The following is a 72,089-nucleotide window of genomic DNA, read 5'->3' as shown; positions in this document are numbered from 1 at the left end:
ATGTATGACTCTGTACCTGTAATCATGCTTACTGTATTAACTGTCCTAACCCTTCCCCCCGTACCACTCCCAATTTCATTACTTGTGCCCTGGTCACTATCTGCACTACATTCCCCTTCTATAAAGTGAATACCCTTGGTCCACACACCCAGCCCAGGAACTCCCTGTTAACAACACAGGGGCCATTGGGTACGCTGTCTGTGTGCGTAGGGGGCACACCTGTGGACAGCAGGTGCAGCAGCAGCCCAGTTAATGCCACTGGGCTGCTCTAGCAGGACTGGTAGGACAAGAGCTGGTCATAACTAGAGTTGAGCGTGGTTCGAGGTTCGAGGTTCGACAGTTTGCGGTTCGAGTGATTTTGGGTGGTGTTCTAGATCGAACTAGAACTCGAGATTTTTGCTAAAAGCTCGACAGTTCGAGTTACGTTCGAGAATGGTTCTATCAGCAAAAGCAGGGCTTTTGACAGCTACAGTGTGCTGGCAGCCTGCGGTAAGCTGGTAACTAAGATAAGCATCGGGTATCCAAGCAAAGTGCTTTGGTTAGTAACCCTATGTTTACCCTGGTTACGTGTGCAGGGAGCCGACACTTCTCCGCTGGGCTCCGCCCCTCCTGCACTTGGCATGTACACACACACACAAACAAACACTCACTCACACTCACCTGTCCCCAGCCATGCAGTCCCCGGCACTGACGTCCTCAGCTCCACCTGGCCCCGCTAGGCTCCGCTCACCCGGCCCTCCGCCCACCTGGAGGCCGCTAGCCTCCGCCCACCCAGGTTCCGCTAGGCTCCGCCCACCCGGCACCCTGCACACATGGCCCCGCCCACCTGGCACCCCGCATACACGGCCCCGCTAGGCTTCGCCTACCCGGCACCCCACACACATGGTCCCGCTAGACTACGTCCACCCGGCACCCCGCACACATGGCCCCGCCTACCCGGCACCCTGCACACACGGCCCCGCTAGGCTCTGCCCACCCGGTACCCCGCACACACGGCCCCGCCCACCCTGCACCCCGCACACACGGCCCCGCTAGGCTCTGCCCACCCGGCACCCCGCACACACGGCCCCGCTAGACTCCGCCCACCCGACACCCCGCACACATGGCCCCGCCCACCCGGCACCCCGCACACACGGCCTTGCTAGGCTCCGCCCACCCGGCATCCCGGAAACACGGCTCCGCCCACCTCGCACCCCACACACATTACCCCGCTCGGCTTACCTGCGGTGATGAAATCCCGCCCTCCTAACCTCAGCGCTGACACCTGTCTTCCATGGCTGCCACTTCACATTTGTCACTGCGGCCCGAGACTGTCACTAGCGGTGACATCACAGGCTCTCGTGATACTTGGCTGTGAAGGTCATTGAACTCAGTGACAGGTCTGCTGTCAGCACTGCAGGAGATCAGCGCAGGTAAAGTACCTCGCTGACAGCAGCACTTGTTATGCCCTGCAGTGACCTGGGCTGACCTATTGATGTTAGCTCCGGTCACTGCATTTATCTCCAAGCCAATAAGGAAAATTCTGTTCTTCATAGACTGGGACATTGACTATGGTATGGATCGTCATGGTAACCGCTTGGAATACAGCAGACCTGGATTTGTTTTTCTTTCTAATAAATTGGTGAAAGAGGGAATGTGTTGGGGAGTGTTTTTTCAAATAAAAATATGTTTGTCGTCTATTTTTTTTTTATTACTGACTGGGTTGGTGATGTCGGGTATCTGATAGAGGCCTGACCTCTCCAACCCCAGGGCTTGATGCCAGGTGACATTACACATCTGGTATTAACCCCATATATTACCCCGTTTGCCACCGCACCAGGGCACGGGATGAGCTGGGGCGAAGCACCAGGATTGGCACATCTAATGGATGCGCCACATCTAAGGCGGCTGCGGCCTGCTATTTTTAGGCTGGGGAGAGTCCAATAACCATGGACCTCCCTAGTCTGAGAGTATCAGAACCCAGCTGTCTGCTTTACCTTGGCTGGAGATCCAATTTTGGGGGGAACCCCTACGTGTTTTTTTTTTTTTTAATTATTTATTTAATTTAAAATAACAGGGTGGGGTGCCCTCAGTTTTGGATTACCAGCCAAGGTGAAGCTGACAGCTGTGGTCTGCAGGCTGCAGCCGTCTGCTTTACCCTAGCTGGCTACAAAAATAGGGGGAACCCCACGTCATTTTTTTTTAAAATTTATTATGTGTCTTTCTGGCATTATAATGACAGAAAAGACTAATATGAAGTGTACAAGCACAGAAAAATCACCAGAGCACTCTACGCTGTGAAAAGCAGTACAAAATGGCACTGAAGTGAACATGTGACCGCCTCATGCAGGTTGAAGCTATGGATCCTGTGTAAATTAATGTATTTTCCCTCCTTCAGTTTTTTGGCAGTACGCAAAAAAAACAGAAGGCACACGGATGACAAACGGATGACATACGGACCATATACGTGTCACGCTCCCGATGCCGTGCCCCTTACCCACTGATCTGGTCACACCATCCCGGCACCACTCCTTAACCACTAATCCGGTCGCACCTGCACGGCACCGCTCCTTACCCACTGATCCGGTCCACGTGTCCACCGGTCACGGCTGCCGCTCCCGCTCGTGCTTTCCTGTGTCCTCTTCCCAGTCTCATGTGTTTGACTCATGCTTCTGTATAGGGACGGGCCGCCCCCACTCACCTGGTCTTATGGGCCCAGCACTGCTGTAGCAGGATATGACATGAGGCTGTACTGGGTATATAAGACTGGCCTTGCCATGTGGGCGGGGCCTGATCAACGTGTCTTGTAAGCCTTGTCTTGAAAGCTAGGTGCTCAGGTCCTCCTTGTGCCGTGTCATGTGATCAATACTATTGCCTGACATTCCTACTTGGCACCTGTGCCGGATTCCTGCACTTTCTCCAGGAACTCTGAAGCTCCACTGACTGTTCTACCCATCCCCTGTGGGACGCAGTCCCTGCCATGCTAGTGCTCCGGCTACCGTGCACCCAGGCCTCCGGTGGGTTGCACGGCTCAGTGGATCCACGACCCGGACCTAACAATACGGAACGGAAACGGATGCCACACGGATGCACCCGTGAAAAAAACAGACCGTTTTTTGCGGACCGCAAAAACAGATTGGTCGTGTGAATGTAGCCTTATTCTGATCTGCCATTTATAAACAGCAGGCAGAAATAAGTGTATAGCGCCCCCCAGCGTCAGAAAATCTCCGGGGTTTTAGGGGTAGCTGAGACCCTGGAGATCATGATTCAGGTCGGGTTTTCCGGTCCACGCTCACGTGATCACCGGTATACACCGTATACCGGTGATCATGTTACAGTAAATGACAGCGCCGGTAAAAAATTATTAATCTCCCATCTGGCATGAACAAACATGTCAGATGGGAGATAAATCTCCTCCCCGGTCCCCTCAGGTGTCGCCAAAGTGCCCCCCCGACCCCCTCCCGAAAATCCAAGATGGCCACGCGCACAGCAGCGCGCCGGCCGCATTCACCCATCTCCTCTGATTTCTGTTGCATGTGCCATGACACATGCGACAGAAAACACCTCCCCAGGCCCTGCCAGGTCACCCCCTATAACCTCACCAGTGTTCCCTGGTGTCCCACGGTACCTGTGCAGCGTTGATCCCCTGCGGCCCCCTCCTTCACAATAGACGCTGCCGCATGCAAAGAGCAGCTGTCAACTCAGCTTCCTGTGTTCAGACGCAGTGAGTGGTGGTAACCATGCATCTGTAAGCTATTGCAATGCCCTGCTCATGAGGTAAGGAACATAGTTGATCAGGAGAGCTATACTACATTTACAAATGGAGGGATTTGCAATTTCTGTTGCCCTGCTGAACGACTACCAAACATGAGAGTCCGTTATACGCCACAAGAAAACATGTCTAAATAGTGAGCTATGTTGTTTAGTATTCATTCAGCTGGACAACTGGACTTAAAGGGGTATTCCATCTCCAATATCCTATCCCCAATATATAGTAGTTGGAATAGCAATAATATCAGCAAATACCAATATTTGGAAATGTAGAATAGTTCTCCTGATTAGGCATGCCCTTACCTCATGAGCAGGGCATTGCAGCTTTGGTAGCATCACTTACAGTTAGGTCCAGAAATATTTGGACAGTGACACAAGTTTTGTTATTTTAGCTGTTTACAAAAACATGTTCAGAAATACAATTCTATATATAATATGGGCTGAAAGTGCACACTCCCAGCTGCAATATGAGAGTTTTCACATCCAAATCGGAGAAAGGGTTTAGGAATCATAGCTCTGTAATGCATAGCCTCCTCTTTTTCAAGGGACCAAAAGTAATTGGACAAGGGACTCTAAGGGCTGCAATTAACTCTGAAGGCGTCTCCCTCGTTAACCTGTAATCAATGAAGTAGTTAAAAGGTCTGGGGTTGATTACAGGTGTGTGGTTTTGCATTTGGAAGCTGTTGCTGTGACCAGACAACATGCGGTCTAAGGAACTCTCAATTGAGGTGAAGCAGAACATCCTGAGGCTGAAAAAAAAGAAAAATCCATCAGAGAGATAGCAGACATGCTTGGAGTAGCAAAATCAACAGTCGGGTACATTCTGAGAAAAAAGGAATTGACTGGTGAGCTTGGGAACTCAAAAATGCCTGGGCGTCCACGGATGACAACAGTGGTGGATGATCGCCGCATACTTTCTTTGGTGAAGAAGAACCCGTTCACATTATCAACTGAAGTCCAGAACACTCTCAGTGAAGTAGGTGTATCTGTCTCTAAGTCAACAGTAAAGAGAAGACTCCATGAAAGTAAATACAAAGGGTTCACATCTAGATGCAAACCATTCATCAATTCCAAAAATAGACAGGCCAGAGTTAAATTTGCTGAAAAACACCTCATGAAGCCAGCTCAGTTCTGGAAAAGTATTCTATGGACAGATGAGACCAAGATCAACCTGTACCAGAATGATGGGAAGAAAAAAGTTTGGAGAAGAAAGGGAACGGCACATGATCCAAGGCACACCACATCCTCTGTAAAACATGGTGGAGGCAACGTGATGGCATGGGCATGCATGGCTTTCAATGGCACTGGGTCACTTATGTTTATTGATGACATAACAGCAGACAAGAGTAGCCGGATGAATTCTGAAGTGTACCGGGATATACTTTCAGCCCAGATTCAGCCAAATGCCGCAAAGTTGATCGGACGGCGCTTCATAGTACAGATGGACAATGACCCCAAGCATACAGCCAAAGCTACCCAGGAGTTCATGAGTGCAAAAAAGTGGAACCTTCTGCAATGGCCAAGTCAATCACCAGATCTTAACCCAATTGAGCATGCATTTCACTTGCTCAAATCCAGACTTAAGACGGAAAGACCCACAAACAAGCAAGACCTGAAGGCTGCGGCTGTAAAGGCCTGGCAAAGCATTAAGAAGGAGGAAACCCAGCGTTTGGTGATGTCCATGGGTTCCAGACTTAAAGCAGTGATTGCCTCCAAAAGATTTGCAACAAAATATTGAAAATAAAATTTTTTTTTTGGGTTTGGTTTATTTGTCCAATTACTTTTGACCTCCTAAAATGTGGAGTGTTTGTAAAGAAATGTGACAATTCCTACAATTTCTATCAGATATTTTTGTTCAAACCTTCAAATTAAATGTTACAATCTGCACTTAAATTCTGTTGTAGAGATTTCATTTCAAATCCAATGTGGTGGCATGCAGAGCCCAACTCGCGAAAATTGTGTCACTGTCCAAATATTTCTGGACCTAACTGTATGACATGGATTACTCACATGGAGGGTCTGCACTCCAAGAAAATGGGGGATACGTTCCGTGAGCGTGTCCTCCCCCATATTCTAGACGGTCCAGAGTCGTCGTGGGACCCCCTTATTTTTTTTCCTTACAATAAATTGGTGAAAGAGGGAATGTTTTGGGGAGTGTTTTTTCAAATAACTTTTTTTTGTCTATTTTTTTTCTGTTAGTACTGATAGTTTGTGATGTCGGGTATCTGATAGATGCCATGACATCACAAACTGCTGGGCTTGATTATCAGGTGACTTTACAGCTAGTATCAACCCCATTTATTACCCCGTTTGCCACTGCACCAGGGCACGGGATGAGCTGGGGTGTAGCGCCAGGATTGGCGCATCTAGTGGATGCGCAAATTCTGGGGCGCCTGCGGCCTGCTATTTTTAGGCTGTGAAGGGCCAATAACTATGGACCTTCCCACCCTGAGAATACCAGACCACAGCTGTCCGCTTTACCTTGGCTGGTGATCCAATTTGGGGGGGACTCTACTTTTTTTTGTAATTATTATTATTTATAAAATAATTATAAAAAATAACCTGGGGTGACCTCCACATTGGATCCCCAACCACGGTAAAGCTGCCAGCTGTTGTTTTCAGCCTACAGATTTCTGCTTTAACTTAGCTGGCTATCAAAAATGGGGAGACCCCACGTCATTTTTTTTAAACTATTTTTTAAATTAAAAAAATTATTGGGCTTCCCTGTATTTTGATTGCCAGCCAAGGTAACGCCAGGCAGATGGGGGTGGCAACCAGTAGCTGTCTGCTTTATCTGCACTGAGAATCAAAAATACCGGGGAGCTCTACGTCATTTTTTTTAGAGATTTATTTTTACAGCACTGTCATGTCAGGCAATCAAAATACAGGAAAACCCGTTTTCTTTTTAGTTATTTAAATAAATAATTAAAACAAATATTAATGGGGTCCCGCTGCACTTTTTGTATTGCTAGCTAGGGGTAATCCAAGCAGCTACTGGCTGCTAACCCCCACTGCTTGGTTTTACCTTCACTGGCAATGGAAAATCCAGGGAAGCTTTTTTTTTTGCCAAAAAACTAAAAAAAAAATGATGTGAACTTCGCCATATTTTTGTATGCTAGCCAGGTACAGCAGGCAGGTACGGCTGCCCCCAACCCCCAGCTGCCTATTTGTACCCGGCTGGGAACTAAAAATATAGGAAAGCCCTTTTTTTAATTATTTCATGAATTTCATGAAATAATTAAAAAAAAAAAAAACGACGTGGGCTTCGCCACATTTTTGTGTCCAGCCAGGTACAACTAAGCAGCTGGGGATTGGATCCGCAGAACAGGTTAGCCCGAGGTTTCTGGGCCCCTCTGCTGCGAATTGCAGTCGGCAGCCGCCCAGAAAATGGCGCTCTCGTAGAATCGGCATCTTCTGGTGCTGTATCCAACTCTTCCAGCAGCCCTGAAGCCGGGTGGCTTGCTGGGTAATAATGAGTTAATACTAGCTATGTTTTACTAGCTAGTATTAAGCCAGAGATTCTTAATGTCAGGCACGTTTGACCCGGCCATTAAGAATCTCCAATAAAGGGTTAAAAAAAACATTACACAGAGAAAAATTACTTTAATAGAAATAAATACACAGACACACTTAGAGACTCCATCTTTATTACCTCCTCTCACCCCTCCACGATCATGCTCTTCTGTCTTCTTTCTTATTCAACACATGCAGCTCTGTCTGAATAGACAGCAGTGCATGTGAAAAAGGACACTGTGCTCCGTGCAGAAATCACTCTGTGAGAGTGACCACAGGCTCCCGGCTGTAAGCGTGGCACGGGTTGCCATATTAACAGTGCTCCGATCACGTGATTCCAGTTCCGCTGCGTGCTGGTAGTGGGACGTCCCCGTCACCGCTACCAAGCGCGTTGCTATGGCAACGGTGATCTCCGTTATTGACTGGCTGTGTCACCGGTCAGGAGCCGGCTTCTGCGGACGCTGGTAACCACGGTAAACATCAGGTAACCAAGAAGCCCTTTCCTTGGTTACCCGATGTTTACCTTCGTTACCAGCGTCCGCCGCTGTCACGCTGTCAGTGCCGGCTCCCTGCACACATAGCCAGAGTACACATCGGGTAAAATTAACCCGATGTTTACTGTGGCTAGGGGTGCAGGGAGCCAGCGCTATGCGCTGGTAACTAAGGTAAATATCGGGTTGGTTACCCGATATTTACCTTAGTTACCAAGCGCAGCATCGCTTCCACGCGTGCTGCTGGCTGGGGGTTGGTCACTGGTTGCTAGTGAGATCTGCCTGACAGCTCACCAGCAACCCATGTATCGACGCTCCAGCGATCCCTGCCAGGTCAGATTTCTGGTGGAATCGCTGGAGCGTCGCTTAGTGTGACGGTACCTTAAGGGAACGGGGAAGCAGAGCCGGGAGTCGACCATGTGTTAGAGCATGTCGCCGGTACACGGCGATACACAAACGTGCACCGTGTACCAGAGAGATGCAATCACAGATCCTAGCATGATGCGTCACAGTCATGTGACCAGTCTGTAGCCAATGAGATAATAGACACGTGACTGGTCACATGGCTATTTTGACGTCACGACAGGTCCTGCATCACTGCTGGCAGTGCTGGTTACCGGGAAGATTCAGCGATCATCGGATGGATTAGAGGCAGGAGACAAAGTGCAGGACGGATCACGGGGACAGGTAAGTGTTATGGCAATGTTTATTAACTGTATGTGTACATTTATAATGTGTTTTTATGTGTTTGTGATTGCCTCCCATTGTTTCCTATGGGGTTCGAGCGGTTCGCCGAACCGAACTCGAACCAGACCTTGGTTCGGGAACCAAACTCGAGCCGAACCGCGGCCGGTTCGCTCATCTCTAGTTATAACTGTTCTGCGTTACCAAGTGTGGTGGCGTCCTGCACCGACGCCCTATCCCTGCCTACCTCTGGCCTAAAGATGCAATGGGTTCAATACATGGAGGTGTGCTCTGTCTGAGCATAAAAGAAGACTGCACACCTCGTTGTCTCCAGCCCCTTTTATATCCTGGGTCCAAACAACTCAGGGTGGACCGCAATGCACCTCCAGGAGCCAAAAGCAAAGTGCCACGTCATCAGTGACATATCCAGCGGACTATCCGGAACCGCTATTTCACTGATAATCTCATGGCCACCACGCCCCAAACACCTCACCAGTCATCGTCTGACGAACAATGATGAGGTGCCAAGTCATAGGGGCGTGCCTCTTTGAACCAGTCCGGAGTGGCCACATCATCAGGACACCTGATGTCCTCTGGCCTATCAGGGCCTGCCACCTCACGGACATGGCCAGTGAGTTCCTCACCGGACCTAGCCTCTGATGCACTAAGTGCCTGAGCATGCTCAGTAGCCTGAACAACAGTCTCAGAAAACAGACTATCAGCTTCAGCATGCACTGTAGGCACTACACAGGACTTAAAGCGGCATTACACAGGACAATTTATTGTGCGATCGCACCCGCCCTCATTGTTTGTGTGGCACGGGCAATTTGTTACCTGTGTCGCACAAAGTCGGTAACCCCTGTCACACGTACTTACCTTCCAAACGACCTCGCTGAGGGCGGCGAACATCCACTTCCTTAAGGGGAGGGATGTTCGGCGTCACGGCGACGTCACACTGTGGCCGCCCAATAGAAGCGGAGGGGCGAAGATGAGTGGGAAGTAACATCCCGACCACCTCCTTTCTTCCTCATTGCCGACGGGACACAGGTAAGCTGTGTTCGTCGTTCCCGAGGTGTCACAAGGAGCGATGTGTGCTGCCTCAGGAATGACGAACAATCTACATCCAGGAAATGACCGATATTTACAAAATGAACAACGTGTCTGCGATCAACGAGAGGGTGAGTATTTCTGCTCGTTCACAGTCGGTCATAGCTGTCACACGCTATGATATGTCAAACGATGCCGGATGTGCGTCACGGAATCCTTGACCCCGACGACATATCGCTCGATATATCGTAGCGTTTCACATCCCCTTTGTACCTGTGCAAAGAGACTTTTCGCACTAAGTGTGGGAGCATACTCAGTAGCCAGAACTGAGGACTTAGCCTCAGGAATGGCACAGTCAGGCTGAGCATGCTCACTAGGCGAAACACTGGACTTAAGCTGTGGCTGGGGTAAATCCGCACACGCATGAGCACTAGCCGCCTCTCCATAATTAGACGTGGAGGAGGAAGCAGCCAGCTGGACGACAGGAGGTACGGCCAAAAATGGCAGCTGATGCCTGGGCGCAACTGGAACCACAGCAGGCTGCTTGTGGCTACGGCGGCACCGATTCGTAACACCAACTACCAGCCAAAATAAGATGTCTACTTCTTCCTGTGGATAATCTGATATGATCCCTTTTTTCACAGACACGACCATCGCTACCAAATGTAGATGAGGCACACAAAGAGCAGGTGCTTGAATGAATCTCAAGTGCTCCATCAAGTGGCCTCTCCTCCACCTCAACTTCAATATCCTAGATCCTCCATTCCTCTGTGGTGTCAACTCAATCTCACTTGCTTCCTACCAGCTCTCAAGTTTCCACCCACCCAGCTTAGTATGGGGTAACAGCGATGGTTGAGTCTGCAGAGCTGTTCAGTCACACTATAGCCTGGAAATCAGAGGGCTGCAGTAAGTCCAGACAAGGAAATGATATGCACGGATGCCCAGAAGAATTGTGAATCACATCCAGGCCCCGATTAAGAAGGTTCTAAGCATAATGTAGACCCTCATTTCAAAACTGTAAATCATCTTGGTGTAGACAATGGGGAACATGCTGATGAGACTCAGATACCTGATTGGAACGACAACTTTACTATTCAGTCAGGGCAGGAAGAGGTTGTCTCTGAGGAGTCATAACTAGCGGAGTGAAAACACACAGGGTGATGATGAGGTTAGAGACCCCACTTACTGTTCAACCACAGTCAGCCAGTCGATAAGGTCAGCAGAGGAGGTGGAGGAGGATGCTACTGATGACGAGGTTAGGTTGCATCTTCCTGGACAGAGGCAATGTACTGGAAGCACGTCAAAAACTGAATCCTTAGCCACACAACTCTGCCTCTGAGCAGAAGTCATGGAGGCTCTGCAAGTCGCATGGGCTGTAAGCCTTGCCTAAGCTGGGGCTTTTTTACTTCGCAAAGGATCACCCAACTCATGTCATCTGTAAGATTTGTCACCAATCTCTAAGTAGAGGCCAAAAACTCACTACTTTGAGTACTTCATCCATGAACCGTCACATGGTTATGAAGTGATAGGGTGAGGGTGTATTGATGACCTCTATCCACTGTGAATGCAACATGCTTAATTGCCGTTCATTGTATGCAATGTTTCAGACTACACACAAGGGGCTGCTATTTTGCATCTGCCTTTGACTGTTTGGTCACTATAGCAATTGCAAAACGGTTTTTGGCTGTGGACTTAGAGATCGGATGAGGTGCTGTATTTCAACTGAAGGAAAAGCAAAAGGTGTGCGTTACAGAAAGGAGCCGCCGCGACAACATTTAAGTGGATTGTGAGGAGACTCGTGTTGGATTTTGGTGAGGAAAACCGTAACGCCTGTGAGCAGCATCCTGTGCCAAAGACCAACATTCTTCAGGTGCTGTCTATACCCTTTACCGTGAGAGGAGCGTCAAGTCTGTATTTATGGCAACTGGACGCCACAGTACCCGGGTACGGTAGGCTGGGTCCAGACAGGAATGCGTGCACACAACACTTTGTTTGGTAACAAAACACATATCTGTTCAGCTTAGGCCGACTATTTAGACAATTAGACTTGCTGCCTCTGCTCTGTCAATTTGTCAGTTACATTTAAAATCCTAGAGGGACAGCAACACATGCTTGCACTGACTGTTGCTTTACAAGATTTCCAGGACTGTGTTGCTGAGCTGTCTGGTTTGACTATTCACTGTTATCATGTGCCTTATCTGTGAGGCTTCAGCTAACAAGGATATTCAGGGGGGTTATTGGGTTTTGTCTATGTTTAGGTAGATAAGTTGTAGGCTCTTGTGATGCGCTACTTTTAAGTCGTGTTCGCACACACACACACACACACACACAACTACTCCTGCTACGCAGAGTGTACCAGGTAGTAGGCAACTGTTTAGACAGTCCCTTGGTTAGGCAAAGGTTGGTTAGAAGGGGGTATAAATTGCCATTACGAGTGTCGCAGCATAGTGGTGTAGGCTTTTGGACTTATGAATAGATTGATATATTCTTTCAGTTTTATGCATGGTTCTTATTGTTTGTTTTGGTAAGGTTAAACAATCATTTATCAACCCAACTGCCTCGAGTCCTTTTCATGTTGCGTGGTTTTGCTGTTTACTGGGGAGCCCACCCTGTACACGACTTTAAAAGAAGCCGAAGTCTCTGTGAAAAGGTCACTATGCTACAATGCGGCCTAAAAATCGTCTGCCCCATCAATGGCATCTGCATGCTCTTTATCCTCTGTGACTGTGGGTACAGCAGTCACACATGCTTTTTGACGAAGACCTTACACCCCTTTACCCGCAACAGGCAGTGTGATTGAAAGCTCGTCAGTTGTTTTGGAAGATGAAACAGCTGCTGGTGTTGAGCTCTCTCAGACATCGAGACCACCATCTTTGGATGAAGGCAACATTATATCCACGCCTGCACCTTCCTCACAGATTGGCTGGACTACCTGCAGTAAAAAATTGTGTGGCAGAAATGGAAAGGTGGTGTAGCTTTCTTCACAGCATGGATACATCACTGACTATCACAGCCACTCGTACTATGCCCCAAAATATTGCCTGCGCTTTTTGCAGTTAAAAGTGTGAAGCAGAAATGGACAGGTGGTGTACAATGTAGAGGTCGTCTAGCTTTATTGACAGCTGAAGAACCCTAATTTAGTATCCCAAAGAATGAAACTATGCCCCTAAAAGTGGCAGCACTTTTTGCAATTAAAATTGCATAGCAAAAATGGACAGGTGGTGTAGAATCCACATGTGGTGTACTTTGCTTGACAGCAGAAGAACTCTAACTTTTTATCCCTGCCAATGAAAGTATGCCCCTAAAAGTGGCAGCACTTTTTGTAATTAAAAAAACTTAGCAAAAATGGACAGGTGTGTAGAATGAACAGGTGGTGTAACTTGCTTGACAGCAGGAGAACCCTAACGTTCTATCCCTGTCAATGAAAGTATGCTCATAAAAGTGGCAGCACTTTTTGCAATTAAAATTGCGTAGCAAGAATGAATAGGTGGTGTAGAATGCACAGGTGGTGTACCTTGCTTGACAGCAGAGGAACCCTATCTTTATATCCCTGCCAATGAAAGTATGCCCCTAAAAGTGGCAGCAGTTTTTGCAATGAAAATTGCGTAGGAAAAATGGACAGGTGGTGTAGAATGCACAGGGGGTGTACCTTGCTTGACAACAGAGGAACCCTAACTTTCTATCCCTGACAATAAAAGTATGCCCCTAAAAGTGGCAGCACTTTTGCAAATAAAATTGCGTAGCAAAAATGGACAGGTGGTGTGGAATGCACAGGTGGTGTACCTTGCTTGACAACAGAGGAACCCTAACATATTATCATTGACAACGAAAGTATGCCCCTAAAAGTGAAAACTCACAGACTAATGGCAGAAGATGTAAACTGCCCAGGCAAAAAAGACTAATGCACTACCAAGATGCAGCAAGACCTCCATTAAATGGAGACATCACAGGTGCAAAGGGAGATGGTAGTAAAATTGCACACTTGTGGCTTGCATAGGTTACTGTTCACACACACAGGCACACAGTTAGAGATGAGCGAACCAGTCGTGGTTCGGCTCGAGTTCGGTTCGCGAACCACTCGAACCCCATAGGAAACAATGGGAGGCAACCACAAACACAAAAAAACACCTAGAAAACACCCTCAAAGGTGTCCAAAATGTGATAAACAACTCACAACACAACACAAACACATGGGAAAGTAACAAGAACAAATTCTCATGCGAAAAAGTCTTTGCTGAACCATGACTTGTTCATCTTGGCTCCTTTTTAAAACACACAGAAAGCAAGGGTTACTCCAAGCAGAGTCTCCCTTTTTTCAAAAATTGGGCCACACAGACACCCACCCATTCAGTGGCAGCAATTGTGCCGCAGTTGTACACTTCACAGTTAGTTTTGCATCAAGCACATTCAAAAATACGCCATCCTTAACCGTCCCCAGGATGACACCGGGGTAGGAAGCAAAGTCTTTGCTGAACCATGACTTGTTCATCTTGGCTCCTTTTTAAAAACACAGCAAGCAAGGGTTACTCCAAGCGGAGTCTCCCTTTTTTCCAAAAATTGGGCCACACAGACACCCCTTCAGTGGCAGCACTTGTGCCCCAGTTGTACACTTCACAGGTAGATTTGCATCAAGCACATTCAAAATACACAAGCATTTACTCTCCCCAGGATGACACAGGGGTAGTAAATTCCTTGTGGATCCATCACTTGTTCATTTTGATGAACGTTAGTCTGTCCACATTGTCAAAGGACAGACGCGTGCGCTTATCTGTCAGCACACACCCAGCAGCACTGAAGACACGTTCAGAGACAACGCTGGCAGCTGGACACGACAAGATCTCCAAGGCGTAAGTGGAGAGCTCTGGCCATTTTTCAAGATTTGAAGACCAAAATGACCAAGGCTCCATTTGCAAAGTCATGGCATCGATGTTCATTTGGAGATACTCCTGTATCATCCTCTTCAGCCGTTGACTATGTGTCAGACTTGTTTTCTCTGGTAGCCTTGCAAAGGATGGTCAAAAAAAATTATGAAAAGATTCAATAAAATTACTGTTACCAGCACCAGATACGGTGCTACTGGTACGGGTAGACTGTTGAAGATAACGAGACCGTCCCATGTTTATCGAGTAACAACTGGGAGATTCACTCCGTGCACCACGGGTGTTTGGTGGAAAAGCCGAGTTAAGATCGAGTAACAGCTTTGGCTGATACTCCTTCATACGTGCGTCCCTTTCTATGGCTGGAATTATGTCACAAAATTAGGACTTGTACCGGTAATGTAATAGTGTGGCAAGCCAGTACTCATCATCACTTCTAATTTTGACAATACGAGGGTCATGTTGGAGGTAGTGCAACAAGAAGGTGCTCATGTGTCTGGCGCAGCCATGCGGACCAAGTCCATGCTGTTTGTGGCATAGAGGTGCTAACCGTTCTTTCTTCCTCTGACATCTCGTTCCAACCTCTTTCAACTGAAATTTGACCAAGGTCTCCCTCATCCGCTGAGTCTTCCATGTCAATGGACAGTTCGTCTTCCATTTCTTCATGTTCTCCTGCACCTTCTTCCACATTTCGCCTGCTAACATGCGCCCTTGTTGATCCCTGTCCCCCATGGTCCCATGCCTGCCGACTTGGTGATGATGAACGTCTGGACCTTGGTGGTGTTGTTGTCTCTTGCGCATATGAATCCTCCTGCATTTCCTCCCCTTCCTGTTGTTCCACCCCCTGAGTCCGAATACTGTTAAGCGTGTGCTACAGCATGTAAATTACTGGAATTGTCATGCTGATAATGGTAATGTCAATGCTAAACATATTCGTCGCCATGTCGAAACTGTACAGAAGGTTGCATAGGTCCTTGATTTGAGACCACTCCATCAGGGTGATCTGCCCCACCTCTGCATCTCGTTGGCCCAGGCTATACGTCATGACGTATTGCACTAGGGCTCGACGGTGCTGCCACAGTCGCTGTAACATGTGGAGAGTCGAATTCCAGTGTGTCGGCACATCGCATTTCAGGTGATGAACCGGCAGGCCGAAAGACTTCTGGAGCGATGCAAGTCGTTAAGCTGCGGCGGTTGAATGGCGGAAGTGAGCAGACAGTTTTCGTGCCCTGTTCAGAAGGCCATCTAGGCCGGGATAGTGTGTTAAAAATTGCTGGACAACAAGGTTCAACACGTGAGCCATACAAGACACGTGTGTCACCTTACCCAGGGGAAGGGCCGCACCCAGGTTTACAGCATTGTTGCACACAGCCTTATCAGGCTGCAGGTTGAGTGGAGACAACCATTTACCAAACTCAGTCTCCAGAGCTGCTCACAACTCAGCCGCTGTGTGACTCCTATTTCCAAGAAATTTCGAGATAAAGATCGCCTGATGCCGTTGCGCTCTGCTGCCAGCATAGTAATGAGGGGTGCGTGATTCCTTCTTCTTAGTTAGAATGCTGGTGGCCTGACCAGGCAGGCTTGGGGCAGAGGTGGAGGACCCAGACAAGTTTGAGGAGGCAGAAGCAGTGGAGGAACTTGGACAAACAGAGGATTGACACACAAGTCGTGGGGACGGCAAGACTTGTGCAGCAGACCCTTCACCATCTATCACCATAGTTACCCAGTGCCCAGTCAGCGACATCTAATGTCCCTGTCCATGCTTACTGGTCCAAGTATCGGTGGTGAAATGCACCCGTTCACACACAGAGTTTCTCAAGGAAGCGGTGATGTTGTGTGCGATATGCTGGTGTAGCGCAGGCACACTAGTGGTGACTGGGCATTTGGTACTGGGGCACAGCGACAGACATAAGGTCTCTAAAATCCTGTGTGTCCACCAGGCGGAAAAGCAGCCTTTCGGTAGCCAAGAGCTTACAGAGGGATAAAGTCAACCTCTTAGCTTTGTCATGGGTCACAGGAAATGGCCTTTTATTTGTCCACATCTGAGGGACAGAGATCTGGCTGCTGTATGTAGACGGTAATGAGTAGGGTGTCCCTGGAAAAATGCAGGTTTGTTAAGGAAAGTGCAGGCGTAGACGTGATGTTGCCTTCATCCAACGTTGGTGCTATCGATGTCTGAGAGAGCTGTACACACGCACTTGTTTCCCCTTCCAAACCAACTGACGACCTACCAAGCAAAATGCCTGTTGTGGTTACAGTGGTGGAAGTTGTGCGTGGAAAACCAGGTGTGACAGCTGTCCCCACAGTCCTAGAAGATGAAGAGCGCGCGGATGCACTGGAAGGGGCAGGCGGTGGATGGTCCGCTCCGCTAAGCCGCATTGCAGCATGGTGAACTTCCCACTGGGACATATGATATTTATTCATGTGACGATTCATGGAAGAAGTTTTCAAACTGCTGAGGTTTTGGCCTCTACTAACAGATTCCCGCCAGATTTTACAGATCACAGGATTTGGGCGATCCTTTGCAAGGTCAAAAAAGGACCAGGCTAGGCAAGGCTTAGAGGGCATGCGACCTGCTGAGCCACCCCGACTAGTGCTCAGAGGCAGAGTGGTGACTGAGGAGGCAGTTGTAGACGTGCTACCAGTACTCCTACTCTGTCCAGGAAGGCGCAAGGTAACTTCGTCGTTAATTGCATCCTCCTCCACCTCCTGACCTCCTCGAGTGCCTGACTGTGGGTTGACAGTAGGTGGGATCTAGAACTTTTTCATCAATTGTTGTGTTTGCACTACCCCCACCCTCAGACTGAGCCTCTACTTTCCCTGACCGAATATTTAAGTTGTCATCCCAATCTGATATCTGCGTCTCATCGTCATCAGTATGTTCCTCATTGTCTATAACAACAGGTGTTACAGTTTGTGAATAAGGGTCTACATTATGCTCAAAAACTTGGTCATCAGGGCCTGAATCTGAGTCACAAAGGTTCTGGGCATCACTGCAGACCATTTAATGGTCTTTACTCACTGTAGCTTGGGAGCAGACCTCTGATTCCCAGGCTATAGTATGACTGAACAGCTCTGCAGACTCAGCTATCTCTGTTCCACCATACTGTGTAGGCCGTATGGAGACTTGAGAGCTGGGAGAAAGCAAGTGTGAATGGGATGACAACTCAGAGGACTGGTGTTTTTTGGATGCAGTAGTTGAGGTGGAGGAGAGGGCACTTGTTGGACCACTTGAGATCCATTCAAGCATTTTCTTTTTTTGGGCATCATGTACCTTTGTTTCAGTTCTTCGTGTCCGTAAAAAAGGGAACACATCGGATTGTCCATGGAAAGTGGTAGAAATCTTACTTTTGCTGGTAGATGGCCTATCTTCAGCAGATGTTAATGGAGCTTTTCCACCTTCCACGTGGACACAAACTTTTTTCCTTTTCCAACACGCCTCTTCCCTTTTCCACCTGCATCTGTCATTTTGTCACTCAGTTTAATTGAGACAACATTGTGCACTTAAAATGTGGTAGTAAAAATTGAGAGGTGGTTTAGATTGCAGCGGTGGTCTAGCTTTATTGACAGCAGAATAAACAACAATAACTATCCCCGACAATGCAACTACAGCCCTTAAACTGGCAGCATAAATTGCTAGTATAATGGCTTAGTAACAATGAGTTTGAGGGTGCAATGCAGAGGTGCTGGAAATAGCTTGGCACCAGTGGGACACTAATGAAGTCCAACAGCCACTTTTAGGATTCCACTAAGTTTCCTCAGTGTTTTCTATTTTAATGGCTTAGTAAAAATGAGTTTGAGGGTGCAATGCAGAGGTGTTAGAAATAGCTTGGATCAGTGGGACACTAATGAAGTCTAACAGCCACTTTTAGGATGCCACTAAGTTTCCTCAGTGTTTTCTATTTTAATGGCTTAGTAAAAATGAGTTTGAGGGTGCGATGCAGAGGTGCTAGAAATAGATTGGAACCAGTGGGACACTAATGAAGCCAAACAGCCACTTTTAGGATGCCACTAAGTTTCCTCAGTGTTTGCTATTATAATGGCTTAGTAACAATGAGTTTGAGTGTGCAATGCGGAGGTGATGGAAATAGCTTGGCCCCAGTGGGACACTAAGGAATTCCAACAGCCACTTTTAGGATGCCACTAAGTTTCCTCAGTGTTTTCTATTATAATGGCTTAGTAACAATGAGTTTGAGGGTGCAATGCAGAGGTGCTGGAAATAGCTTGGCACCAGTGGGACACTAATGAAGTCCAACAGCCACTTTTAGGATGCCACTAAGTTTCCTCAGTGTTTGCTATTATAATGGCTTAGTAACAATGAGTTTGAGGGTGCAATGCAGAGGTGATGGAAATAGCTTGGCACCAGTGGGACACTAATGAAGTCCAACAGCCACTTTTAGAATGCCACTTAATTTCCTGAGTGTTTGCTATTATAATGGCTTAGTAACAGTGAGTTTGAGGGTGCAATGCAGAGGTGCTGGAAATAGTTTGGCACCAGTGGGACACTAATGAAGTCCAACAGTCACTTTTAGAATGCCACTTAGTTTACTCAGTGTTTGCTACTATAATGGCTTAGTAACAATGAGTTTGAGGGTACAATGTAGAGGTGCTGGAAATAGCTTGGCACCAGTGGGACACTAATGAAGTCCAACAGCCACTTTTAGGATTCCACTAAGTTTCCTCAGTGTTTTCTATTTTAATGGCTTAGTAAAAATGAGTTTGAGGGTGCAATGCAGAGGTGTTAGAAATAGCTTGGATCAGTGGGACACTAATGAAGTCCAACAGCCACTTTTAGGATGCCACTAAGTTTCCTCAGTGTTTTCTATTTTAATGGCTTAGTAAAAATGAGTTTGAGGGTGCGATGCAGAGGTGCTAGAAATAGATTGGAACCAGTGGGACACTAATGAAGCCAAACAGCCACTTTTAGGATGCCACTAAGTTTCCTCAGTGTTTGCTATTATAATGGCTTAGTAACAATGAGTTTGAGTGTGCAATGCGGAGGTGATGGAAATAGCTTGGCCCCAGTGGGACACTAATGAATTCCAACAGCCACTTTTAGGATGTCACTAAGTTTCCTCAGTGTTTTCTATTATAATGGCTTAGTAACAATGAGTTTGAGGGTGCAATGCAGAGGTGCTGGAAATAGCTTGGCACCAGTGGGACACTAATGAAGTCCAACAGCCACTTTTAGGATGCCACTAAGTTTCCTCAGTGTTTGCTATTATAATGGCTTAGTAACAATGAGTTTGAGGGTGCAATGCAGAGGTGATGGAAATAGCTTGGCACCAGTGGGAAACTAATGAAGTCCAACAGCCACTTTTAGGATGCCACTTAATTTCCTGAGTGTTTGCTATTATAATGGCTTAGTAACAGTGAGTTTGAGGGTGCAATGCAGAGGTGATGGAAATAGCTTGGCACCAGTGGGACACTAATGAAATCCAACAGCCACTTTTAGAATGCCACTTAATTTCCTGAGTGTTTGCTATTATAATGGCTTAGTAACAGTGAGTTTGAGGGTGCAATGCAGAGGTGCTGGAAATAGTTTGGCACCAGTGGGACACTATTGAAGTCCAACAGTCACTTTTAGAATGCCACTTAGTTTACTCAGTGTTTGCTACTATAATGGCTTAGTAACAATGAGTTTGAGGGTACAATGTAGAGGTGCTGGAAATAGCTTGGCACCAGTGGGACACTAATGAAGTCCAACAGCCACTTTTAGGATGCCAATAAGCCTCCTCAGTGTTTGCTATTATAATGGCTTAGCAAACATGAGTTTGAGGGGGCAATGCAGAGGTGCTAGAAATAGCTTGGCACCAGTGGGACACTAATGAAGTCCAACAGCCAATTTTTTATGATGCCACTAAGTTTCCTCAGTGTTTGCTATTATAATGGCTTAGTAACAATGAGTTTGAGGGTGCAATGCAGAGGTGATGGAAATAGCTTGGCACCAGTAGGACACTAATGAAGTCCAACAGCCACTTTTAGGATGCCACTACATTTCCTCAGTGTTTGCTATTATAATGGCTTAGTAACAATGAGCTTGAGGGTGCAATGCTGAGGTGATGGAAATAGCTTGGCACCAGTGGGACACTAATGAAGTCCAACAGCCACTTTTTGGATGCCACTAACTGGCAGCACTCTTTTCAATTAAAATGGCTTTGCAAAAATGTGCAGGAGGGGAGAATGCAGAGGTGCTGGGACTTGCGTGGCACAAGTCCACAATAATGGAGGACAGCAGCCACTCTTTGAATGGCACTAACTGGCAGCACTCTGCAATTAAAATGGCTTTGCTAAAAAGGGCAGGAGGGTACAGTGGCCAGGTTGTGGGTCAGTGTAGAGGAAAGGAAGCCTCACTTTCTATCCCTCCTAATGGTGAAATTTAGCAAGGAAGTGCCTGAGCTTAGCTACACAGACGTTCTTATCTGTAGCTGTTAAAAACTGTTTTCACGGACCTTCCTGTCACCTATGGCTCTGAGCCTGCTGTAATTAGCCCTTAAAAGGGCTGAAAGAAACTTCTATCCCTATTCTGTATAGCGCTGTGTGTAGAGCGTACACAGCAGGATCGGCGACAGGCGATGCGTCTGCGGTGACTGTCACCCAGAAGCAGAAGGCAGGTAATGGCGTCCTGACGGGCAGATGCCCGTATTTATAATGCAGGAACATGTGACATGGATAGCCTATGACACATGCCGTTGCTTCTCTGGAAAAAGTACACTTAGCTGTGTGTGTGTCTGGGTTTGGCTGACATGCTGGCCCGCCCCACTACACGCGCGCTTAGGGAAGGAAGAACAGAAAAAAAAAATGGCAATAACCATTATCCCAGCAGCAGTGATCTGAACGCACAGCCCCCGCACACTATACGCTGAAATTTCATAATAGTATGAGTCACAGAGTGACTTACACTATTACAGAAGAAACCAGCTAGTAAATAGCTTGGCGTTTTGCTGCTAGAACCGTTCTTGAACGTAACTCGAGCTAACGAGCTTTTAGCAAAAAGCTCAAGTTGTAGTTCGATCTGGAACAGCCCCCAAAATCACTCGAACCGTGAACTGGAGAACCACGAACCACGAACCGCGCTCAACTCCACACACAGTAACTGGTAAGCAGTCTATTAGTTACGCCCATCACAATCGGTGCAAGCGGGCTATGCCAGTACTAAATATGTGTTCCATGCAGGGACATCAGAGATTTGATGTTCTTTGCTGGTTTGTCCTGAGGAAGGGAGCTGTGCCTCCTGAAACGCGTTGACCTGACCTGTGCATGAAATAAAGAAACATTAATCTTAAGCTGATCTGATCCAGTGGTCTTTGGCGCGGCTGTGAAACCCTTCTCTACTACTCTCTGTTATCTGCCTTATGGGGACCACTGCCGGGACTTCGAGTTACATGCTGTTATAGGAGTTGTGACTTTCACAACCCCTTTTGGTGAGTAGTATTGCTCATTGCCTCACCCTATATATATTGGAGTAAGACCCTATTGCGCTTCTTTTTCCACAGTTTTTCTCCTATCCCTGACAATGAAACTATGCCCCAATGATTTGCCTGAGATGATTTAGCCAGACGCTGTGATAAACTCCTGCACAGCACTGGCATGGACCTGCATAGCAATAATGGCTATTAACGGCTTTAATGTAGCCCTGTAAAGGGCTGTAATTACAAGTAGTCCCTAATCCCTACACCGATGTGTAGATTGCACTGTATGTCTATTGCGCACACAGCAGCAGCAGCATGAGCTGTGACTGTCACACACCCGCAGCACTGAGATAATGGCGGCGATGGGGAAAATGGCCAGGTCTTATAGGGCAAGGACATGTGACATGCACATCCAATGACACATGTCCTTGCTTGTTTGGAAAAAATCCACTTTGCTGTGTGTGCGTCTGTGATTGGCTAACAGCCTTGCCCGCCCTGCTGCAGCCTTGTATGTCCCCCAATATTGCATCACCAGCCAAGGTGAAGCTGACAACTGGGGTCTGGTGCTTTCAGGGTGGGAAGGGCCATGATTTTTTGGTACTTCCTAGCCTAGAAAATAGCAGGCACATTGACCTGATGCAGAAATAAATGGGGTAATATATGGGGTCTATACTAGCTGTAATGTCAGCTGGCTTTAAGCCCAGGGGTTAGTAATGTTAAGGCGTCTATTAGATACCACACATTACTAACCCAGTCAGTGATAAAAAAAATAAAGACGACAATTTTTTTTATTTGCAAAAACACTTCCCAACACATTCCCTTTTTCTTCAATTGATTGTCCACCATAATCCATTTTGGAGGTCCCACGATGACTCTTTGTTCCAGGATATGGGGAGCACACTCTGGGAACATATCCCCCATTTTCTGGAAGCGCAGGCACTACATGTGAGGAATGGTAGTGCAGTGGTCTCAATGAGAATACTGCAGCCAGACTCCATGGGTCCCACCAAGGGCAGTGTGAACTGCAGAATCCTCAGTTTCACTGATCACTGGAAGCAAACTGAAACAAGAAGAACGAAGGGTTGCTTGGGATCAGAGGTGCAGGAGGTTACCAGAGAGGATCGGTGTACCCTAGGCTGACAGGGTAGGGCCTGGGATGACTTTTCTATCACATCAAATGAGACTGAAATCAGAGGAGAAGGATGAATGTGATGGGTGTATAAGTCATGTGCCCACCATTTTAAATGATCTGGAGTGGAAGGGGGACTGAGGGGACATTGGCCATACCAGAGAACATGAGGCAGACCAGGGAAGGACTTTTATCTCCCATCTGACATGTTTTATCATGCCAAGTGGGAGATAAACCATTTTTTTTTACCGGCGCTGCATTAACTTTTACATGTGCACTGTTATACTGTGTATAACAGTAATCATGTGACCAGGGACTGGAAAAAGTGACCAGGATTGTGATCTCTAGGGTCTCAGCTACCCCCAGTAGCTGAAACTCCAGAGATTTTCTGATGCTGGAGGGCGTTCTATCCTTTTTCCTGAGTGTTGTTTAAAAGCAGAGCTAAGAAATAAGTACCCTTAACTGCTGCTACTAAAAGGCATATTGGCGGTTGTTAAGGGGTTAAATACACTATGTTTACGTACATGCCATGTTTTGATCACCTGCTATTGCATTTTATTACAATGTTGCGGCAACCAAAACCATAATTCTTGCATTTTGATTTTTTTTCTCGCTATGCCGTGTGCCTATTAGATTACTTGATTTTATATTTTGATAGATTAGGCATTTGTGAATGTGGCAATACTAAATATATGAATACACGCTCGCCCCTCTCTAGTCCACCCCTAATGCTGGTGCCCGACTGATCCACCTCTCGCCTCACTACCACCCCGCTTCTCCTCTCTGCATGTCCCTTCACTGGCTCCCAATCTTCCATCGTATCCAATTCAAACTACTAATACTGCCTTACAAAGCCATCCACAAATTGTCTCCTCCATATATCTCTGAACTAATCTCTCGCTACACTCCAAAACGTAATCTCCGGTCCTCCCAAGATCTCCTTCTCTCCTCCTCTCTCATTCGCTCCTCATGCAACCGCCTCCAAGACTTCTCCCGAACATCCCCAGTCTTCTGGAACTCACTGCCTCAACACGTCAGATTATCTACTACTATCTACTACTATTATCTACTACACTTGCAAACTTCAAACGGAACCTAAAGACTCATCTGTTCAGAAATGCCTATAACCTTCAATGACCTCACTGCTTCACCACCGTGTGGAGCTGCCGCCCCACCACTGTGCGGAGCTGCCGCCCCACCACCGTGCGGAGCTGCCGCCCCACCACTGTGCGGAGCTGCCGCCCCATCTACACTCCACCTACTGTCTCCTCCCCATAATCCTATAGAATGTAAGCCCGCAAGGGCAGGGCCCTCTTCCCTCTGTACTAGTCTGTCTACTGTAAGTCTGTCTACTGTAACTTGTATATGTATTTTGTATGTAACCCCCTTCTCATGTACAGCACCATGGAACTAATGGTGCTCTATAAATAAATATTAATAATAATAATTTATTTTGCATGATTATGGTTTTATTTTTCATGTGGCAAAAGGGGTAGTGCTTTGAAATTTTAGGTGGGGTTTCCATATTTTTGAAAACTTTCTTTTTACATTTTGTATTTATTTTACTCGTTCACCTAAAGAGCTCTATGCCAGCACTGTCCAATCGCTTCTGCTGATGAAAGAGGTGCTTATTAGGGATGAGTGAATGTATTCGCCACTATTCGGTATCCGACGGATAACAGGCTATTCGCACCATTCAGTATCCGACGAATAAAACTACATCTGCTCTGATACTTTCAGTTTCATTTCTGACTTCCTGGCGCTCTTTTTCCAGCTTCCAGGTCTGGCGTAATCCACGAGGTCCAGAGAGAGAGCGAGAGACTGTGCCCGGACTGTTTCAGCCTTTTCCTCAGTCACCCCAGGTCACCGTTAGGTCCAACATGAAATTATTCTGGTTTCCGATAGACTTACATTGGGCGTTGAATATTTGCGAATAGTGGAATAGCGGTAACATATTTGCCGGATAATCAGCAAAGCGATTATTAGGGTATTCGCTCATCCCTAGTGCTTAACAACAGAAGTAATGATCTTCTGTCTGTGCTATGCTTTGATGGTATTCTCAGAAAGTTTTCATGACAGTGACAGTAGTCATCAACTGATGCTGGACTGTCATGACAACCCATTTGCGCCCGTTATTACATCACTGGTTGCAGATTGTGGCGGGGAACAGTGAGATCCCCGAGAGACAGCATCCCATAGGGGAGCATTGGATCAGTCTTTACCAGCACAATTTATGGGGTTAATAGGAGCAGGTGGACCCTTAAGGACCTTTATGACCGGGCCATTTTTTGCAATTCTGACCAGTGTTACTTTCATAGGTTATAACTCTAAAACGCTGAAACAGATCACGGTAGTTCTGACCTTTTTTTTTCGTGACATATTATAGTTCAGGATGGTTATACATTTAGGAAGATCTTTTTATTATATTTGTGAAAAAAAACAAATTTGGGGAAAATATTGAAAATGTTGCAATTTTCAAACTTTTAATTTTTATGCCCTTAACCCAGAGAGTTATATCACACAAATAGTTAATAAATTACATTTCCCACATGTCTACTTTATATTAGCACAATTTTTGAAATAAGATATTTGGGGGTTAGGAAGTTAGAAGGGTTCAAAGTTCATCAGCAATTTCCCATTTTTTCAACAAAATTTGCAAAACCATTTTTTTAGGGACCACATCACATTTGAAGTGACATTGAGAGGCCGAAGTGACAGAAAATACCCAAAAGTTACACCATTATAAAAACACAACTTTAAAGGTACTCAAAACCACATCCAAGGAGTTTATTAACCCTTCAGATACTTCACAGTAATTAAACCGATGTGGAATGAAAAAAAAGGTATTATTTTACCTAAAAATGTTGCTCTAGCTTCAATTTATTCACTTTTAGAAGATATAACACAACAATTTGTACCACAAAATTTGTTACCCAGTTTCCTCTGAGCACCCTGATGCCCCACATGTGATCATAAACCTCCGCTTGGACAAATGGGAGGGCCCAAAACAGAGAGAGCAATATTTGAATTTTGGAGCACAAATTTGTCTGAAATAGATTTCGGGCACCATGTTACAATTGCTCCCACAAATGAACATATTTTGGAAACTAGACCCCTCAAGGATTTTATCTAGGGGTATAGTGAGCATTTTGAACCCACAATTACTTCACAGAATTTGATAACATTATGCCGTCATATTGAATTGAATATTTTCATTTTTTTCATAAAAATATATATCTTTAGCACCAAATTTCTCACTGTTTCAAAAGGGAACAACAAAAAGTGGACCACACAATCTCTTACCCACTTTCTTGTGAGCGTGCTGATACCCTACATGTAGTCAGAGACCTCTGTTTGGACAAATGAGAGAGCTCAGAATGGAAGGAGAAATATTTGATTTTTGGAAATCAAATTTGGCTAAAAAAGATTATGGTTACCATTTGTAGGGCCGCTAAAAAGCAGAAACTCCCCACAAGTGACCCCATTTTAGAAACTAGATCCCTCAAGGAATTTATCTAGATGTTTGATGAGTAACCTAAATCTGGTGCTTCACAGTATTTTATAACTTTGAGCCATGAAAATAAAAAAAATACATTTTTACCACAAAATTGTTACAAAATTGATAGCATTTTTTCATAATTGTATCAAGAAAAAAATGCAGCATAACATTTATTTGGAAATTTGTTATAAGTATGCTGATACGTGGTATGTAGTGGAAATCATCTATTTGCGTGCATGGCCAGACTCAAAACAGAAAGAGCGCTATTTGACTGTAAGATTGGCTGGAATTACTAGCGAACATTATGTTGCATTTGGAGAGCTCCTGAGGTGCCTAAACAGTAGTGCTCCCCCACTTATGAGCATATTCTGGAAACTGGACCCCTCAAGGATTTTTTCCAAGGGTATAGTGAGCATTTTGAACCCACAGATACTTCATAGAATTTGATTACCTTAGTTTGTCGTATTGAAAATTTTCATTTTTTCTCATAAATGTTGATTTAGCAATAGGGATGATCGAATACTCTATTATTCACTTTGCCGAATATCCGGTGAATACATCACCACTTTTTGACTATTCGCAAATATTCAATGACCAATGTAAGTCTATGGGAAACCCAAATAATTTTACATTGGACCTAACGGTTACCTGTCGTGACTGGGGAAAAGGTATAAACAGTACGGGCACAGTCTCTTTCTCTTGCTCTCTCTCTCTCTCTTGGTGGGCTGGGCCGGTCGCATCACATGTGTTAATTGGCTGGAAAACAGGCGCCAGGAAGTCAGAAATGAAACTTAAAATTTCTGAGCGGATGTTGGATACCAAATGATGCGAATAGCCTGTTATACATCGGATACCGAATAGTGGCGAATACATTTGCTTATCCCTATTTAGCAACAAATTTCCTGCTTTCTCAAAAGGAAACACCAAGGAGTGGACCCCAAAGTTTGTTGTCCAATTTCTTATGAGCGCAGTGATACCCCATATCTGGCTAAAAACTTTTGATGGACAAATGGTACGGTTCAGAAAGGAAAGAGCACCATTTGAATTTTGGAAAATTTGAAATAAATTGTGGGCACCATGTTGCATTTGCAGGGCCAATAGGGTACTTAAACAGCAGGAAACCACCAAAAGTCATCCCATTTTCGAAACTGGACCCCTCAAGGATTTTATTCAGGTGTATAGTGAGCCTTTTGAATCTACAGGTAGTTTACAAAAATGTTGCTGTAGTGCCAAATTTCTCACTTTTAGGCTATGTGCCCATGATCCGGCACCAGTGCATCTAGGACACAGTGTCAGCCCTCCTGTAGAGATGCAAGTGTTGTCCAAATGAGAACGCAGCTTCCCATGCGCAAGATCCGACTTCAGGCAGCTTCGATCTCCATAGCATTTATATATTGACATGCTGAGGCTCAGGAAGCCACACTGCCAGTCAATTTATGCTGCAGAGGAAAGAAACACAGTGTGCAGGAGATTTCTAAAAATTCTTCCACTGCAGTTGTACTGCATAACGCAGCATTTTGGACAAAGCGAAAACACTCTGTGTCCAAAATGCTGCAAACCATGATTGTGTGCACACAGCCTAAAAAACTAGGCTAGATGGATGGATGGATGAATGTTAAGCACATATATAATGTCCCACACCCTGCATATTCTAAGCCGACACCCTTCAGTGACTTTCATGTGGCACTAAAGGGTGTTTAGACGTGTATATAGCAAAAAAATAAAAAAAATATTTAAAAAAGGGCATAGGGTCCCACACTTTTAGGGTAGAGCAGATGGCTGCAGCCTGCAGACAACAGCTCACAGCTTCACCTTGGCTGTTAATCCAAAACAGAGGACATCCCCACACTGTTTTTTTAAAATTATTTATAAACAAATAATTAAAAAAAAACATAAGGTCCCCCCAAATTGACTTACCGGCTAAGGTAAAGCAGACAGCTGTGGTCTGGTATTCTCAGGGTGGGAAGGGCCATGGTAAGTTGGCCCTTTCCAGCCTAAAAATAGCAAGGCACAACCACTCTAGACGTTGTGCATCCATTAGATGTGCCAATCCTGGCACTTCACACTGGCTCATCCTGTTGCCCGGGTGCAGTGGCAAATTGGGTAATAGATAGAGTTGATACCAGTTGCAATGTCACCTGACATCAAGCCCAGTGGATAGTAATGTTGTGGCATCAGATACACAACATTACTAACTGTCTGTAATAAAAAATTAAAGACAAAAAAATTATTTGAAAAAAACACTCCAACACATTCCTTCTTTCAAAAATCATATAGTTTGTTCATGCCAGGTAGGAGAGAAGTAATTTTAGTACATGCCCTCATAATCTCCCACCTCAACTACTGCAACCTCTTGCTCTCTGGCCTCCCTTCCAACAGTCTTGCACCCCTCCAATCTATCCTGTTCACTGCAGTTTGCTTAATCCACCTCTCCCCTTGCTATTGCACAGCCTCACCACTCTGCCAATCCCTTCACTGGCTTTCCATTGCCCAAAGACTCCAGTTCAAAACATTAACCATGACCTACAATGCCATCCACAACCTGTCTCCTCCTTACATCTGTGACCTAGTCTCCCAGTATCTACCTGCACGCAACCTCAGATCCTCACAAGATCTCCTTCTCTGCTCCTCTCTTATCTCCTCTTCCCACAATCGCGTACAAGATTTCTCCCGCACCTCCCCATACTTTAGAACACTCTACCTCAGCATATCAGACTCTCTCCTACTGTGAAAAGCTTCAAGAGGAACCTGAAGACCCACCTCTTCCAACAAGCCTACAACCAGCACTAACACTCAGTGCAGTACACCACTGCGCAACCAGCTGTGTCCTCACCTATTGTACCCTCACCCATTCCCTGTAGACTGTGATCCCTCGTGGGCAGGGTCCTCTCTTTCCCTGTATCAGTGTGTTTTGTACTGTTAATGATTGTTGTACTAGTTTTTATGTATCCCCTTTTTCACTTGTAAAGCGCCATGGAATTAATGGCCCTATAATAATAATAAATAATAATAATAATTTTTTACCGATGCTGCCACTTTTTTCATGCTGCTGTTTTAAAATTTATATATTTATAAAATATATTTTATATATCATCACATTTTTTTATTATGCAAATGTATCCATTACTGCATTGCTCATTTTCCTGCTCGTTTTTTTTCAAGAGGGATGGTCCTTGTGACGTCAATGTGGCTATTTAATGTATGTCTGCTTGCACAGTTGTAGATTTGATGTTTCTTTGGTGCTTGTCGGTCCTGAGGAAGGGAGCAGAGCTCCTGAAATGCGTAGACCTATGCCATTAATAAAGACACGTTAATCTGACATCCTACAAGTGATCATTTGCCGCGGCATTATCACCCCTCTCTATTTTTCTCTGTTATCTGCCATCGGGTGGCTGCAGCCTGGATTAAAGTTATACACGCGAGTAAAGGAGTTGTGACTTGCACAACTGCATCTGGTGAGTTTTACTCCCCCTCCTCACCCCATATATATTGGGGTAATACCCTATCTGCGCTTTTATTTCCACAGCTCTTTTATATTTGATTTACTGGATCTGGCTTGGACCTGATTCCTTTCATCAGTGGATTGAGCGGCAGAGGGTGATTCATTCTAAAGTATGGACTACTTTAACAACCGCTTGTCATCAAGGGAGAAATTGATTCTACAAACTGTAGGTACTCCTGATACTCAGGATTTTGACCATGACTTGCCTAATATATATTCGGAGGAAGATACTAGCACTATGAAAAAACTGTTTCTACGTCTGGAAGACTTACTCAAAGAGGAACTACGTTTTGGGCTGAATGCCCAGTTCTTGATGATTTATATGGTAGAGAAACTGTGCCCTAGGGGCCTCAGAATCAAACATGATTCACCTTTTCCTGCGGATCCTATTTTTTCCAATGAAAGGGATGACATATTATCTAAATGTATGCAAGGGATGTTACAATGTTTACACAGGAAACGAAATACCATTGCTAATGAGACATCCAGTAGCATTACTGAGCTCCATAAGGAACTCAATAGATACGATCTACACCCTGAATACAAAATTTTAAATTCAGATATAAATACGAAATTAATCCAATTGGAACAAGATATGATTTTTCGCAAATCCAAAAAACTTTAACGAGATAGATCAGACATGATCCCTAACAGGAATCTGAAATCAGGGGTTTCTGACACATCCAGAAACCCTCCTGATCAGAGACCGAGATCCCGTGGTAGCCATAGGAGTTTTGTGAACACCAAGTTTCACAGAAGGAACACAGGCTCCTCATTAAGGAGAGATGATACTAGGGATCCTCCCAATGATACTCCTGCTTTCCAGCCGCAGGTGATCTCTCAACCCCCACCCCGTCTGCTGTCACCATTACAGATGAGGTGTTCTCTAAAACTATTGCACTTACCACTGCTTCTCCGATGGAGGTGGTTCCTAGTGAACAGACCTCTACATCTCACATCCCCAAAAAAGCATCCGTGGATTTTGAGGAAACTAAGAAACAATTAGAGGCCCTGAGATCTCAAATTGATAGAATTCGTAAAAATAGAGATTCTCAGGTAGCACTTGAGATACAGAAAGCTCTCCTCACTACCAGTGATCTTCCTGATAATGATTTTATTGATTTATTGGGACTATCAATACATGAAGAATATATACCTTTACCGGGTTCATCAGAATCTGATGAACTTAATAACTCCCCACCTCCTTTGGTTACCCCTACAGTTTCATCCAGTTTAGGAACTATCACCATTGATAATACTCTCAAAAATAATTCTTGCGTCCCTTTTTTACCCTTAGCAAGGAACATCCAGGTCCCTATCACGAATTTTCTCACCCCCAGGGGAGGGAAAAGAAATAGCATTACAGGGGAAACAGAGCTGGACAGAGGCTCAAAAAAAAGAGAGAAAAGAAGCACCTAGATAATAATGACACTAGGGGCATTTTTAATTTATCAAGTTATACCCTGTCCAAAAATGAGATTAGTGTGTTAAAGAAAGGACTCTCTTTCTGCCCAGCTAGATCCTCCAATGATTTTGAATTATTTCTTGATTTCCAAAAATTCGTTAGGAAATTGACCCTCACTAGGCATTTTCAGATGAACAAATTTGTCCCAACCAATGTGGGCGAGAGATCAGATGACTTCTTTCATACAGATTACAAATTGAAATCTAATTTTTATCCTACACATAGCGCAGGGCACCATATCAAAACCTTTAATGATTTAGTACTAGAGGACTTTAAAGGCCCCGTCACACTAAGCAACATCACTAGCAACATCGCTGCTAACGAACAACTTTTGTGACGTAACAGCGATGTTGCTAGTGATGTCGCTGTGTGTGACATCCAGCAACAACCCGGCCCCTGCTGTGAGGTCGTTGGTTGTTGCTGAATGTCCTGGGCCATTTTTTAGTTGTTGCTGTCCCGATGTGAAGCACAGATCGCTGTGTGTGACAGCGAGACAGCAACAACTAAATGTGCAGGCAGCAGGAGCCGGCTTCTGCGGAGGCTGGTAACCACAGTAAACATCGGGTAACCAAGAAGCCCTCTCCTTGGTTACCCGATATTTACCTTTGTTACCAGCCTCCGCCGCTCTCACTGTCAGTGCCGGCTCCTGCTCTGTGCACATGTAGCTGCAGGACACATCGGGTTAATTAACCCGATGTGTGCTGTAGCTAGGAGAGCAGGGAGCCAGCGCTAAGCATTGTGCGCTGCTCCCTGCTCTGTGCACATTTAGCTGCAGTACACATCGGGTAATTAACCCGATGTGTGCTGTAACTAGGAGAGCAGGGAGCCAGTGCTCAGTGTGCGCTGCTCCCTGCTCTCTGCACGTGTAGCTCCGTGCGCTGGTAACCAAGGTAAATATCGGGTTGGTTACCCGATGTGAGGCAAATCCCGGGATATGAAGATGAATTATGACTCCAGTCATGATCGCTCATCACTCCCTGGCAGTGCCCCCTCCCTTCTTGTTCTCAGTGTTCCACTTACACCTCCATGGCCATGTCCTGTGATATGGAAATGAGGTGGTGTGGGAACAATGGACACAGGATGACTCCCTGCCGTCACCCTGTAACAAGAGTTGTATCTCATTAGCAAGGCTATGGAAATAGCCAGACAGAACGACTCCAGTAAAAAATGGTTCATATCTCGCAAGCCATATTTCCGATAAATATGGCAACCATAAAAATGGTGTCTCCGCATGCGGACGATGCCGGCACACCCTTTTTATGGGAGCAGGACATTGGGAAATGCCCCAGGCATGATATCAGCCAATGGGGAACTGGCAGACAGGTCATGAGTCCCCTCGTTCTGTAGCTAAATTCATAACTGTCACAATGAGAGCGTTGGCGTCCGCCTACGACGCTCCCAGGCAAAGTTATGGCCCATATTCCATGTTGGGATATTGTCCATAACTCAAGCCAGGGGTGGAGCAGTGCTCCCTGTGAGGTCACGAAGGTAGGAGGGGACCTGGACTTGCCCAGGTTGATAACCCTACTTCGGCCATTTTCCAGGGTTCTTTCGCTGGGGGCACGTGTAGGAAACATCTGTGGGAAGGATCCTAGAAACCTGGTCTACAGCGCCCCCCTGTGGCCAGACGCAACAAGGTAACTGCTGGAACTGTGTATGCCTGTTTGTAACCCATGCTTTGATTGTAACTGTACTCTGACATAGGTATATTCTGTAGATTCCCTATTGTATATATTGTAGTCTAGTGTGCTTTAGGCTGATTAAATTATATAATTAATCTTGGGCTGTTCTGTTATCTCGATCTTGAATCCCACGTCTGTGTGTTCGGCTAATAGTTACCGTAAATCGGTTGGTGGCAGCGAATTGTGCCAAGGATTATTGTGGGGAGGCCAGTGAGATTCGGGGAGATTTTATATATTCCGCCCGCGGAGGTCGGGGGAATATATACCTTACTCTCACCGGGGACCCTTCAATAATCGGCATAAGTAGTATAGCGGCCTCCTTGCTTATTGTCGGGCAATTCCATAATTGGCCTGACTATAAGAGGGGCGCTAGAGAGCGCGTCACGTGCTCTGTCTGTCGGTCGGGAGGTATAAAGGAGGGGTGACCCCCACTTGTTACCCCCCGATTGTGACGTACTGGTAGCCAGCGCGGGGGATTTCTGAGTGACCCCCCCGGTGGTTTGTGACATATTGGTGGCATAGCGGTGGGATCGAGATAATAGTGTGTGTGAGTGTGAGACCCATACTCCCAGACACTAAAGACTGCCTGCAGCAGCTGTGGCTGCTGGGGTCTTCAGACTAGCTCAACACTAGAGTGTCAGAGTGCAGATACTGTAAGGTGTGTGGAGGCATCAGGTGTCAGTTCTGTGTCAGTGACCAAAAGTCTGCAAGAATGGCTGATGGCACCAGGAGCAGAGCTATGCAACTGGCCAATGCTAAGGCAGGAGCCGAAGAGAGGGAGGACGGTGCTGTGGACAGCAATGAGGAGGTTGCCCACGAGTCCTCCAGGAGCTCGACGCCAGAAAACCGTTCTGCCGAGGACATTGCGCAACCTGGCACTGCTGGACAAGATGAGGAGGAGCTCACCCAAGGTTCCTCAACGAGCCAGATGCCAGCCCTCCGCTCTGAAAGGGACAGTGAATCGCCTAGCTCTGCAGCGTGCCGCAGATCACCACGTGCCATTCCACCAAGCCTGGGAGGCTCGGATAGCCTTCTTCAAATGGCTATGGCCCTTCTCCAGGCTGGAGACCAGAAGGGCTACAAGGAACTCCTGGCAGAGCGCAGGGCAGAGCGGCAGGCAGCGCGTGACGCTGAGGCTGCGGAGCGGCACGCAGAGCGTGAGGCTGCGGAGCGAGAGCGGCAGGCAGCGCGTGAAGAGCGAGAGCGACAGGCAGACCGTGACTACCAGCTGCAGCTAGCTCAGCTCCGGCCCTCATCAGCCACATGTGACCTTCGAGACACCAAACTTCCAAAGGTCCGTGTTGAGGACTTCCCAGTGCTGGAGAAGGATGGAGACTTGGACTCTTTCTTGACTGCTTTTGAACGGACTTGCTTGCAGCACCATCTGGACAAGGACCAGTGGGCCAAATACCTGACCCCCCGTTTAAGGGGTAAGGCCCTGGATATCCTTGGGGACTTGCCTGCTGAGGCAGATCAGGGCTACGACACCATCAAGCGGGCCCTGATCCAACAGTACAACCTCACTCCAGAGTCCTACCGCAAGAAGTTCCGGAGCCTACAGAAGGGACCAAAGGACTCCTGGGCTGACCACCGGCGGGCACTTGCCCGAGCTGCCGACCACTGGACCCAAGGCCTGCAGCTTTCCACCGGACCGGAGATCCTGGACTTGTTCATCACGGAGCAACTCTTGTGGAACTGCCCTGAGGATCTCCGCCAGTTCATCCGAGACCAGAAGCCAAAGGGGTCCACGGCTACAGCTGCCCTTGCCGATGACTACACCAACAACCGGGCCCCTGAGGCCAGGAGAGCGGCCACCAGCAGCACCTGGAGAGGGGGTAAGATGAATTCGGCGACTGCCCCACCTGCCCCTAGACTGCAGGGGGTGTCCCCCTCAACTCCCCTCTCCAGGCCCGTGGCGGAACCAAGACGGTGCCACCAGTGCAACCTACCTGGACACTTCAAGGCCATGTGCCCTCAGCGTCCCAAGGCCCCGGCTCCGTCCCCGTCCCAAGGGCCGCCCAAGGTGTATTGTGTGGGTGGGGGTGGTGGTAGGTCCCTGGACAGCTTCCAACCTGTCACCGTCGGCCGGTCTGTGACCATGGGACTGCGAGACAGCGCCTCGGAGGTGACTCTGGTGCGGCCTGAGATGGTGTCCCCCCAAGACTTGATCCCTGGAAAAACCCTCGCTGTCTCCGGGATTGGAGACACTGACCCGGCGCTGCCTGTTGCTGACATTTATGTGGACTGGGGCGCAGGGCGAGGGGTGAGGGAGGTGGGGGTAACTGATCGGATCCCTGCAAACGTGCTACTTGGGACAGATTTGGGGCAGATAACCTCCCAGTTTGGGCCCCCCCCAAGGGCTGAACCTTCAGCCAGTACTGACATGACTCCTGACAATGTTAATGTGTTATCTATGAATGATGTAAGGGAGGAGGGAGTGAACTCTGATATTTCTGCTTGCATAGACACCATAGACACACACGCAGCTGCAGCTGTGACAGGAGGGGAGGGGGTCAGAGAAAGGTGTGACAATGCCTCTACAAGTAACCAGCCTGTGAGCTGGGATCTGTTGCCCTCTGCAGGGATAAGCAGAGAGCAGGGTGCTGCAGGGGGAGGACCAGTGTGTGGGGTGGGGGCTGCCACAGCAAATGTGGGGTCCCCAGAGATTTCACAGCGGGGTTCTGTTGCTGCATGAGGGGAACAGGCAGGTGAGATTGGGGCCGGTCCAGGAGCGGAAGTGCTCCCAGGTAAGATCTCGGTGCATGGTTCCCCCACAACCGGGGTGTCAGGAAGCCAGGTAGGTCTGCCTGAACCGGCGACTTGGTCAGGAACGGAGGAGGAGCAGGCACGACCCACGGTCGCAGCGGCTGTGGCCGCTGTCACCCGCAGTGGGAGTGCTGGAAGCCAAGGGGCCTCCCGGAGGTCCGATAGCTCTTCCCCTTCTGACCAAGTGGCAGCCGAGTCAGGTGGAGGCCAGGACACAGGTCCCGGGGTACTGACTGAAGATGTGACAGTCTCGTCGATTCTGGCCACATCTAGTCAGGGGTTTCAGGCAGCGTTAGAAGCTGACGACAGCCTGAAAGCTCTTAAGGAGCAGGCGGCACAGCCTCCCTCGGACTCGGACCCGGAGCGAGTGGTCTGGGACCAAGGACGGCTGTACCGGGCCACGGTCCAGCAGGGTTCACCGGAGGCGTGGCCCAGGGACCGACAGTTGGTGGTACCCTATCCGTTCCGGACGGAGTTGTTGCGGATCGCACATGAGATTCCGATGGCCGGACACCTAGGGATCGCTAAGACCAAGGCCAGGTTAAACCAGCATTTCTACTGGCCAAAAATGGGGGCCGATGTGGCTGCCTACTGCCGTTCGTGTGAAACCTGTCAGAGAGTGGGGAAGGCGGGGCCACGCCCCAAAGCCCCACTAGTATCTCTGCCAATCATCGATGAGCCTTTCAGGAGGGTGGCTGTGGATCTGGTCGGCCCGCTGGCCATCCCCAGCAGCTCCGGGAAACACTTCATACTGACGGTAGTGGACTATGCCACCCGGTACCCAGAAGCAGTGGCCTTGTCGTCCATTCGGGCTGACAAGGTGGCCACCGCATTGCTGGAGATTTTCTCCCGAGTGGGTTTTCCCCAGGAAATGCTCACTGACCGGGGGACCCAATTCATGTCCCAGCTGATGGAGGCCCTCTGTAAGCAAGTCCAGGTGCGACATCTGGTGGCCAGCCCGTACCATCCACAGACTAATGGCCTGTGCGAGCGGTTCAATGGCACCTTAAAGCAGATGCTTAAGATGTTGGTCGACTCCCATGGGCGTGACTGGGAGCGGTATCTCCCACACCTGTTATTTGCTTACCGGGAGGTTCCACAGGCCTCAACAGGATTCTCACCGTTTGAGCTCCTGTACGGGCGACGTGTGCGGGGCCCCCTGGCTCTGGTGAAAGAGGCTTGGGAAGGGGATTTGGCCACCCCTGGAGTGTCGGTTATCGAGTATGTCATGCGCTTCCGGGACAAAATGCAGGCCTTGACGCAACTGGTACACGACAATATGGCTCAAGCCCAGGCCGATCAGAAGCATTGGTACGACCAGAACGCTTGTGAGAGGACCTACCAAGTGGGTCAAAAGGTGTGGGTACTGGTCCCCGTACCACAGGACAAGCTTCAGGCAGCCTGGGAAGGCCCATACCTCGTGTACCAGCAGCTCAACCCTGTAACGTACCTGGTCACCCTGGACCCTGCCCGTGGAAGGCGGAAGCCCTTCCATGTGAACATGATGAAGGCACATCATGAGCGGGAGGCATGTGCGCTCCCCGTGTGCAACCTGCCCGAGGAGGGAGAAGCGGAAACCCTCTTGGATATGCTAGCCCAGGTTAGGGCAGGCGGATCCATTGAGGATGTGGAGGTTGGCCACCAGCTCTTGGAAGACCAACGGTCCCAGCTGTGGGCCACCCTCCTCCCCTTCCGGGGGTTGTTTACCAACCAGCCCGGAAGGACTGACTTGGCTGTCCATCACGTGGACACTGGGGATCATCCCCCGATCCGGCGTTCAGCATATCGGGTCTCCCTGGAGGTGCAGCAACACATGCGCCAGGAGATTGACGAGATGCTGAAGCTGGGGGTGATCCAGGCATCCAACAGCGCTTGGGCCTCGCCTGTAGTCCTCGTCCCTAAGAAGGACCGAACCACTCGGTTCTGCGTGGACTACAGGGGGCTCAATGCGGTCACGGTCGCCGATGCGTACCCAATGCCACGCATCGATGACCTGCTCGATCAGTTGGCCGGGGCTCAGTACCTGACCATCATGGATCTGAGCCGGGGATATTGGCAGATCCCCCTGACTCGCAAGGCCAGGGAACGCTCTGCCTTTATTACCCCATTTGGACTGTACGAGTCCACGGTGATGCCATTCGGGATGAGGAATGCCCCTGCCACTTTCCAGCGGATGGTCAACACCCTGCTCAAGGGACTTGAAGGGTACGCGGCCGCATACCTGGATGACATTGCCGTCTTCAGTCCCACCTGGGAAGATCACCTAGAGCATCTAGCACAGGTGCTCAGGCGGGTCCACCGGGCAGGTTTGACCATCAAGCCGGGAAAGTGTCAGCTGGCCATGAGCGAGGTCCAGTACCTCGGTCACCGGGTAGGTGGGAGAACACTGAAGCCCGAGCCTGAGAAAGTGGAAGCCATCGCATCCTGGCCCACCCCCAGGACCAAGAAGCAGGTGATGTCCTTCTTGGGGACCGCTGGGTACTATAGGAGGTTTGTTCCATGCTATAGTAGCCTGGCAAAGCCCTTGACGGACCTCACCAAGAAGAAGCTGCCCTCTGCAGTCGATTGGACAATGGACTGCGAGACAGCCTTCCGGGCCCTAAAGGACGCCCTGTCCAGCCCGCCCGTGCTACAGGCAGCCGACTTCACGCGGCCGTTTGTAGTACAGACCGACGCCAGTGACTTCGGCCTCGGTGCGGTGCTCAGCCAGGTGGACTCTGCGAGCCAAGAGCACCCAGTCTTGTACCTGAGCAGGAAGCTGTTACCAAGGGAAGTTGCCTATTCCACGATGGAGAAGGAGTGCCTGGCCATAGTGTGGGCCCTGCAGCGTCTGCAACCCTATCTATACGGGCGCCACTTCATCGTGGAGACGGACCACAATCCCCTCAGCTGGTTGCACACCGTCTCTGGGACGAATGGGCGATTGTTGCGATGGAGCCTTGCGCTCCAGCAATACAACTTCACCATTCGCCACAAAAGGGGCCGTGACCACGGTAACGCAGACGGGCTGTCCCGACAAGGAGAGGTCGCGGACGGGCGCACGGGGGAACACCGGAGTGTGCTGCCCCCTAGCGCCCTCAAAAGGGGGGAGGTGTGAGGCAAATCCCGGGATATGAAGATGAATTATGACTCCAGTCATGATCGCTCATCACTCCCTGGCAGTGCCCCCTCCCTTCTTGTTCTCAGTGTTCCACTTACACCTCCATGGCCATGTCCTGTGATATGGAAATGAGGTGGTGTGGGAACAATGGACACAGGATGACTCCCTGCCGTCACCCTGTAACAAGAGTTGTATCTCATTAGCAAGGCTATGGAAATAGCCAGACAGAACGACTCCAGTAAAAAATGGTTCATATCTCGCAAGCCATATTTCCGATAAATATGGCAACCATAAAAATGGTGTCTCCGCATGCGGACGATGCCGGCACACCCTTTTTATGGGAGCAGGACATTGGGAAATGCCCCAGGCGTGATATCAGCCAATGGGGAACTGGCAGACAGGTCATGAGTCCCCTCGTTCTGTAGCTAAATTCATAACTGTCACAGTGAGAGCGTTGGCGTCCGCCTACGACGCTCCCAGGCAAAGTTATGGCCCATATTCCATGTTGGGATATTGTCCATAACTCAAGCCAGGGGTGGAGCAGTGCTCCCTGTGAGGTCACGAAGGTAGGAGGGGACCTGGACTTGCCCAGGTTGATAACCCTACTTCGGCCATTTTCCAGGGTTCTTTCGCTGGGGGCACGTGTAGGAAACATCTGTGGGAAGGATCCTAGAAACCTGGTCTACAGCGCCCCCCTGTGGCCAGACGCAACAAGGTAACTGCTGGAACTGTGTATGCCTGTTTGTAACCCATGCTTTGATTGTAACTGTACTCTGACATATGTATATTCTGTAGATTCCCTATTGTATATATTGTAGTCTAGTGTGCTTTAGGCTGATTAAATTATATAATTAATCTTGGGCTGTTCTGTTATCTCGATCTTGAATCCCACGTCTGTGTGTTCGGCTAATAGCTACCGTAAATCGGTTGGTGGCAGCGAATTGTGCCAAGGATTATTGTGGGGAGGCCAGTGAGATTCGGGGAGATTTTATATATTCCGCCCGCGGAGGTCGGGGGAATATATACCTTACTCTCACCGGGGACCCTTCAATAATCGGCATAAGTAGTATAGCGGCCTCCTTGCTTATTGTCGGGCAATTCCATAATTGGCCTGACTATAAGAGGGGCGCTAGAGAGCGCGTCACGTGCTCTGTCTGTCGGTCGGGAGGTATAAAGGAGGGGTGACCCCCACTTGTTACCCCCCGATTGTGACGTACTGGTAGCCAGCGCGGGGGATTTCTGAGTGACCCCCCCGGTGGTTTGTGACACCCGATATTTACCTTAGTTACCAAGCGCAGCATCTTCCACGCGGCGCTGGGGGCTGGTCACTGGTTGCTGGTGAGCTCACCAGCAACCCGTGTAGCGACGCTCCAGCGATCCCTGCCAGGTCAGGTTGCTGGTGGGATCGCTGGAGCGTCGCAGTGTGACATCTCACCAGCAACCTCCTAGCAACTTACCAGCAATCCCTATCATTGTTGGGATCGCTGGTAAGTTGCTTAGTGTGACTGGACCTTAAGAGACTCCTTACGAATAAAAATCCACCTAAAAACAACATGACTAGGGAAGAGAAAGAGGCCCTGTTATCCTTGAGAAAAATTTTTAATCTGATCATCCGTAGCGCTGATAAAGGCGGGGGTATTGTTCTACAAGATAGAGACAGCTATATTAATGAAGCCTTGAGAATGCTTTCCAACACTGTACACTACAAAATTGTTGACGTTAAGGAATACCAGGACTCCATTTTAAATTATCACGCATTAATCAAAAGGGCTGTAGATACTGGGATTCTCAACAAAAATGAGTATAAATTCTTGGAGAGAAAAAACCCTAAAATGGCATTCTATTACCATCTTCTTAAGATCCATAAATGTTTATCCAACCCTCCTGGTAGACCCATCATCTCGGGAATAGGGTCCCTTACAGAAAACTTAGCAGCCTATATTGATTATTGTTAGGGCCAGGTGGACGGGCAGACCCAGGAGGTGGATCCACTGGGCTGAACACCTCACCGAAGCCAAGGTGCCCGGTAGCCGGAGCACTACAGGTAGCAGGACAGTCCGTTCCGAGGAGTAGAGTGCAGAAGTCCCTGGGACCACGGAGTCACTGAAGGTAGTCCGGGTGACGGAGCTCAGGTTCGGAGGCCGAGATGACGTCAGGCAGAGTCCGGAACCGCTGGAGTGAGAAGACGGGTCACCACAGGGATCGGAGATGGTAAGGACTGACGGGATGGCAGACAGTCACCGTTCGGGGTTCGGGTATCGTCCGGACCGGTTGGCGAGGCAGGAGTGGCTCTAGGAGAGAGATAGGTAAGTATATCACCAGACACAAGGAGACCTGACTCCTAGCTAGCAAAACACGAAGAACAGGCCCCGCCCACTTGGACATTAAACCCCTTTATACCCTGTACCTGTGTGTTCAATATCCTGTCAGTGAACGCTGGCCCTTTAAGAGAGGGTCAATGACCGCGCGCGCGCCCTAATGCGCATGCGCGAGGCCCGGGTGCCAGAAGCCAGAACAGGGAGCGGTGAACAGGAGACAGAAGAGCCGGGCTGGAGAAGGGATGCCGACGGGTGCCGGGAGCGGGGACCGGGCTGCCTGGGGACCGCAGGTGCTGGAGCATGGAGGCTGTGGAGCGGGGGACGCCTGGCAGAGGAGCCAGGGAGCGAGACAGGTGAGCCGGGGAGCGTGGCAGGGGAGCCGGGGAGCGTGGCAGGGGAGCCGGGGAGCGTGGCAGGGGAGCCGTGGAGCGTGACAATTATACGATGAAGATACATGTGACGAACCTGAAAAGTTACCTTAGGGACTCCCCACACCTTATAGAGATTCTCAAGGGGATTGTATGGAAAGATTCCTTCCTTTTTATTACTTTTGATATTGCATCGCTATACACTAATATTTCTCATAATTTAGGGCTGGAATGTTTTAGACAATTTTTGGAGATTGATGAACGTCTACCAGGGACACAGAAGGATTTTATGCTCAATAGTATGTTGTTCATTTTGGAAAATAACTTTTTTACTTTCCAAGACTGTATATACCGTCAATGTTGTGGAGTAGCTATGGGCTCGAAAGCAGCACCTACCTTTGCTAATTTGGTAATGGGGCTTTTTGAAATGCGATATATATACTCATCGGAATTATTTAAACATGTGGTCATCTACAAAAGGTACATAGATGACTTATTTATTATCTGGGATGACGTTGATAATAATTATTCATTATTTTTAGAGAGCATAGAAAATAACACCTGGGGCTTGAATTTTTCACCCACAATAGACCGTAGCTCTATTGATTTTCTTGATTTATCTATAACCCATACCAATAATGCTATTTTGACCAAAACTTTCTTCAAAAGGGTGGATAGCAATGGATATATAGATTTCTCCAGTAATCATTATGATAAGTGGCTACTTAATATACCTAAGAATCAGTACCAAAGGATTAGGACAAACTGGACAACGGATGAGGATTTTAAGGATCAAGCTTCAATTCTGAAAGAAAGGTTTCTTGACAAAAAATACCCCTTGGCCACTATTAAGAGAGCTTATCAGGTCAATAAGGATCTTAGAGAAATAGATCTCATTAAAAAAGTGGGTACCCCTCAAGAAAGAGATAATCGAAATAATGACAATTTTGCCTCTAATTTTCTCACTACTTTTAGCTGTGATGGTGAATTAATTAGAAAGATTTTAAAAAAACACTGGTCCATACTGCATAATGATCCCTATTTAAAAGAAGTGTTACCCGTCCACCCAGGGATTACGTTCCGTAGACCCTCTAACCTAAGGAACCAACTGACTCCCAGCAGGCTAAAAAATAAAGTTAAGTCAGTTGACTGCTGACGCCACTACAGGGGACCCACTTACCAACTAACGCAGGCTTCCTTGCATTATATCATTCGGCTGCTCTGCCATCTCCTCTTCACTGGAAGCATTCCTGCGTCTATTGGATTAACATACATTAAGCAGGATACCTCATCTGCAGACCCACCACGTACTCTTCTGATGCTCTCTGATACACTTCTATGTATAAATCAGCTTTTTCCGTGATTTCCCCTTCATTGGAAGGACTTTCGCTTTTCCTTGCTTGAAATTCCCCTGACCTAACAAGATACATCAGGTGAAGTTTATCACCCCGCACAACAACCTATTTACAGCGGTACACTCTAACATACTGACCTAGTCAAATTCAGCGATACGCATAGACCAGCAATCATCTGAGACTTACGTCGTGCATTAAACATATCCCTTAAGTTATTACTTCTACCAACCCTGCCACACGGATAACCTGAAATTACTTCGTGACGTTACCTTTCTTCCACGTGATCGGACACTCTATCCGATGTTTACTTACCATCACTAACCAGTTTTCCTGCTGTGGATACTTACTCTGGTGCATACCAAATCACGGCACGTCATTGACGGGCACTCCGCCTAGCATCATATACACAGGTTTACCTGCAAGACCGCGTGCGCAGTCTTTCCATTTGTTTTGACGATCAGTTCTGTCTCCTGTTCACACTGATGTAATTTGACAGCTCTTTTTACACATATAGTCCTAGTGTCCCTGTAAAAGATCCAGTTGGATCGAAACGTTGGACGGACTATTTTTTGTATATACACAATAAAACATTTTTTTTCAAGCCAAATCAAGGATTCTTTTATTACATTGTGGTGTGCCGGATATACTTTATTGTATTAAAAAATAAAGTTAGTCCAGCCATTAACAATAGTGCTGTAGGGTCCTACAGATGTCATACCAGGAATTGTGCTTGCTGTAAAAACATCCAACATGGAAGGGTTAATTTTGGTTTAACTCCGGGGGATACAGAGTTTATGATAAAAGGACATCTCACATGTCAGTCTGACTTTGTTATTTATCTGATAGAATGTGATTGTGAAAAACGCTATATAGGTAGGACGACACAAGCACTACATAATTGCATGAACTCCCACAGACATAACATCAAAGTGGGTTTCATGCTCCATGGCTTATCACGGCAGGCCACTTTAGTCCATGGAAATAAAATTAAACTTAAAGTCACCCCTATTGAGCAGATACCTCCACATGTTCCTGATAGAATTAATGTCCTAAATAAAAGAGACATTTTGGATACATAAACTTAACACCCTTAAACCCCGGGGTCTCAATGAAATTACTGATTTATTCCATTGCGTATGATATATGATGGTTTTTTTTATATTTTTTATATTTTTATACCTTTGCTAATCCTGTTAGAGGGTTTTATTTTTGATACATTTACATTTCTGATTTTGCCATTAATTGTTTTATGCATATATATTTTTTTTGGCATAGTATAGGCTACGTTATGTTTTTATGTGATCTTATGAGAACAATTTTAGAGTAATTATTATATTTTATACCCCTTTTAAGAACATTTCTTCTATGCCAGCACCCTTTTTATACTGAACATAATTGCTGGTCTACCTTTGTGCTTTTCTGTTATATTTTTATCCTCTCGTTTCTTATGTGGTATGTCCTATTTCACTTTTAATCTAGCCCCTCTACATGCTTTGGTTGGTTTAGCGGGTTCTCCCGATGCAGCGGAGCTGTCACACAGACTAGTCCGGGTTCCCGGCTTCTTGCTAGCATGCTTGTCCTAGTTATTCCTTACACGCACCAGTAGGTATGCCAGGGCGATTGGTAGGTCTTCACCTCCACTCTTATTCTCTGCACTTCTCGTATCTATTTGTGAGCCTTTGTATGTTGGCACAGACACTGTTGCTATCGCTCGGGTTGTACACATGCGCTCTGTATTCTTTCCCACACTTATGAACTCCTTTAACCTGCCTGCCCCTGATACATATCCTTGGCGCAGGCACGGTTCATCTTTTTCCCACGCTATTGAACTCCAGTGACCGCTGTCAGTATATGAGGATCTGTAGCGATTTCACACACTATTCTCACTGTCTTTACTCCTGGTTCTTTTTAGTCGGAATAGAGATATATATACTTGTCCTAGCTTCACTTTCCTTTATAGGTTGTTTCACCCCCAGCCTTATATTTGTCCTCTTCAGTAATGTTTTCTTCTTTATATAAAAGAAGATCATACGCCTTGGTGGCTACGGTGGTTCTAGCTCTATCTTAATGTTCTGCACTTATACAAATGCATGTGGGTTCTGGTCCCTATACATACTTGTAGTGGGACATACTCTTACATATAACACACATTTATATTTTATATATATAATTTTTCTCACACACATCACAATAAATACACAGTTTTTGAACAATTTTTAAAGTTTATTTTTCATGTAAGTCCTGTATGTATATATCATCACATTTTTTTATTATGCAAATGTATCCATTACTGCATTGCTCGTTTTCCCGCTCGTTTTTTTCAAGAGGGATGGTCCTTGGGACGTCAATGTGGCTATTTAATGTATGTCTGCTTGCACAGTTGTAGATTTGATGTTTCTTTGGTGCTTGACGGTCCTGAGGAAGGGAGCAGAGCTCCTGAAACGCGTAGACCTATGCCATTAATAAAGACATGTTAATCTGACATCCTACAAGTGATCATTTGGCGCGGCATTATCACCCCTCTCTACTTTTCTCTGTTATCTGCTATTTTAAAATGGCAGATGAGAATAAGTACCCTTTCTTGCCTCCATTTTAATCTATAAGGCCGTTGTAAAGGGGTTAATATTCATGTTCTATTTGTCAAATATACATTGCATTAAAAATATGAAATATGTAAAAGCATAAATAATGCAATGTAAAAATTATTTATTCAAAATTATTTCACAAAATGTTAATTGAATATTGGGGGATTTACTCTCCTGGTAATAAAGGAGAGACAGGAGCAGCCCCCGAATGACTTATTACCGTATGACAAATAGAGCTAAAAATACCCTATCTGCGGGGTGTATGTAGACTCAACAAATCATATCTGTGCAGTAACATCATATATAAGGCTCCATTGTGCTCCGGATATTATGATGATTTTATATTGTGTGTAGATTCAGACTTTACATTTGTTTGTTCGTTTATCATAAATTATCTTTAAACTGTAGGATGCAGCACTAAGAGCTACTCCGGAACAAGTACAAGATTCAGAGATGGATATTACACATATTACCAATTTACTACAGATTAGAAAGATTCTTCCAGACAACTTTTCTGTAGAAATTCCCGATCTTCTCAGAGATGCACCAAAAAAACTCTTGGTTTTCCTCCTTACAGTCTTGTTCCTTTTGTAACTTTTGATAAAGAAAGACATGATGAGAATGCAAAAAGGAAAATGAAAGTTCATGTAGGTGAAATATTTTAAATTTTTTACTTTTACACTTGAGCAAATTCTATTATTTTTAGAATTCCATTAAATTATGCATACACTGTTGAGCATAAGGGTAACAAAGTATTGCGCATGGGACTTTAAGGCTCCTTATCTCACCATCCAGTAAATCTTAGAGCGTGAGACGACCTTCATATTATAGACAATCATCTTGGCTATCTCATACATAAACAGACTTGCAACTATTTAGGATAGGATTAGTTATGCAGATTGTTTTCACATCCCTGCGCTGTTACTGTGTTGCTCTTAAAAATCTAACATTTTATTTTTAATATTTATTAGAATTTTGGAAAGCAACCTTGGCATTGAAGACTGTCTGAATCCTTCTGGGCATGCACCCAATCAGATTCAAGCTTGTCTGTACAAGAAACTTATCCCGGGTCTCTTGTTGTTGCATACTGGTTGACTCACTTCTGTATGTGTGAGGTTTTCAGACTTTTTGCCTTGTTTTGTCATTTTGCTTTAATCTGTTTTTTTTCCATTGGCCAACTTGCTTCCTGTTCTGTTGCCCTCACTTTGCCCTCAGTCAATATGGATTCCTCAGCTTCTATGTTCCTGCCCTGTTCCCTGCCATTTAACTGCTTAAGCCGCCTCAGCTGATGGACCAGTGCTTCTGAATCCTGTTGCTGTCTGCCTGTAACCTGATCTCCTGAAATCTTTGGAGGATCTACCTTTCTGCCATCATTTGCTTTGGATCCCTGCAACTTGTGTCCACACAGGACCTTCTGCTCTGCCATGGACACTTACAAGTAGGGCTACTTTCCATCTGCGATATTCATGGGCGAGTGCAATCCGATAAAAAATTGGATTGCTCTCGCACCAGTGTTTACCAATGAGACAGTTTCCTCTGTCCTGTTTTTCTCCACACGAATCATGCTCTCGGTACAATCACAGTATGTTGCATTTTGCACTGAGTCTTGTCTCCCGCGTGTGTAAAATAGCACTGCACTTGCATCTTATGCGACTGCAGTGCGGTACACACAGAGATAGACCACAAAGGAGATGGGGAGAAAGTGCTCGCAAGATTGCATCACAGTCGCATGACCCTCGGCTGACACCGCATCAGAGGGTCCTTAACATACTGTATCACTTCTGATGCTCCCGCATCGGTAGCAGTATGCAAGTGGAAAAGAGCCCATACAATAAGAGAGACTGAATTATACCTTGAGACTTCTGCTGAACTTTGAGGATCCATTCCTGCTTAATTTGTTCCCAGCCTCTGCACCCTGCAACTGTTTAATCCTTCATGTTTTGTGCACTAACTTGTATGAAGTAAAATAAGAACTCTTAAGCAAATCTTTGTCCCTGTTTTTCCCCTTTAACCTTGTACTAAACTACATACAAACCATATTTAACATCTTACAGTTTGTATCCAGCTCCAATTTCTCCAATTCTACCCACAAGTCTTTAATTGACTTAAGGGGCACTGTGGGGACAATCCAGCAGCTGTACTTCTTTGTAATTGAATCATTTTATCCCTAATCTAAACAAATGCTTTTGGCACGTTGTTCTGCAGGAACACTATGTTGTCCTTTCCATACAAATAGTACCCGAGTGTATGAAGTAACTCATCTTCTAGGATACTCCCATATAGCTCACCATTGAGACTACCATCAATTCTGGTCATAAATCAAAGAAACTTAGCTGTGAAATAACCCCATATCATCAGGCTCCCTCCCCCAAATTTGATAGTTTCTTCAATTTGTCTATCCATTAGCCCCTATTTCCCTTTTTTCTTTGAGAGACATTTGTATCCATCAAAGCCTAGTCTATTGACTTTCGTCTCTTCACTTCAAATCACCAGCTTCCATCTTCTACTATTCACTTTACAAACTTTTTTGCAAAATTAAGCTGAAGCTTCTTATGATAATATTGAAGTCTAGGATTCTTCCCATATTTTTGGGCAATTATTCCAGACTTGTGTAACTAAGCATGTACGCCACCTATATTTCCCTATATTGTTGTGTTTGTCACGCCAGAACTGATAGACCTTGCGATGACCCAATTTGTTGACACCAATATTTTGTCTGCACATTCACCTCTTGGCTTTTGAATTGATGGAAGGACTATTCTTCCAGGTGTCCTGGCCTCACATAATGTTGTTTGGTAATTTTCTTGTCCAAAAGAATTGTATTAATGAGATGGAAGATGATGTTTCTCTTTTCTTGGTAAATCTTCTTCATGGCCTCTCCTATATCGAGCCAGTGATCTTTCACTTGGAAATCAACCTAATGACACACTGAATTATTTGGGAATGTGAAAAAAGTTACAATTTGTAGTTTACAGGAAGAAAAAGATTTTCCACCATCCAGAACAAAACAGTAGCAATGCAGTGACATGACAGGAATATGAAAAAGTTATCATATGCTAAATAAATGCAAGTCACATTTATGTAGGAGATATCCAAGATGATTGTCTATAAAAAGAAGGTAGTTTCACAATAGAAGCTTTAGTGGATGGTGAAATATGGAGCCTAAAAGTCAAACGTTTAAAACACTGTTACTGTTTTGCCCATCAGTGTATTTTTGGGAAGTGAAAAAATAGTTAAGTGGCTGTAATATTTAGAAGTTGAATCAATTTTAAATATATATGGAGTTGAGCAAAAAATTCACTTGACTATGGATCAGTGGTCGCGTTGGTTGTTTGTGGCCACTGGATCAGAGACCTGGGAATCTGACTCTACATGCTGGCCTCCTTGGCGTCTCTTCTGATCAGTAATTTTGGATGTCCAAGTGGCATCACAAAGCAATGGTCACATTGTCAATGTATGGCCTGCTAATGAGAAGAGGTGTATGCAGGGGGCATTTGTGCAGATTTTATTCAAGTGCTGATTTTAGTAAGTGCACCGCAGTTATTCATGGCATGAGTCTAACATTCATCTCTCATCTCTTCATACAGGTATATATGAGCATCTCATCTCCTCTCCTCTGCTGAATTCTAACTCCGCTTTCTGCTTATAGCAATGAAATGGTATATATCATTAGTTCTAACTGAGTTTGTTCTTGGATGTAGAAACCTTATCTCACTTGCTCATGAGGTTTATGATCCTGCTAGCATGCAAGCTTGTTTGTTGTTATTACAACTTATTGCCTCTTTTTGTCTCAAGTTAGCTGATTGATTAATGATCTAAATTGACCCAGATCTAAGCACAAACCTTTCTATAAAGTAAACCTAGCTAAGGGGAAGCATTTATACAGTAAGGCATGTAAGACAAACAAACAAACTTGCTGCACATTTTTGTGTATTGCAAAATGTTTCCACCCTATGTATTTGTACCATCTATATGCTAGCTGCTTCAATCCCTCATTTTTACCGTTCTTTCACACACCCAATGCACTCCATCTATATCAGTCCTTCTCTCCTCTCCTATGTACAGCTCTCATGCTCTTTTCAAAATTATAAACCATCCAGATCCATTCACTCCCACCATGCAACATAATAGACACTCTCATAAATCTCTTAACCACATGCTCACTCTCTCTATTCTCCTTCTCCTTATAGCAGGAGATATTGCACCTAATCCAGGACCTTCTTATAATAGTAAGCTCATTTCCTTCTCTGCTATACTCAGAAAATCCCTAAATCTCATTAATATTCCTTGCATGCCTTCTGTCTCCTTTAAATGTGCCCTTTGGAACTCACGCTCAGTGTGTCACAAACTCTCCTTTATCCATAACTTCTTCATTTCCAATTCCTTTCACCTCCTGGCTTTTACTGAGACCTGGATTCAGCAGTCAGACACCACCGCTGCTGCTGCTCTTTCATATGGTGGCCTACAATTTTCTCACACCCCTAGACTTGACAACAGATCAGGTGGAGGTGTTGGTCTGCTGCTTTCCCCAAACTGCACTTTTCAGGTCATCTCTCCTGTGCCCTCACTTACCTTCCCTTCTTTTGAAGTTCACACTGTCAAGCTTTACAGACCCATCTCCCTGCAAGTAGCAGTTGTGTATCGCCCTCCAGGCCCAACTAGTCAGTTCTTGGATCATTTCGCCACCTGGCTTCCACATTTCCTAGCCTGTGACCTCCCCACTCTTGTCATGGGGGGACTATAACATCCCTATTGATGATCCCCTCTCCCCAGCTGCCAGTCATCTTTTATCTTTAACCTCCTCTCTTGGCCTTTCACAACTAACTAAGTCTCCTACACATGAAGGTGGGAATATGCTGGACCTGGTCTTCTCCCGTCTCTGCTCAGTGCATGATTTCACTAACTCTCCTCTCCCACTCTCTGACCACAACCTTCTTTCATTCTTGGTCAAGAGCTGTAAACTTCAGAGTAAATTGCCAGTCATCACTGGCCCCAATATCCTCCCTCTCATGAGTCATGACCTGACTCAGCTGTAAAACATTATAATGATACCCTACAGAGCATCCTAGATGAAGCTGCACCTGCTACATGCAGAGCAACTCGGGGTAGATGACAGCAGCCCTGGTACACGTTGCAAACACGCTTTCTCCAGCGGTGCTGCAGGTGCGCTGAACGTCTGTGGAGAAAATCCAATCTAGCTTAAGATTTCATCCATTATGCTCAAAACATATAATGCTGCACTTCACCTCTCCAAACAAGCATACTTTAACACCCTCATTACCTCTCTAGCCAACAATCCTAAACAACTCTTTGATACTTTCCATTCCCTCCTCGGACCAAGAGTTCTGGCCCCAACCATCAACTTCAGCGCAGACAACCTGGCCAATTATTTTAAAGAAAAAATTCACCATATACACCAGGAAATTTCCTCACAGCCTCATAACACCACACATTGTCTGGCCTCCTACACTTCATCTAGCTCACTTTCACTCTTTGATCCATTCACAGAAGAAGAAGTTACTAGGCTCCTCGCATCTTCTCGCCCTACTACATGCAGCAGTGGCCCTAATCCCTCACATCTCCTTTAATCTGTCACCCCAGCTGTCACCACTCGCCTAACTAAAATTTTCAATCTCTCTCTCTCCTCTGGTGTCTTTCCCTCCTCCTTCAAACATGCAAGCATACACCCATTACTTAAAAAACCATCCCTGGACCAAAATTGTGCTGCTAACTACAGACCTGTCTCTAATCTCCCATTCATCTCCAAACTCCTAGAACGTCTGGTTCACTTCCGTTTAATCCGCTATCTGTCAGAAAACTCTCTCCTTGACACTCTACAATCCGGTTTCCGCTCTTTACATTCTACTGAAACTGCTCTTACTAAAGTCTCTAATTATCTACTAAAGAACTAAATCTAATGGTCACTACTCCCTGCTGATCCTACTGGATCTCTCTGCTGCATTCAATACTGTGGATCACCACTATGCTCCTCCTCACTATGCTCCATGCTATCGGGCTCAAGGACACCGTTCTTTCTTGGTTCTCCTCTTACCTCTCTAACCGCTCATTCACTGTATCCTTTTCATGCTCCTCTTCCCCTTACGGTCGGGGTTCCCCAGGGTTCAGTCCTAGGCCTCCTCCTTTTCTCTCTATACACAGCCCCTATTGGACAAACAATCAGCAGATTTGGTTTCCAGTACCATCTCTATGCTGGTGACACTCAACTGTACACATCTTCTCCTGACATCACCCCTGCACTATTACAAAATACTAGAGATGAGCGAGCCTCTAGAGGCTCGAGCTCGGTTCGGTTCATCTAACGAAGGCCCCGTTCGAGTTCGGTTCAGCGAGCCGTTCGACGAACCTCTCGAGCCCCATTGAAACCAATGGCAGGAAAACACAAACACATAAAAACACATTATAAATGTACGCATACAGTTAATAAACATTGCCATAACACTTACCTGTCCCCGCGATGCCTCCTGCACTCTGTCTCCCGCCATTTTTCCTTAAGATAATCACTGCATCCTCCCGGTAACCAGCACTGATGATAGGACCTATCATGACGTCAAAATAGCATGTGACCAGTCACGTGTCTATTATCTCATTGGCTACAGACTGGTCACATAACTAGACGTCATGCCAGGTCATCTTATTGCATTTCTCCGGTACGCAGTGCACGTTTGTGTATCTCCGTGTACTGGCGACATGCTCTGGCACACAGTCAACTCCCCGTTCTGCTTCCCCGTTCTGTTATTCACCAGCTGCCACAGCTGGTCAATAACTGACATCACCATTGCTATAGCAACGTGCCTGTCAGCGGTAACGTCCCCGATTACAGCCAGCAGCTTCTTCTCACTCACGGAGTGAAAAGACTGTACGGGAAGCAGCAGCGTCCTTCCTCCCATGCAGCCCTGTCTGATATGGCAGAGCTGCATGGGTTGAAGGAGAAAGAAGACAGAAGACCATGGATCGTGGAGGGATAAGAGGGAGTAATAAACATGGAGTCTGTGTATTTATTTCTATTAAAGTATTTTTTCTGTGTGGTGTCTTTTTTTTTACCCCTTTTTGGAGATTCTTAATGGCCAGGTCAAACTTGCCTGACATTAAGAATCTCTGGCTTAATACTAGCTAGTAAAACAAAGCTAGTATTAACTCACTTTTACCCAGCAAGCCACCCGGCTTCAGGGCAGCTGGAAGAGTGTAATACAGCGCCAGATAATGGCGCTTCTATGAAAGCGTCATTTTCTGGGGCTGCTGCGAACGGCAATTCGTAGCAGAGGGGCCCAGAAAGCTCGTGCCAACCTGTACTGTGGATTCTAATCCCCAGCTGCCTTGTTGTACCTAGATGGACACAAAAATATGGCGAAACCCACGTCATTTGTTTTTTAATTATTTCATGAAATTCGTGAAATAATTAAAAAAAACGTGCTTCCCTACATTTTTGGTTCCCAGCCGGGTACAAATAGGCAGCTGGGGGTTAGGGGCAGCCCGTAGGTGCCTGCTGTACCAGGCTAGCATACAAAAATATGGCGAAGCCCACGTCATTTTTTTGGTGGGCAAAAAACTCCTGCATACAGTCCTGGATGGAGTATGCTGAGCCTTGTAGTTCTGCAGCTGCTGTCTGCTTTCCTGCATATACTAGTAAATGGAGCATGCTGAGCCTTGTCATTCTGCAGCTGCTGTCTGCTCTCCTCCATACAGACAGACAGCAGCTGCAGAACTACAAGGCTCAGCATACTCCATCCAGGAGTCCACAAAAACAAGGAAATCCAGTATCCACGTCCAGATATATAAAACTTGATTTTTATTCACATTCGTTAAAAGGAGTGATGCATATCACATCCGAAACATAAAATCCCACAAGGGGGAATCAAAATACAGATGCGCCATTCTAGATAAAAAAAACACAACAAACAGAAAAATATTTTTATTATAAATAAAACACAACACAATTTGTGACTCCATCTTTATTGAAATAAAGAACCCCCCTCCGCAGTAATCCTGGGTCAAGTGTCCCGCACCATCCAATCTGGATCCAATATCATCCGATCGGTTTGCTGGAAGGCAAAGCGATCAGATGATGTGTCAGGTTCAAGGGCCTGAATCACATGACACAGCAGGTGATTGTATAAACGGCTTTTATACAATCAGCTGATGCATCAGTGCAAAAAAAAACAAACTACACAATTTAGTGCAGACTCCTGTCTGACGGCATCAGCTGATAGTTTAGCCGGCCAGGTGGTAAAAAGCCAGCCACACCGCTCGACTTTTAGTGTCAGCTGATTCCGACAGGTGACTGCATCAGCTGATCTTCGCCAGGTCTGAGAAAGAGAGAGAGAGAAAGAAGAGAGAGAGAAATAGAGAGAGAGAGAAAAGAGAGAGAAAGAAGAGAGAGAGAAAAGAGAGAAAAAGAGAAAGAAGAGAGAGAGAAAGAGAGAAAGAAGAGAGAGAGAGACAGAAAAGAGAAAGACAGAAAGAAGAGAAAAGGGGGCTTTACACGCTACGATATCGTTAATCTTTTATCGTCGGGGTCACGTTGTTAGTGACGCACATCCGGCGTCATTAACATTACCGCAGTGTGTAACACTTACCAGCGACCTTAAACGTCCTCCAAAGTGTTGAAAATCGTTCACCATGGAGAGGTTGTCCTAAAACCAAAAATTGTTAATGGTTGTTTACAAATGTTGTTCCTCATTCCTGCGGCAGCACACATCGAACCTCACCTTACCTGCGTCCTGCCTGCAATGAGGAAGGAAGGAGGTGGGCGGGTTGTTCGTCCTGCTCATCTCCACACCTCCGCTTTGATTGGCCGGCCACTTAGTGACGTCGCTGTGACATTGCCGTGATGCCAAACGCACCTTCCCCTTAAGGGAGGGATTGTTCGGTAGTCACAGCGACTCCGCCGACCAGGTAAGTGCGTGTGACGCTGCCATAGCGATAATGTTCGCTGCGGCAGCAATCACACGATATCGCATGCACGACGGGGACGGATGCTTTTGCGTACGATATCGCTAGCAATTGCTAGAAATATCGTAGCGTGTAAAGCCCGCTAAAGAAGAGAAAGAAGAGAAAGAAAGGAGAGAGAGAAAGGAGAGAAAGAAAAGAGAGAGAAGAGAGAAAAGTGGGAGAAAGGAGAGAGAAAGGAGAGAGAAAGACAGAGAGAAAGAGAGAGAAAAAAAGAGAGCAATAAAGAGAGAGAGAGAGAAAGAGAAAGGGAAAGAGAGAGAGAGAAAGAGACAGAGAGAGAGAGAAAGTAGAGAGCAATGCAGCCTCATTCCATGAACTGCTCCGATGTTAGAGATGTGTCCTGCAGCTCACAGCTGATGTACGGCTCCTCACCTCAGTGCATAATTAAATTATAATTATAAATATATTTTAAAAAAAAGCTCTTTACCGAGACTAGAACTCGCAACCTAATGCTTCTTAGGTGAACGTTCTATCCACTCAGCTACTGACTCTAACGATAAGGATAGGCAGTAATTTGGTAATCTTGAAGTCTGCATTGCTGAAGTCTCTGCTGACCATGCAATTCACTTCATTTCTTCGTGGAGCTGATACATAGCACTCGGGTTCTGTAGCAGTGCTGACAGTGTCGTGTGGATTACGTCAGATCTGGAGAGGTATTTGTGGATTTAATAAAATGGTGAAACAGGGGGTTTTTGTGTCTTTTATTCCAAATAAAGGATTTTTCGGTGTGTGTGTTAATTTACATTCACTTTCAGGTTGATCATGGAAGGTGTCTCGGGGAGATGCCTGGCATGATTAACTTTTTATTACCTCGATTGCCACCGCACCAGGGAATTTAGGAATGAGCTGTATAGAGTCCCCTGGGACTGTCGCATCTAATGGATGCGACTATTACGGGCGGCTGCTGGGTGATATTGTTAGGGTGGTGGGCTCCCCAAAACGTGGTGCTCCCCATCTTGACAATACCAGCCTCCAACCGTGTGGCTTTATCCTGGCTGGTATCAAATATGGGGGGAACCAAATTTTTTTTTTAATTTATTTATTTATTTATTTAGCTGCACGATATAATTCAAAATAAAAAAAAAAAATAAGTTCTTTACCAGGACGGCCGAGACTAGAACTCATGACCTAATGCTTCATATGACTGAAGTCTCTCCTGACAGCACGATTCACTTCATTGCTACGTGGAGCTTATTCAGTGTGATGGTGCTCTACTGTGCTGCTGCATCTTCAGGGAGCAGAGCTGACCGTGTCGTGTGGATTACGTCGGACCTGGAGGGGTATTTGGGATTAATAAAGGGGTGAAACAGGGTGGTTTTTTGTCTTTTATTCCAAATAAAGGATTTTTCGGTGTGTGTGTTTATTTACTTTCACTTTCAGGTTGATCATAGAAGGTGTCTCGAGGAGATGCCTGGCATGATTAACTCTTTATTACCTCGATTGCCACCGCACCAGGGAAATTCGGGATGAGCTTGGTAGAGTCCCCCGGGACTGTCGCATCTGATGGATGCGGCTATTCTGGGCGGCTACTGGCTGATATTGTTAGGGTAGTGGTCTACCGATAACGTGGTGGTCTCCATCCTGACAATACCAGCCTCCAGCCGTGCGGCTTTATCGTGTCTGGTATCAAATATGGGGGAACCACATTTTTTTTTCATTTATTTATTTTACTGCACGATAAAGACTGGCCCGCCGGCGTTTGTGATTGCTTGCAGTGAGACAGCTGTCACTCACCTTGGGGACGTGTCTGACTGCAACCAATCATAGGTGCCGGTGGGCGGGGAAAGCAAGGAATAACGAATTGACTAATGAAGGGGCAGCCATTTTCTAAAGAGGAAAAGACGCCGCAGATTTGTGACAGACGTGGAGCGAGACGCCCGTGATCGGTGAGTAGGAAAGGGAAGAGGGAATGTGCTGGGGATGCAGGACGTATGCAGATAGCAACATGTGCACATAGCCTTACTGTGAAAAGCCATGTTTATGGTGATCGAACCATTCTCTAACCTAACTCAAACTGTCGAGCTTTTAGCAAAAAGCTCAAGTTCGAGTTCGATCTCGAGCACCCCCCAAAATCACTCGAACATAAAATTGGCGAACCTCGACGCTCGAACATCGCTCAACTCTACAATGTACTACCGATTGTCTGTCCGCTGTCTCCAACATCATGTCCTCTATCTAAAACTGAACCTGTCAAGAACTGAACTTCTCCTGTTTCCTCCATCTTCGAACCTTCCGAAACCCAATATTACCATTTCTGTGTGTGGCTCTACCATTACGCCCCAGAAGCACGCCTGCTGTCTTGGGGTTATATTTGACTCCGATCTCTCCTTAACTCCCCACATTCATTCACTCGCTCGTTCTTGTCAATTCCACCTCAAAAACATCTCTAGAATTCGACCTTTTCTTACTCTTGATTCTGCAAAACTCTTACTGTCGCTCTCATTCATTCTCAACTGGATTATTGTAATTCTTTACTAATTGGTCTCCCTGTTACTAAACTCTCCCCTCTCCAATCCATTCTGAATGCCACAGCCAGGATCATTTTCCTGTGGAACCGCTTCACTGATGCCTCTGCTCTTTGCCAGTCATTGCACTGGTTGCCTATCCGCTACAGAATCCAACATAAACTTATCACTCACTCACAAAGCTCTCCACGGTTCCGCACCACCCTACATCTCCTTCCTCATCTCTGTCTATCACCCTACCTGTGCCCTCCGCTCTGCTAATGACTTAAGACTGACATCCTCAACAATTCAAACCTCCCACTCCCGTCTTCATGATTTCTCACGAGCTGCACCTATGCTCTGGAACACACTACCAAGAGCAATCCGATTAATTCCCAACATCCACACCTTTAAGCGGGCCCTAAATATTCATTTCTTTAGACTAGCCTATCACCTCATTGCCCTGATCTAATCTAGTCCCTTTCTTCCCTTCATACAATTTACTTCCAATTCTTGTCCCCTGTACCTGTATAAATTCTCACCAATGGTTTCATGTAGCTGGCTTTGAGTACCCTATTAAATAGATGGCTGGACCATATATGACAAACTTTTCTCCCCCATTTACCCTTTGTGTCTCCACTATTTCCTCATAGATTATAGCTTACGAGTGCGGCCCTCACTCCTCCTGGCATCTTAATTTTGTTATTTTGTATTGTCTCATATTGTCTGTACAGTGTCCCCTCTGAATTGTAAAGCGCTGCGGAATATGTTGGCGCTATAGAAATAAAACTTATTATTATTATCACCAGGAAGAGGTTTGCATGGCTCAGGGTCAACAGCCATGGACATCCCACTTGGCTGCTAAACACAGGTCTTGTGGACCTTTTTGCTCAACTTTTCATGTATGCAATAATTTTCTCTCGTGCGTAATAAGTTTTGTGCTGTTTACTGATGAAGTATGCTAAGTGTGCTACGATATCATCGTACATGGCTAAAATTAATAGGGTTAACATAAATTACCATCTTTTCAGTTAGCCATTAAAAGGTATCAACCACTGAGGACTCTCAGTTCTTTTAAACAATTTTTTATCTCTACTGGCTAACACGGTACAAAGATATATTTTACTTGTAGGGTTAACATAGTCCTTTTTAAAAAATATTTCTGTTTAAATATATTTTCTCGTGTATCTAATATGACAGTCTCACTTTTATGATCAAGAAATCTAAATCTCCCACAAAGTCAAAGAAATATGAGATACAATTGTGAATAACAATGATTGTAAATGAAAGCGACATTTAACTCACCAGGCAAACGTCTTCATGTGATCTATGGTCCATTCCTGATGGCTGATGTAGACTAGTTTAATTATGGGTGGAGGTCAATATGAGCAGTTTGATAACACTGAGGCTGCACACTGTGTATATTATACACAATGACTGCACAGTTTGCTCAATACATAAAATTCCATTGCCACAGAAAGGAATTACTATTATAGAGGTTTTAAATACATTGAAATAGTTAGGACACCCCATTTCTTTAACACGTGTGAGATGTGCAGCCTTTATCTAATGACAGACTCCTGCACTGGGTCGTTAATGCTGAGAGTGTCTTGTACTTCCTATAATAAGACTAAACTAAATGAGTTTTCTTAAGCTATACTAAACTTGTTGTTTAGCTATTTATCTGTCATCTATGTATTTATCTAATTACAACATGTAAAGCAGCATGCAGCCTTCACTCCATGAGAGATCAGTGCTGCTAGCGGTAACAGCGGTAACGCTGACAGACGCGTTACCATAGCAACGGTGCTCCCGGAGCTGCGGTTAGCGGTGACGTCACCGCTAACTGCGTTGCTATGGCAACGGTGATCTCCGTTAATGACCGGCTGTGTCAGCCGGTCCCTAACGGAATGGGGAGTCGACCGTGTGCTAGAGCATGTCGCCGGTACACGGCGATACACAAATGTGCACGGTGTACCGGAGAGATGCACTCACAGGTCCTACATGACGCGTCATAGTCATGTGACCAGTCCGTAGCCAATGAGATAATAGCCACGTGACTGGTCACATGGCTATTTTGACGTCACGATAGGTCCTGCATCACTGCTGGCAGTGCTGGTCACCGGGAGGATTCAGCGATCATCGGATGGAATAGCGGCAGGAGACAGAGTGTAGGAGGGATCGCGGGGACCGGTAAGTGTTATGGCAATGTTTATTAACTGTATGTGTACATTTATAATGCATTTTTATGTGTTTGTGATTGCCTCCCATTATATCCTATAGGTTCGAGTTTGGTTCATCGAACGTTCGACGAACCGAACTCGAACGGCACCTCCGTTCGACGATCTGACCTCGAGCCGAACCACGACCGGTTCGCTCATCTCTACCGCTAATCCCCTGAGTGACTGAAGTGAGCAGCGCGATAAGCTGTGCCGTCACTTAGGTCACTCGCGGCCAGCTGGAGTCCTCTGCCCGATCATCGCAAATCACCTGAGTGAGGGCACTGCTGATTGCGGAGCTCACTTCATTCACTCGGGCGACTTGCTGTCACATTTGGAGGACTTCAGCTATGGCCACGGGTAACCTGAGTGACGTCATCGCTAATCGTGCTGCTCACTTGAGTTGCTGCGTGGAGCTGAAAAAGAGCAGTCGTAGTCTGTGGCCGTTCCTGTCTGCTTCATGTAGCAGAACTGAGATCATCGTGGGACCTCCTGTGGATTACGCCGGACCTGGAGGGGTATTTGGGGAATAATCAAGTGGTGAAAGTGGGTGCTTTTGTGTCTTTTATTCCAAATAAAGGATTTTTTGGATGTGTGAGTTTATTTTCTTTAACTTACAGGTTAATCATGGAAGGTATCTTGGGGAGACGCCTGCCATGATTAACCTAGGACTTAGTGGCAGCTATGGGCTGCCATTAACTTCTTATTACCCTGATTGCCACTGCACGAGGGCAATTCAGGATGAGCCGGGTAGAGTCCCGGGACTGTCGCATCTAATGGATGCAGCAATTCCGGGCGGCTGCTGGCTAATATCGTTAGGCTGGGGGGCTCCACATAACGTGGAGCTCCCCATTCTTGAGAATACCAGCCTTCAGCCGTGTGGCTTTACCTTGGCTATATCAAAATTGTGGGGGACCGCACATCATTTTTTTTAATTTTATTTATTTATTTTACTACACTACATAGACCCACCCACCGGCGTCTGTGATTGGTTGCAGTGAGACAGCTGTAACTCAGAGTGGGGGCGTGTCTGACTGCAACCAATCATAGGCGCCGGTGGGTGGGGAAAACAGTGAATACGAGATAAAATAATGAGCGGCCGACATTTTCAAAAGTGGAAAAGCTGGCGGAGCTTTGTGACAGCTGTGCAGCGCCACACCTGTGATCGGTGAGCGGTGACTATGAAAGAGAGAGGGAGAGACCGACCGACGGACAGAGAGAGAGACAGAAAGACAGAGCGATCGACTGACAGAGAAAGAGACCGACAGACAGAGAGAGATTGACCGACATCGACAGAGAGAGACTGAAAGACCTGCGTTATGTATGTCAAAAAAGCAAGCGAACCGCAACACAAATGCAGTCCAATCGCATACTGGTTGCGTTTAGACCCACATCATTGGTTTCAATGGGTGGAGAACGCAGCTACAACACACAAAAGAAGTGACATGATGCTTTTTTTTCTGCAGTGATTTTTGGCATCCAAAATGCTGCGTTTCAAAACGCAGCGTGAGCATTGAATTTTTGGACTTCTCATAGACTTTGCTGGGGAAGCAGAACACATGCAATTTGGCACTGAAATGCTGCTGTCCAAATCGCAGTGTTAACGCGGGAAAAAACGCAACGTGCACACATAGCCTAACTCCTGTGAGTAATGCTGTGCACTGGTAAACTTGGTGCTCATCCCTCTGTGAGCCGATGGAAGTGTTTGAATGGCTCACACTAGGGGTTACAGCAGCATGATCAGATGTATTGTGTAATAAAAAAATTGAAACAGCCTGCCCATCTTCCCCAGGACGTGATCTGCTTACGGTTGACTGTATATGGGCGGAGACTAAAACTGTCAATCAGTGATTTCACACCTCCTTGGGCCATGTTCAGGCCAGTGGAGATTCAGTTTGTTTGCTGCCAGTGAACTGAATCTACAAAGGTTCGTCCATCTCTATTTGCATCTGGTGGTATCAATAGTTGATTGACAGCACAGGCTTCTACTCCAGTTCTGGGGGGTGTTGAGTATTTATGGTGTTACATCTTCCTTGTGATTTCTCTATTTTACTGAACAACCTCTCCCAGAATGCTGCCAGTCGTACATTCATTTGGAAGTGGTTTGGCCTGTACTCCTGTGTCTGTCTTGTTCTGATATTTGTTGCCTGACCCCGGACAGTTGCTTGATTTCCCTTTTGTCTGCGCTCTGTACTTGTTCTGATCACCTGATATTTTGACCCCTGTACCATGACCTGAATAATACTCAGTTGACTTCCTGAATCCTATTCGTGTTTTCTTGTAAACCTGACCCTGATTGGTTGCATGACTATGGGGTACTTAGAACGCTGCGACATCGCAAACCGATGCTAGCGATGCCGAGCGTGATAGTACCCGCCCCCGTTGCACATGCAATATCTTGTGATAGCTGCCGTAGCGAACATTATCGCTACGGCATCTTCACATGAACTTACCTGCCGTGCGACGTCTCTCTGGCCGGCGACCCGCCTCCTTCCTAAGGGGGCGGGTCATGCGGCATCACAGTGACGTCACACGGCAGGCGGCCATTAGAAGTGGAGGGGCGGAGATGAGCGGGACGTAAACATCCCGCCCACCTTCTTCCTTCCGCATAGCCGGTGGAGGCAGTTAAGCAGATGTACCTCACTCCTGTGGCTTCACACACAGCGATGTGTGCTGCCGCAGGAATGAGGAACAACATAGTATCGCCTATCGGTGCGATATTACGAAAACGACCAACACTACACAGATCACTGAATTACGACGCTTTTGCGATCATTTATCGGTGCATCTAGGCTTTACACATTGCGACATTGTTACCGGCGCCGGATGTGCGTCACTTTTGATTTGACACCGACGATATCACAGGTGTGATGTCGCAACGTGCAAAGTACCCTTATGTCTCTGCTTACTGCCTGAATACTACAAGCTCTCCTGGAACTTGTCACGAGTTTACCTGACTTCATTGCTGTCTGTGCTACCTGTAAGTAGTTACTGTGTCACACCCTAGCTTAGTAGTAACTAGCGTCACAGGTCTCTAGTGTAGTTTTCAATTTGGAGCATTTTTTTAAAAATGTGAATCCCTTTAATATATTTATAACTTTTGGTGTTTAAAAAGTTGAAAAACACAAATAAACATAAAACTAAAAAGCATTTTCATTTGCAGCAATTTCATGAACAGTGTATATTATTTTCATAAATGTGGCTTAAAAAGATGACCACAAATTTTGCAAATCAAAAAAAGAAAAGAGACCTAAATAAGTTGAAATAAGCAAATCAGGGCCATGGTTGTCTGATCAATCCAACTGACCAAATGACAGAAAATTTAAAAACTTTGTTGCTTGGGTCATATTTTATGGCCTATGCAGAAATAACTTAATAGTGTATTTAGGGATAAGCGAATGTATTCACCACTATTCGATATCGATGGATAACAGGCTATTTGAGACATTCGGTATCCAACGAATAAAACAACATCCGCTCTGATACTTTCATTTTCAGTTCTCCCTTCCTGGCGCCTGTTTTCCAGCCAATGAACATGTCTGATGTCACTTGCCCTCACAGTAATGCCGCAGCCATCTTTGTTGTGGTGTTACTGTGATTGGTTTGGCTGCACAGCATCATTTGGGCTATATACGCCAGCGGCCATTTTGTGAACTTGCAGTCATCGGGGAGCTGGCGGGAGCTGGCAGTGTAGATAGACTGTCTGTCAGCCTCTCTCTCTCCCCCCTTCTCTCAAACTCACCGATCACTGACCGATCATCGGCGCAGTGCTGCACGGCTGTCACACTGCTCTGGCGGCTTCTCCTGCTTCTGAAAATGCCGGCCGCTCATTATTCCATCTTGTATTCACTGGTTCCCCGCCCACTGGTGCCTATGATTGGTTGCATTTAGACTCGCCCCCACACTGAGTGACAGCTGTCTCATTGCAACCAGTCACAGCCGCCAGTGGGCGGGTCTATGTAGTGCAGTCAAATACATAAAAAATGTTGCAAGATAATATTGGCACCAACAACATATGCAAAACACAATACAAGAATTGTGAGACTAATTGAAAAACCCGTAATTCTGTGCCCCGCAATTTTGATGCAAGCCAAGATAAATCCACACGGCTGAAGGCTGGTATCCTCAGGGTGTGGAGCCCCACATTATTTTTGGGCTGGGGGGCTCCCCATATCAGGCAGCAGCTGCCCGGAATTGCCGCATCCATTAAATGCGACAGTCATGGGACTCTACCCGGCTCATCCCGAATTTCCCTGGTGCAGTGGCAATTGGGGTAATAAGGATTTAATGACAGCCGATAGCTGCCACTAAGTCCTAGGTTAATCATGGCAGGCGTCTGAGGCAACCCCCATGATTAACCTGTAAGTTTAAGAAAATAAACACATACACCCGAAAAATCCTTTATTTGAAATAATAGACAAAAAAACACCCTCTTTCATCATTTTAATAATCGCCAAATACCCCTCCAGGTCCGGTGTAATCCACAGGAGTTCCCACGACTCTTTCAGCTCTGCAACATGAAGCTGACAGGAGCGGCCATAGAACACCATCGCTCTCTGTCAGCTCCACGCAGCAACTAAAGTGAGACGTGTGATCAGCGATGACGTCACTCAGGTGACCCAAGGTCACAGATCTCAGGAGGAGGACTCGAGCTGGCTGCGGGTAACCTGAGTGACGGCACCACAGAGCTGCAGTGTAAAACATGGGAACAGAAACGTCAATGAGCAGAGCTGCAGTGTAAAGCATGGGAAAGAAAATGTCAGTGAGCAGAGCTGCAGTGTAAAGCACAGGAAAGGAAACGTGAATGAGCAGAGCTGCAGTGTAATGCATAAGAAAGGAAACATGAATGAGCAGAGCTGCAGTATAAAGCATGGGCAAGAAAACTTGAATAAGCAGTGCTGCAGTGTAAAGCATGAGAAAGGAAACGTGAATGAGCAAAGCTACAGTGTAAAGCATGGAAAATGAAACGTGAATGAGCAGAGCTGCAGTGTAAAGCATGGGCAAGGAAACGTGAATGAGCAGTGCTACAGTGTAAGGCCCGTTTCACACGTCAGTGAAAAACAGTGACGTTTTTCACTGGCGTGTAAAACACGCACATGTCCCTCCGTGTGCCGTGAATCATGGCACACGTGGGTTGTCTAAGTGCAATCCGGACTCCGTTATCCGTGGCCCGTGATTGCACTTAGAAATCAACTCACCTGCGCCCGCTCCCGCTGTCCATGGTGCTAATCGCTCCCGCGGTGCAGCATCTGGCCGGCGGTGACCCCCGCAGCAGCTGCTTCCGGGTCGGCTGTGTCGTGCATAATAAATATGCGCAACAGTAATCAACCGGCTTAGAAGCAGCAGGGAGAACGGGCTGCAGAGGACATCGCTGGACGCCGGGTGAGTTAAAATGTTTATTATTTTAAAAGCACGTTTTTTTCTGGCACGTGTTTCACGGACCACACCACTGCGTGGTCCGTGGAACATCTGTGATGCCAGAAAAAAATGGACATGTCTCCATGCAGCAATCACGCACACGCGGGTACGCCGCACGGAGACACGTGCAGTGAAAAATCACTGATGTGTGAGCAGACCCATTCATTAAAATGGGTCTGCGTATGTCAGTGATTCTGGTACGTTTAAAAAAAAGCACAAACGTACCAGAATCACTGACGTGTGAAAGGGGCCTAAAGCATGAGAAAGGAAACATGAATGAGCAGAGCTGCAGTGTAAAGCATGGGAAAGGAAACGTGAATGAGCAGAGCTGCAGTGTAAAGCACGGGGAAGGAAACGTCAATGAGCAGAGCTGCAGTGTAAAGAATGACAAAAGTGAACGTGAATGAGCAATGCTGCAGTGTAAAGAACGGGAAAGGAAACATGAATGAGCAGAGCTGCAGTGTACAGCATTAGAAAGGAAACGTGAATGAGCAGATCTGCAGTGTAAAGCACTGGAAAAAAAACGTCAATGAGCAGAGCTGCAGTGTAAACCATGAGAAAGGAAACGTGAATGAGCAGAGCTGCAGTTTAAAGCATGGGAAAGGAAACGTCACTGAGCAGAGCTACAGTGTAAAGCACGGGAAAGGATAGCTTCCCTATATTTTTGGTTCCCAGGCGGGTACAAATAGGCAGCTGGGGATTGGGGGCTGCCTGCTATACCTGGATAGCATTCAAAAATATGGCAAAGCCCATGTCATCTTTTTTTTTAGTTTTTAGGAAAAATAACTTAAAAGAAGGGCTTCCCTCGACTTTCCATTGCCAGTGAAGGTAACACCCAGTAGTAGAGGTTAGCAGCCAGTAGCTGCTTGGGTTATTCTTAGCAATAGAAAATGCTGCGGTTGCCCACACATTTTTTTTTTTACCCCTAAGCCTCGGGTTAGGTTTTTTTTTAATTTTTTATTTTTTAATGATTTTAAAAAAAAATATTGACATTGGCTTCACCATATTTTTGTATGCTAGCCAGGTACAACAGGCAGGTACGAGCTGCCCGCATCGTCCAGCTGCCTATTTGTACCCAGCTGGGAACCAAAAATATAGGGAAGTCCTTTTTATTTATTTCATGAATTTCATAAAATAATTTAAAAAAAAACGACTTAGGCTTCGCTCAATTTATTTGTCCAGCCAGGTACAACTAGGAAGCTCGGGACTGGAATCCGCAGTACAGGGTGGCTCAAGCTTTCTGGACCCCCCGCTGCAATTTGCAGTCCGCAGCCGCCCGCTCATAGATCTTCTGGCGCTGTATCCAACTCTTCCAGCTGCCCTGGTGCCAGGTGGCTTGCTGACTAATAATGGGGTTAGGGCTAGCTGTGTATTATCAGCTAATGCTGTCACCTGGTAATCAGGTGATGCCGTCAGGTGACCGCATCAGCTGATCAGCGTCAGGTCCTGGAGTGTTTTGACGTCTCTCGTGAGTCTGCACAAAAGTGAGGATGTATATATTTTTTTCTCTCTCTTCTGCTCTCTCTCACTCCCGCTCTCACTCCCGCTCCCACTCCCGATCTCTCAATCGCTCCCGTTCTCTCTCCCGCTCCCGCTCGGTCCAAGGTGAAATTATTCGGATTTCTCATAGACTTACATTGGGGGTCGAATATTCGCGAATACTCGAATAGCGGCGAGATATTCCCCAGATATTCGGCAAAGCGAATAATAGGGTATTCGATCATCCCTATTAATATTGTGAAATTTTTGAAAATTTATAACAAAATAAATTGACATTATCAACAATATATAAAGAAAATAACCAAGATTGCACAGGGGTTTTTTTAATCAAAATCTTGAGTGTATTTAAGAAGGTCTAATGATCTCAATCATTAACGTTTCCTGATCTGGCACTATATCATGAAAAACTCACCGTGGTGTAATGCTAAAAATAATTTTATACATTTGAGGCTAAAATTCATTTTGAGTTTTTTATTTTGCTTTTCATACAGGAGAACAATGTGACTTCGGTGAATGAGTTTTTTCTTTTAGGATTTAAAGTCGGACAAAATTATAGAATTTTCCTTTTCCTTTTGCTTCTCGGGATTTATTGTGGGACAATATGTGGAAATCTCCTGATCATCGCCCTGGTGTCCACCAGCAAGAACCTCCACACTCCGATGTACTTCTTCATCTCACAACTATCCATCAGTGACATCTTGTTACCCACAGACATTGTCCCCAACATGCTCCACATCCTACTAAAGAATGGAGCGGCCATTTCTTTTATTGGCTGTATGACTCAGTTTTATTTCTTCTGTACCGCAGAATCATTTGAATGTCTTCTCCTCACAGTGATGTCCTATGACCGATATGTGGCCATCTGTAATCCCCTCCATTACGTCTCCATCATGACAAGTTCGTTTTATGTGAATTTGAATATTTTGTTCTGGTTTCTCTGTTGTTGCAATGCCTTCACTTACACATTATCGGCATCAAGGCTGAATTTCTGTGGGACGAATATCATTGACCATTTTTTCTGTGACATTGTTCCTCTAATGGAAATTTCAAGTTCGGATACATTTCCTCTGAAACTTCAGATGTGTTTGTTAAGTATTCCAATGTTGATAATTCCCAGCATAATAATTATTATTTCTTATGGTAACATTATACGCACCATCTTACGAATCCAATCTAATATGAGTAGACAGAAAGCCTTCTCCACCTGCAGCTCCCACCTCACTGTGGTCTCCATATTTTACCTCACTTTGTTTAGTGTGTATATTCTTCCAGCTAATGAACAAACAGCAGAAGTTAATAAAATCATGTCCTTGTTATACACTGTATTTACACCATTAATTAATCCCATTATTTATAGCTTTAGAAATAAAGACATTAAGAAAGCCGTGCAGGAAACTATTATAACCTAAACAACGAGCAGAGTAGATGATTTGGAACATCATTCCCTATTAAATTAATCACAGGAAGAACGAGCAGTTACATGCTATTATTGAAAACCTATATAAAAAAAAATGGATTGCTGTTTTGGTCCAATATATTTTAGAGCAAGTTCTAGCAGCTATATCCTGTGACTATGATCTACTGCCTTTATTTATTTATTTATCCATTTATATGTTTTATACTTACATCTTTCGATATACATTTATTCCATGTGCGTATTTTTAATGAAGTTTGAATGTTTTTGTCATTTTATTTGATGCGATTTTATATATATTTATATATACATATTTTAAAACTAGTTTTAATTCACCAAACCATGATGTGATCAATTTTAAATGATAATTGTCATTTATTCTCCAGTCTGAATATAGTAAAGATTTACCATCATGTTTCACTAATCTGCAAATTATTTCATGATCTTCTGATGATATATTGTATAGAATAACCTTAACATTGTTTGTCAAGGACCTGATGAAATCCAGAAATGTGATGGTTCCATCCAAGAAATGTGTTGTGCAATAAAGGGTTAAACCCCTCTCTGCAATTGTGTCAGATCAGTGCAGCGCCCAGAATTACTGCCTTTTTTTCCTTTACATTACCTTTTAGAAACTATTCAAAAATACCTTCAATCTGAAGTTTTTGCCTAAAAAATATTCTCAACTGGCAATGGACCAAGAAAACAGATCTAGAAGCTCAAAGAATAGATTTTATTAAACAAGATGACATAATTTTAGAACATTTTTTATGGTTTTAGAACTTTTGTTTCTTCTGAAGTAAAGTATTTCTGTTTGGGTAGAAATAAGCTTCATGCAATTGGGAACACAAATATTTAAGGCAATAATTAATTTAATTTGAAAATCTTTATTTTTTGTTATTCTGGCACCAGAGCTGTGAGTCACTACTAACTTATGCCTTTGTGTTATTCCATTCAATTGTCCTTGTTATTGTCAGTTATAGTAGAATCTGAAGAAATCTGTCAACTTTTCTTTCAAGAACATACATGCAATTTTTCATCCAATATGATATCAAAAATAATTATTTCCACCGACTGACCACACACCTGTGGAGTAGAGATGAGCGACCCCCCAAGTGTTCGAGTTTGGTTCGGTTCATCGAACGGCGGGTGTGTTCATTGAATGTTCGATGAACACCTTCGAACCCCATTGAAAACAATGGCAGGCAAACACAAACACATACAAACACATTATACATATACCCATACAGGTAATAATAAACATTGCCATTATACTTACAGGTCCCGCGACGCATCCTGCACTCTGTCTTCTGCCACTTCTCCTTATGATCATCGCCGTGCCCTTCCGGTAACCAGCACTGATGATAGCTTTAATGAATGCGCCATTTTCAAGGGCGGCTGCGGACTAAAATTTGCAGCGGAGGGGCCCAGAAAGCTTGGGCCAACCTGTGTTGTGTATTCCAGTATCCAGCTGCCTAGTTGTACCTGGCTGGACACAAAAATGGGGCGACGCCCATGTCGGGTTTTTTTTTTAAATTATTTCATGGACCTGAATTACATGACACATCAGCTGATTGTTTAAATGCCGTTTATACAATCAGCTGATGCATCAGTAGAAAAAAACAAACTACACACTTCTGTGCAGACTTCCATCCGATCGCTGCAGGACCCGGCGGTAATCAGCTGATACGGTCACCTGACAGCATCAGCTGATAGTTTAAACCGGCCGGCGGTAAAAAGCCATCCTCACCGCTGGACCGCATCAGCTGATAACCGCCAGGTCCTGCAGCCATCGGACGTGTCCTGGGAGTCTGCACAAAGGTGAATATGATATATTTTTTTCTACTGTTCAATTTTGATTTTGCAGCTGCTTCCATCTCCTGTGCACTGACCCATAGCACCCATGCATTGTACACACCTGCCCATCTTTGCCACGCTATTTATTTGCCCAAAGAGCTGACACTTTTTGTGCCATGCTAAAAGTGTCTAGAATACTAACTTGATGTTCCTTTCCTGTCCACTGACCCACAGCACCCGGGCATTGTACCCACCTGCCCATTTTTGCCACGCTATTTTATTTGCCCAAAAAGCTGACACTTTTTGTGCCATCCTAAAAGTGTATGGAATACTTAGTTAGTGTTTCTTTCCTGTCCACTGACCACAGCACCCAGGCATTGTACCCACCTGCCCATTTTTGCCACGCTATCTTATTTGCCCAAAGAGCTGACACTTTTTTTGCCATCCTAAAAGTGTCTGGCATACTAACTTAGTGTTCCTTTCCTGTCCACTGACCCAGAGCACCCGGGCATTGTACCCACCATTTGCCACGCTATTCTAATTGAAAACTGTGCTGCCACTAGTAGGGGCACATAAAAAACTGTCTGTGATAGTCAGTGTTGGTTCTTCAGCTGTCAATAAAGCTAGACCACCTCTGCATTGTACACAGCTGTCCATTTTTGCAACGCAATTCTAATTGCAAACTGTGCTGCCACTGTTAGGGCCATACTAAAAGTGTCTGCGATATTCAGTGTTGTTTGTTCAGCTGTCAATAAAGGTAGATCACATCTGCAATCTACACCACCTCTCAATTTTTGCTACCACGTTTTAAGTGTCCAATCTTCTCGCTAACAAAATGAGTGGCAAAAGGACAGATGCTGGTGGAAAAGTGGAACAGGCATTTTGGAAAAGGAAAAAAAGTTTGTGTCCATGGGGAAGGTGGGAAAGCTACATTAACATCTGCTGAAGATAGGCCATCTTCCAGCAAAAGTAAGATGTCTACTACTTTCCGTGGACAATCCGATGTGCTCCCTTTTTACGGACATCAACAACTGTAACAAAGGTAGATGATACACAAAAAAAGAACATGTTTGAATGGATCTCAAGTGCTCCAACAAGTGGCATCTCCTCCACCTCAACTTCAACATCCAAAAAACAACAGTCCTCTGAGTTGTCATCCCAATCACACTTGCTTTCTCCCAGCTCTCAAGTCTCCATCCGCCCTGCACAGTATGGTGGAACAGAGATGGCTGAGTCTGCAGAGCTGTTCAGTCACACTATAGCCTGGAAATCAGAGGTCTGCTCCCAAGCTACAGTGAGTATAGACCAGGAAAATGTCTGCAGTGATGCCCAGAAGCTTTGTGAGTCAGATTCAGGCCCTGGTGACCACGTTTCTGAGCATAATGTAGACTCTCATTCCCAAAATATAACACCTGTTGGTGGAGACAATGAGGAACATACTGATGACGATGAGACGCAGATACCAGATTGGGATGACAACTTAACTATTCAGTCAGGGCAGGAAGAGGTTAGGTCAGAGGGCGAGGGGAGTGCAAACACAAAGCTTGATGATGAAGTTCTAGATCCCACTTACTGTCAACCCAGTCAGGCACTCGAGGAGGTCAACAGAGGCGGTGGAGGAGGATGCAACTGATGACAAAGTTACCTTGCGCCTTCCTGGACAGAGTCGGAGTACTGGAAACATGTCAACAAGTGCATCCTCAGCCACCACTCTCCCTTTGAGCACAAGTCGGGCTAGCTCTGCAGGTTGCATGTCTTCTAAGCCTTGCCTAGCTTGGTCTTTTTTTGACCTGGCAAAGGATCTCCCAAATCATGTGATCTGTAAAATTTGTCGGCAATCTATAAGATAAGTAGAGGCCAAAACCTCACCAGTTTGACAACTTCTTCCATGAATCGTCACATGAATAACAAGCATAACTCTCAGTGGGAAGCTCACTGTGCTGCAATTCGGCATAGTGGAGCACCGCCTGCCCCTTCCAGTGCATCCGCGCGCTCTTCATCTTCTATGACTGTGGGGCCAGCTGTCAGACCTGTTCTTCCACGCAGACCTTCCACCACTTTAACCGTAACAGGCAGTTTGCTTGGTAGGTCGTCAATTGATTTGGAAGGGGAAACAAGTGCTGGTGTAGAGCTCTCTCAGACATCGAGAGCACCAACTTTGGATGAAGGCAATATCATGTCTCCGCCTGCACTTTCCTCCCAGACCTGCAGTTTTCCAGGGACACCCTACTCACCACCGTATCCACACAGCAGCCAGATCTCGGTCCCCCAGATGTGGACAAATAAAAGGCCATTTCTTCAGAGCCATGACAAAGCTAAGAGGTTGACATTATCCCTCTGTAAGCTCTTGGCTACCGAAATGCTGCCTTTCCGCCTGGTGGACACAGAGGCTTTTCGAGACCTTATGTCCATCAACGTGCCCCAGTTCCAGATGCCCGGTCGCCACTACTTATCCATGAAAGGTGTGCCTGCGCTACACCAGCATGTCGCACACAACATCACAGCTTTCTTGAGAAACTCTGTGTGTGACATGGTGCATTTCACCACCGATACTTCGACCAGTAAGCATTGACTGGGGTGTTACATGTTGCTGACTGGGCAGTGGGTAACTCTATGGTGATAGATGGAGAAGGGTCTGCTGAACAAGTCTTGAAGTCCCCAAGACTTGTGTGTCAATCCTCTGTATGTCGAAGTTCCTCCACTGCTTCTGCCTCCTCAACATCATCTGGGTCCAGCACCTCCACCCCAAGCCTGCCTGGTCAGGCCACCTGCATTGTAACTGTG

The 72,089-nt window shown here is 46.0% G+C and overlaps 1 protein-coding gene across 1 annotated transcript; it reads left to right on the top strand.

Moving 5' to 3' along the window:
* Nucleotides 1-40,470: 40,470 nt before the first annotated feature.
* On the top strand, nucleotides 40,471-67,503 carry LOC142302964 (olfactory receptor 5G9-like). Its single transcript, XM_075344066.1, has 4 exons — nucleotides 40,471-40,867; nucleotides 41,828-41,902; nucleotides 42,146-42,507; nucleotides 66,586-67,503. The coding sequence occupies exons 1-4, from the start codon at nucleotides 40,471-40,473 to the stop codon at nucleotides 67,501-67,503; spliced, it is 1,752 nt and encodes a 583-aa protein (XP_075200181.1).
* Nucleotides 67,504-72,089: the final 4,586 nt, after the last annotated feature.

Source organism: Anomaloglossus baeobatrachus, chromosome 4 (assembly GCF_048569485.1).
Source record: "Anomaloglossus baeobatrachus isolate aAnoBae1 chromosome 4, aAnoBae1.hap1, whole genome shotgun sequence".
Classification (NCBI taxonomy): Eukaryota; Metazoa; Chordata; class Amphibia; order Anura; family Aromobatidae; genus Anomaloglossus; species Anomaloglossus baeobatrachus.
The sequence above is the reverse complement of the archived record's forward strand: the minus strand, read 5'-3'. Positions and strand labels throughout refer to the sequence as shown.

Excerpts from the sequence above, each read along its gene's own strand:
- LOC142302964 (XM_075344066.1), top strand. The coding sequence starts at position 40,471 with ATGACTAGGGAAGAGAAAGAGGCCCTGTTATCCTTGAGAAAAATTTTT. Across the intron at positions 41,903-42,145 it reads GAAGGATTTTATGCTCAATA|AGAGCATAGAAAATAACACC; the intron begins GTATGTTGTTCA and ends CATTATTTTTAG. Across the intron at positions 42,508-66,585 it reads AAATAGATCTCATTAAAAAA|GAGAACAATGTGACTTCGGT; the intron begins GTGGGTACCCCT and ends CTTTTCATACAG.